At 47.2% G+C, this 72,089-nt stretch overlaps 1 protein-coding gene across 1 annotated transcript; it reads right to left on the minus strand.

The window, feature by feature from the left end:
• Window positions 1–309: 309 nt before the first annotated feature.
• Window positions 310–37,899, minus strand: LOC142584818 (nose resistant to fluoxetine protein 6-like). Its single transcript, XM_075695102.1, has 13 exons — window positions 37,274–37,899; window positions 21,014–21,222; window positions 19,811–19,934; window positions 17,952–18,039; window positions 15,627–15,739; window positions 13,138–13,317; window positions 12,397–12,493; window positions 10,921–11,016; window positions 10,152–10,320; window positions 6,342–6,424; window positions 5,563–5,685; window positions 4,843–5,287; window positions 310–4,136 (listed from the first exon to the last, which is right to left on the minus strand). The coding sequence occupies exons 1-13, from the start codon at window positions 37,620–37,622 to the stop codon at window positions 3,756–3,758; spliced, it is 2,457 nt and encodes an 818-aa protein (XP_075551217.1). The 5' UTR covers window positions 37,623–37,899; the 3' UTR covers window positions 310–3,755.
• Window positions 37,900–72,089: the final 34,190 nt, after the last annotated feature.

The raw sequence follows: 72,089 nt of genomic DNA on the forward strand, positions 1-72,089 counted from the left end.
TGGTTAGAGAGTACGAAACCACGCCCATAGTTATCACATGCAGTTCCTGAACTTTCAATTCCGCTATAAAGCTGTGCGAGATTAGACTTGCGTACCGCCAGTTTAATATATCCCTCTTGTCAGCTTTCCTACACGTCTCGGTGAAAGAGTAGCAGCAAGATAACAGCACTGTGACCACTGGATTTTCTAACAACACACACACACACACACACACACACACACACACACACACACACACACACACACACACACACACACACACACACACACACACACACACACACACACACACACACACACACACACACACACACACACACACACACACACACACACACACACACACACACACACACACACACACACACACACACACACACACACACACACACACACACACACGCACACACAAACACGCACGCACACAAACACACAGAGACACACACGCACGCACACGAACACACAGAAACACAAACACACATACAAACACATGAACGCACGGACAAACTCATGAACGCATTAAAACCAGGCGTACAAGCAGGGAAGTAGAAATCATCGCTGCCGTGTATCACGGTGGACTTCCTCGCCGCGGTCTACACCTGTCTTTGATAAATAACGCAAATTACGGCCGCTCGCTATTCTCTGGCGTGCGGCTGCGGCATTATGTATGGCATCTCAGAACGGTGGCTTTACGCTAAAAACATTTGGCCTTAGGACTGACGCCTCGGAGCGAGCGTTCGCTACTGCAAAATGTGTTTCTGTTATGACAGAGTACCAGGGAAGGAAAAAAGAACTGTAGAGGAATCATTGGAGACCGTATCACGCAAGGTTTAGCAGGGAAGTGGCTTCGAAGGCCACAAGTTTCATCCTCAAGGTTCACCCTCAAAACAAGAAACAGTTTTTCACTGCAGCATTCAAGAGTTGATTCGCATTTATTAGCGGGCGCTTCATTCCCCACAATGCAACGCTCAAGATGAATATTTCCTTAAGCTGCACTAGTACATTGCGCTTCCAGAATATTCAACACGGCTGCTCTGATTGTGAAGGGACTCTCAACCAACCCCCCCCCCCCCCCCTCCAAAAAAAGAAGAATTCGGCAGAGACACTTCAGAGTGCTTATGTGTGGGAATGCCCAAGCATTACAGTGCTTTTCATGAAATAGTTTCTTTTCTGCGCGTCCTTCGTCTGCGCAAGCCCTCGCCTCCGTTTTAACTGCGCCTCGGTAAGGCCAGATAACAACGCGCCAAGCGTCTCAGCGCGCTCGCTCGCCCGCGAGTTTATAATTCGAAGGACCGCTCAGCGGCGTTCTATTGAACATCAATGCTTTTTAGTTTATAAACTCATTTTATACACTAATGACGTGGCGCCACCTCCTACCCATTGGCTGCGTCGCCACGTGCCCAACGACTCACGCACTAGACATACATTTAGTCGATCAGAACCGTGGAGCCGCCGTGCAGTCGGCGAAGCGGGCTCGTCTCCCACCAAGACCGAAATTCACTCATTCCTTCCTGAGAAATTTGACATCAATCCGAGCATTTTTTGACGTTGTTTTACTCTTTACCGTCGGCCATTTTTTGGTACCGACATTTGGTCACGCCGCCGACTACAACGCCGGATTTTTCGCGTAATGGGGGCATACAATACTTTTGCATTAAAAAGCGATAACTAAACTGGATGGCGACGTCACCGTGAAGTTCCCGCACTATCTCCCCACGACGTCATGAATTTTGACGACGTCATTCGGGGGGTAGTTATTGCTTATCAATAAATAAGAATTGCATTTAATTCGAAAAGAAACTAAACTCAACTTCGTGAATCCCGATAATTCTTTTTGCGCCAAAGATAGGCCAAATGCTAGAAATAAAAAAAAAAATGACTTCACGATGATATACCGGCGCCGAGGTTTCAACACGATAATAATAAGCGGAAGTTTTCACTTTTGTCTAGTAGTATTAAGCATTTCTCCGCCATACAAATTAAGCTACCTTTCGGACGAATGGTTTACCAATATAAAATCTTCCTAATGTTAGTATTTAGTGTCCCTCTAACGGTGCTCGATGGCAGCATCCTTTAACAAAGGTTCGGGTATTTCGGTGTCACGTTCGTGCCCTTGAAGCTTGAGCTGTAGAAACGCTGTTATAGTGCTCAGCGATATATGCACTAGCAACGCATAGAATCATCGCGCAGGGAGACGCTATACTCGCATGTAGCCCACTTATGAGCTCTTGGACACTTAGCGCACTTCTATATGTGCTTAGGTAAGCGCTACTGTGTAATGAGCCTCCCACACCTACTGAGCCGGAAATGCATAAACACGGCGTAAATATTATTCTCAGTATCGTTGTTTCATTCCTTTCCACGTCCTTTAATATAATCAAAGCATCAAACACAAGGGGTGCGGCGGAGCATTCGGACACACTGACGGGGCGTGATCGGGATTCATTCCAGTAACTTTCAATCTCTACCGTTGCCTCACAATGACGCGCCTGCGTTCCCAGTGACAATGCGATCACAATGGAAGCGTCGTTTTCCTAATGCCTCTCGACATCGCGGTACAAGACGAACGAGCGCCACCGCCTGGACCCAATAGCAGCAATAAAGAATACAAACAACGTCGCGTGACCGAGGGTCACCAGTGCCCGTTTAAGCAAGGACGCGGCTCGCTGGCGTAACGGCAAGCGCAAAATGTCCTTTACGCTCGCCGAGACCCTCGGCATACCCTTGGTCAGCCTGCCCTGAACGCTTGCACGGAAAACGTCCTCGGATGGTTGACCACGTATAAAAACTCTTTCCTTTCGGACAGGCGAGACAAACGGAGGTTTTTCCCACGCCAATGGACACGTTGTGAGGAAGAGGCGCGTGTCAATGAATCGCGTTCTGATGGTCTAAATAAAGAAAGGGAAAGAGGGGGGGGGGGAGGAAGAATGCAAGATCTCGCTAAACATGCCCGTCTTCCTTCCACTCCCTGACGGTACCGCATGCTCCTATATCTTGTAGATCACCGGCTGGGGCAACCAAAGAATAAATTTACGTAACATTGAACCATGTCTTTCCCGGGATTCGCGAAAATGAACTTTAAAAGAAACTTGACAAATCACCTTTCGAGACATTTGTGTAAAAGTGCGTAGATTTCTGAACATTACTGTGCAATAATTTACTTCTAATGTGACGCGAAAACGGATTGGCTTTCCTTTGCAGGATGTGTTCACTGCACGCGGAAGAGCGAAAATACAGAAATATGCGGTAAATGGCAGAGCTTAGTGCGCGTCATTTCGCACTTAATTAAGATCTCGGGGAAGAGCGACAAGGTGGAGCGAATGAGTTAGCTGCCATCGAACGCGCCGTGATCGCGCTGCTGCGGGTGAACCGATTGAGAGACAGAGCAATAGAGAAAGAGAAAGAAGCAAGAAAAAGGGAAACAATGAACCTGAGGAGAATGACGTTTTCTTCGACACAGGTCAAAGACTCGCACTTGACGGACAGACAGGAAAGAAGAAACATCCGTGCATAAAATTAAGGAGGTGCATAACCACAACAACTACTATAAACACAGCACGCATGTACAAACTATAAAAATTTAAACCGCTGAGTGCTGCAGCGGCGGATGGCTCCATTGCCGTGGGCACGGCTTTAGACACATAATCTGCTATATAAACCTTCACAATGCTATAAACACAACAGTTACAGAAACAAGAAACATAAAACACGTAGCACTATTTACACACTTCAGTAGCTAGATAAGCAACATGTCCTCAGAATTTCACTGAAACGATGGCGCCATTGGCCGCAGTGTCTTTCTCGGCGAGATCGTTTTCACAGGCGCTGTTGACGTAGCCATTGGGATGGCTTCCATTGCAACCGTTCTTTATGACGTCGTGGGAGCCATTGGAAAGCTCACGCCTGAACAATGCCACGTCCTGTTTTTTGGTGGCAACATTCACGGTGGCGACTTGGACAGCCTTCAGTTCTTGGGTGTCGTTACTGTTCTTGGTGTTGTCACTCCTCGTCCCATGCAAGTGCATGAATCTCCGGAATAACTCATTTTCCATGCCGGCGACGGGGCATTCAATGAGGAGGTAGACGATGGCGCCCAGGGCGTAGGACATGACGACTTGCGAGACGTATATTTGAGCCTGCGAACACCATCAAGCAGGCAAGTTAGTCGCACGTTCGTCGAAAAAAGGAGAACTGGAGAGGCTACGTTTCGTCGCTCGCGTCAAACAATAGCTAGAAGAGATGATCTTTATCTGTGTTTGATCAAGTGGTCATAATTAATATTGAGTCCTCCTCTACGCCGTCTGATATGGCTCCTGTAGAGCTTTCGGAAGTTTTGTCTCGCGAAAAAAATAGGGTGGGAATAATGTGACATTTCTATTCCGAGTACATTCCTTTTCGCTCTTCGTCAAGGATGTGATCAGGGACACAGCTATGTTATCACAAGAAGCGGCAGTTCGGAAACGGTAGATGAAAAAAAAAATGCAATGAAAGATGTTGAAAATAATCCTAACCATATGCGGGCCAAGTTCACCCCTTTTTGTCTCGAACTGGTCGCCCATTTATCGGAAACGAAGCCATGCAAAAGCATCGGCAATATTTGTGCACTTCAGTAAGGAACCCATGATAACTTGGTAACGACCTTTTCCTTTGTAATGAAGCAAATCATTTCCTCCTCGCTGATATTATGGTGGTAGGTATTTCTGCCACCTTGGTCATAGCTAGCCCTGTGCTGTACCGGAATCGAGGTTCCGCAAAGCACTAATAACTGTTGTTTCATTTGCACGTACTGTCTCTTTTATGCGGCGTGACGCCTGTGACATATGTACGTGTACTGCGGCTTACCTGCAGAAAAGGCTGCTGGGTGACGTGCTCCCGACTAAGAATAGCATTGGTGGCCATGAGCAGGATATGGACCAGGTAGACAGAGAACGATAACCTTCCCAGTGGGTACATGATGGGCCAGGCAAGGATCTTCGTGACGAAACCTCCGCGGCCTGTGGCGCAAGCGTACATCACCCAGCCGACGCTCAAGCCCCAAGAGACGCGGTGCAGACCTCCGTAAAAGGCCGACTCGAGCCTCACTGGCTGGCGGCCCTGGAACCAGCTGCGTACGCCCAGCAGCGCGGCCAGGGACACCGTGACAGCCAAAACCCATGCAGCACCCTGCATCTTTCGTGACAGTTGGTGCCTCTTTACGGCCAGGCAGCCGAAGATCATGCCCACAAACAGCGACGGTGCGTGCGTGTACGCCTTGATGTAGATGTTCATCGCCGAGTCAATAAGCTGCCTGCGAGGAGATTCGAAGGCACGATATAGTGGGTGGCTGAGAAGCACTATACATTCATACGGGGGAAGAAATCGAAACTGGGGAGCTTAGCATGATTAAATTGCGCGTTTTGAGCGTTACATTGAAGCGTGATGTTACAAACACTCGTAAAGATGCTCAGAAAACGGAATCGGTTTCATAGTATTCTTTTTTTTATGTAAATTTGCTTTGCGAGCAGAATTCAGTATGAGCTCAAGGGCAGGAATGACTTTGAATAACCTGACTGTAAGACTTACCGTATGTTCGTGGTAAAGACGATGTTGAATGGCACGTAGTCATTGACGTAAATCTGAATGCCGGTTGTCAGACAAGTGGCAGCAGCGACAAGACCCATGATCCACAGGGCTCCCTTGGGCCATCTACAAGGTAACCATTAGAGCAATCGTTCGTGAATCTGGCAAAAGTAACAAGTGAATTGAGGGAGGCGTAACTACACGATAACCAGCCTTGACAGAGGGAAACACGCATTTGTGTAAACTTATATGCCGAAAAACTCTTCTTACCGCAGTTAACCCCAACGAGAGCAGCTATTATCGTTGTGGGATGTCAAGAAAGAGATCGTTGAAGCAAAAAGGAAGATAGTGCGAGCATCGATGCGGCGTCTGAACGCATAGAACTCTTCAGTTTAGAACAGAAATAGTGCCTTATCCATTGCATGGCTTACTGATTGACTAGACGAAATTTGTGCTTATTATATTTGTATCTCTTAACTGGAATCCTGTGACTCCAGTGGTACATATACCGATTTGTGGCTGATGTAAGTATATCCGCAAATAAGCTGCTTAGTGTTGCTTCTTTCTTATCAACGCAAAACGATTGATGATTACGTAATAATGAAATTATCCGAAGTTGAAGAAAACTGTATATTGTACCAAACTGACCTCGAAAATTGAACAACGGATGTAGGGGCAGCACAATGTTGTTAAATATGACAGAAATACATCTCGCGAAAGAAAAAAGGCACGCAACCAATGTCCTTGATAGGTGTAATAAAAGCAAGAGAAAGATCGCTTACTTAGGCGTGATGAAAACCAGGATAATGGTGCTGGCGATGGCAAGCTGGTAGTCGACGGAGATGTACCAGTAGTGGGGCATGCACTGTATAGGAGAAAAACAATAATTGATTCCTTGACACCACACTTGGGACGTGCTGGATGCAGAGACAAAAAGAGAAAAAAATTCACCGACGATTACGATACTCCCTAATGCGAAATTTGAGCGCAGCTCTATATGTGTTTTCATTTCCCGATATATTGGCTGGCGCGGACAATGTCTCTTGCGGCACTTTCCAAACGGAGCGAAGTGTGGCGTGTCTGCCTCGCTAATCGGAAGACCGCGAGAGCCAGCGCGTGGGTGCATGCGATTCACAGCAACCACCACAGACTCCACTCATGCGGCGCTTTCTTTCATACATGCTATGCCTGTAATGTTGTAGCATTTGATTGCAGTTCAGTGGTTCTGTCGGTGGCGTGGTCTGGGTTGGACAGCTCTTCCAATGGCGCCAGGTTAGCGAGCTCTCGCGCTATCACGTTAGCGCGTTCATTACCATGGAGAGGGGCGTGTCCCGGTGTCCGAGGATACGAATCCTGTGTAAGGCTGCGGGGTGTAGGGATGTGAGGGCACGGTGTGTCTATGGTATCACCATTCCATGTGCCAAAGCCCTTTCGGCGGTTTGCGAATCAGCGACCGCTGTGATGGGCTCGTCCGATGCCGGTATGGCTGAAGCGTGTATGATGGCCAGGGCGATAGCAGCCTCTTCCGCCGTACCACTGTCCACAGTATTGAGCGTGGCTGAAGCCGTCATAGTGTATGTGCTATCTAGAACGATTACACACATAGCAAGTCTGTGTGGCTACCGGACCACGTCGGTGTATAAGACCGGTGGGTCCAACGTGACATCGCCAAAGACTCCGGGGAGTGCTTGTGCTCTTGCCTGTCTGCGGGATATATAACGGTCAGGGAGCATGTTGTGTGGAATTCGGGTCACGGGAATTTTGCGTCGAATGCTAAGCGCTAGAAGTGTGCGGTCTTCCTGTTGCGGCTTTTTTTTGCGTTTGATATCCTTGCCGGGATAGAATGAGGCACCCCAGCCTTGTCCGTTGGAGGTGTTGGGATTGGCTGTTAAGGTGGTCGTCCAAAGTTCCGTTAGTTCTCGGATGGTGTTGCGCACGTAGGAGCTGTGTGGACGCATGTTGTGGAAGTCACAGCGCTACCTTTAGTACTGTAGGGGAGGCACTTAGTGAGTGGGTGTGTGTGCGTGGGTGGGTGGGGGGGGGTAGTACTTAGTAGTACGTAAAATTGTGAAATATGAGGGCTTTCACGATTTGGAGTACATCTTTTTCTAAGAGTTCTTATTGGCGGTTCGTAATGCGCTTTATCAAGGAGCGTTACATGGATGACTTGTTGGTGCAGTGGGCGTAACGTATGTGTTGTCTTTCCGTTGTATTGTATGTGAAAACCTAGTACACGGAGTCTGTCTACGCTTGGAATGAGGTTGCCATTCAGATGCAATGTGACGACTGGTAGTTTATCGGCCTTATTGTGTTTTTTGAATACAAACATAAAGTTCGCGGGGAAATATAGCAGCACAAACTCGGCTTCTCGAAGTGCACGTCGTTTGAAGGTTTCAATATCAACGGTCGATGATGTGACATCATACCACATATGCTAGCCTTCTGACCATCAGAAGGTGCCTGGCTTGTAAACAGAGAAACCAAAGAGTGACGGTGTTTGCCGATTCAAGCAGTTATGGGAATTTTATCGGGAGTTCAGTGAATCGATACCTTTCGATACGTCCACGATGTCTGAAGCCTTACACATATGTTGCATGTCATGCATACGACGAAAACGGGTCTTTGCGGCCTTTTCGAAAAGTCAAGGCGCATGCACACAAGCGGAAAAACGCACGCGGCGCGCCGCCGCCGGCTAAACGCGCTCCGCAAAAGCTGCCTTGCAGCAGCATTTTCGTGCCGCCGGATGGATCGGTCCTGGACCGATTTTTCGTGTCTTTCCGCGGCTGCAAGTGAGCCGCTACCGCCGGAGACCAATGGAAGTAACCCCTTCGATGAAGTGCATATGAAGTGTGCGGGGGAAACTGGTTTCATGCGGACCAGCCCGACTGCCTGATTCGTACTCGTATGTCGTATCAGCCGGCGCGCTCGTTTCGTACTATCGTCTGCTCGCGCTTGTTTTGGTCTCGTTCGCCCTTGTTTTGAATGTCATGATTTGCGATTGTTTTTCACAATGATGAGTCTAAATTGAGACGTCTCGATGGAAAGGCTTTTGGAGACAGTGCACCATATCCGATTCTGAACGAGAAAATGGACTCTGAACACAATGATGCGGAGGCGACACCAGGTACCTCATTTTCGTTGCCTTTTGAACGTGGCGACGCCGCAATAGAAGGGAGCACACCAACATAATTATGATTAGCGGCAACGACGTCATCATCTTCATAAGATATAACTCGCGGTAAGAACGAAGAACGTAAACACAGCGCCGATAGGCCCGCAGACAAAGGAAAAAGCACGCGACATCTCGCGCCTACACGCAGAGTAAAAGAGAGGAGGCGAGATTTGCATACTGTCACGTGATTGCCGTAGCGCCTCGCCGCCAGTTGGTGTGGCCGCTCTGCCGCAGCTGCGTTTTGCCGCCGGCGGTGCGCCGCGCGCGTTTTTCCGCTAATGTGCATGCGCTTTCACTTCGGTAAGAATGGAAGGCTGTCTCTAATCCATACTCGGCTAGGCTTGATGGAGGATTATCACTTTATGAAGAGTAGGTGCTGTGACGGTGTTTCACCAACTAGCACGCAACATTCATTGGACCCTTTTAAATAACCTGGGTAGTTTAAATGATATACTTCAGAGCCTGTGACCATCCCACTGACGACATTTACTGCCCGGTTCTCGCGTTGTGTTGCAACGCTGCTGTGCTGTCAAGGTGTTACCTCCAGTGGTTACCTCCAGTCTTCATGAATGGAAGTAATCATAAATACGGGCCTCTTCGTATTGTGGAAACACGTCTCCGACATCCGCTCGACTGTAGGCGCGCCAGTCGTCGGCACTTAGTGGAGGGATACAACCACATGATTTTGTACAGTTGTTGTTGCTCGTGTGCGAGAAGGCCGCCAACGAGAAGTTATTTGCGGACTGTGTCGATGGACTGTGTTCTCTCTCCTCAGTGCATACACATGCTTCACTGGATTTTCTGATAACCCAAAGTGGGACCATTGCATCTGAGAGGAGCGAGCACCACCACTTGCTGCTGTCCCCGCTTTGAAATCCAAAGCCAGAGTCGCGGGTCTGCGGTGAGCTGAGTGAACGCGCCAACGTTATTGATGCGAGCAAACCGGAAGCTTGATCTCACAATCCATCAGCCCAGAAAAAAACTACACGAGCGCTACTAAGGTATCTGAAGACAACGAGCTCCAGTGGCCGTCCATGTGGGCAATTCTATTTTATCCCATACACGTGGATTGTTTCTTCTCATGACCATATGCTTAATTTCTCTCGTTTTCTCTCCCATCATCTCTTCAAGTTCAAGGTAGCCAAAAGGCCGCCTGTCAGGTTTAACTCCTCGCGCTCTTTGTAAAATCGAAACTTTCATTGGTCGGCGCGTTCGCTATCTTTGCACTTGGCATCAGGATTGCGAGCTACTGCCGGCTTTCAATATTTACTGGCAGTTTAGGCAGAATGGTGAAGCAGTGCGGTGTAGCATGCGCTTTCTGACCATCATTGCTTTTTGCCTAACGCAGTGGTCGTTTCTCCCAAAATATCCGCACAACAATCAACAGCCAAGTGAGACACAGACGGGACGGGCTACTCACCAAGTCCTTGAAGTCATCCATGTAGTTTTGGGACATAGTGAACATCTTCCACCAGTTCGTTTCACAGGGCTTCTGGAAGATAGACCAGTAGTCGTGCAGCACGGGTCCGTCCACCAAGGCTGGGATGAGGAATACGAAGCCCAGGAGCGCTGCCATTGGCATGATAAACCTGCGGCATGGCAGTGGACATGCGCGCGTTAGCCTGCGCAATGGCTGCTGCATACGTTATAGTTCCGTGCAAGGTGCTTACAGCTTAGCGAATAAACGAGACACACGATAGGCATGAACGACTTTCGGTTCCTTTCGGAATTTGCGACGGGTTTGGTTTATGACTCTCGGAGAAGAAAAACAATATTTCCAGTATTATAAGAACCCTTAACATGTAATAGGCTGATGAGGGATGGGCTAATTGTTAAACGTGCTCCATAAATAGGTTTATCGATTGTTGCGACACGCTAGACAGCGCATCAAATGTGCTGGTCCCTAATGCCACAGTTTATTTTTGTTCGTTACTGTAGTTGTCGTCCTTGAGTGGTGCGCACCTTCGAAGATCGGCATCAGATAACAGGTCTTAACGAGACCATCAAATAGCTTAATTAGGTGTGCGTGTGTCTCAATAGTTGTTCCGTTGCGTGTTCGTGTGCTGCGTGAGCTTTCACGCTACGGTTTTAATAGCATACGCCAGGCCTTCAGAGGCCAGCATTTCTCTCTTTCCATCTATTATATCCATACCAATCAAATGAGAGGTAGCTTGCACTTGTTGACTCACCTGATATAGCGCCTCCCAAGTGCCACGATGAATACCATTATTTGGTTGTGGCCCAGTTTTGGTGCTTTGGTTACAAGGTAGCCCGAAAGAAATCCTCTGGAAGAATGCCAGTTTTTCACACAATCAGCAGTGTTCATTGCTCAAAGAATGCAGCTGCAACAAGGTATGTACAAAAAAAAGTCAGCGTTTTACCGTTATGATCAACCTCATTGGCCGCTAAAAAGTGGCAAACATACTTCAACAGCAGAGTGGGTGTGACCTTGAATTTTTCAGCTTTTCTTATCCGCTTTCGTGTAAGGTAACTTTCGTTTTCCTTCAACGTAGTTGCAACGAGAGGAAATCCTGGCTCACGAACGTGGCCAAAATTTATCTGCGTAGTTGTCCTAAGCTACTTTTTCTTTTTTTGTAGTTTTTCGTCTGGAGTCCTCTCCCCAACTGATAGCGACATATAAAGCATCGATTAATCAGGCAAGCAAAAAACCCGCCTGAACAATTTAAACAAAGAGCGAACAGCAGAAAAATATCTGCTGACTTCAGCGATTTCGCCGGTCTGTTTGTTTTTCAAAGCTGCCTTACTCGAAAGATCACTTGGAATGAACTAAGCCGGACTTCTTAAGCGAAGAATTTCTTTTTTTTTTGTTGCGTAATCGTGGAATTCCCCACACAACGGTCTATATTATTTAATAAATAAATAAATAAATAAATAAGTAAATAAATAAATAAATAAATAAATAAATAAATAAATAAATAAATAAATGTTTGCTCTCGGAGGCAGACATTATTTGCATTAAAAAATGAAAGGTAATATTTATCTAATTAACAAAGCTTTACTAATTACCTCTCAGACTACTTACTTTACGTCACATAGTGTAATTTACGAATTGTAGCCGATGACTTTTTGTGTCATATTCATTTGTAATGAATTCTGAGCGGGACTCAAGTTTCGAGATATGGTTTCCCAATGTTTGCGACAAAATATACTGCTCTTCCAGTAACTTTTGAGCTTCAGTGCATAAAAAGGCGCTTTGTTAAAAAAAGTAAGTGGAAGAACAGTGCACTTGCACGGCAAGTTTCACTGCGCTTATTTCAATACTTGTGCTAGTTTCAAAATTCACTCCAACTGGATGTGCCTTGTGAAATCACTGGCTTCAATTCATGCATTTCGATATGTGTTCTAATGCCATTAGTTAAAAATGTAATTGTTAAAAATTTTTAAATTAGTCAATTATGCGCATTGATTTTCAGTCTAAGTAATGCTTGCTTCTTTGAGGCATACATCAGATTCGATGCCTGCATTACTTACAGCTCGGTTAGTAGATTTATGCTGTATGCCACGGACGATAAAAAAAATGTGTTAACGTTAATATAAAACATCCAGAATATTGTACAAGAACCGGTTGCAATGTTATATATATATTTTTCCCTCGGGCGAAATTGCCCCGATTTGTGAGTTCATCAACAGTGATAAATACTTACGTTATCACCAGGAACGTCTCGACAGACATGAAGGAGTTCACTTGGACAGTGAACAAGAAGTCGTCCTGTATCCGCCTGAGGAAACGAATCATGTTGGCTAAAAGAAAGAAGGAAAGTATGGGATAAGGAAAATCACACATACCGTGAGCTAAACTGCTGCTTACCACTTGCAGATAACACTCTCTCAACGCTCAATATACCGGGTGTTTCAGCGAAGACTATAAGTGATTATTAAACATATATGAGATTCGGAAACAATGTTTTCGCAACAAATATTTCGCGGTAACCAAGGTTAGGATGCACGTGCTAATCGACAAATGATGGACTAATTAAGTAAATTTAACTAATTAACGTTTCATTAACAACTTCAGGGGACACGCTGTAATTGCAAAGTAGAAGCTTGCCAGACATAAAGCCAGCCAATTTGCTAGACACAAGAAAAGCTAGACGTCATGAGCCTAGCAATTGCTTCGAAAAATACGCTCTCAGAATGAGTGACGAAGAGTGCTGCTGTTCTAATTAACGCTTATTGGCTGCGCGAAAAAAAAACGACGATAAAGATCAGACGAGCACGTCGAACTGTATCCATAATACAGTGGAGATATGCAGAAAGAAGACGTACTGAAATATAATGAAATCAACTACAACCATTGCCCTCTTTTGTCCAAAAGGTCAAGGAACAAAACAGACAGCCAGAACGGCTTCGCATTGCCCGCACCTATGCGTGCTCTGGCTACTTACAGCTGGCGTGCAGGTCCCGAAGCATATGGCTGTGCCCCAGAACGATCCATGTTGCAGAGAAGACACGCACGCCGTGAATGAACCCAAGCTGGTTGGAGTAGTCGCCCCAGTTGGGCATATCCATCAGTTTCTTGAACGCCCTTCGAAGAGAGACCGACTGTACCGAGTCGGACAGGTAGGCTGCGCAATAAAGAGAACCGCTTATTAGCCAACGATATGTTAACGACCCGATGATAGCTCCGTGTTGCGGCAAAGAAAGCTGGCTGTGCGTCGCCAAGTTAATCAACTGCGTCGTGTCGTGGCCTGGCCTGAAATCAACCGCAGACGAATTGTCCGATCTTGCGAGGCGAAAGTGCTTTTAATCTATATTTTCCCGAAAGGTAATGTCACAGCATGATCGGTTTCCCAATAATGTTAACTTTCAAATGCTGTAAGAAGGGTATGTGTGTCTAACCTGCCTTCCAGATAATAGAGCGCGTACAGATAATTTCGATTCTGCCCCGACACAATGGGACCACGTAATGAGCGTCTTCTTTCTTACGACTATTTAATTCAAACATACACACTAAATTCGAAACAGGCAAAAAAAACGCATTATGGCAACCTTTTCCTGAAAGTGACGTCGCACCTACCTGCTTGAAGAAGAGAGAAATAAAGACGAAAGAAAAATATATGTAAGGATGTAAGACAAACAAGTTCGCCCGATAACACTATTGTCGTGAGTATATAGGCGTCAGTAATGACGACTCTAATACCGAACGCTAACGCATTACGCCTCCGCAGGCGGCTCTTCAGAGAGAGATACGCCTAAATAAAGGCTACAAATAACTTCCGTGATTCAATTACAGATATTTTCTTGCATGTAGGCGTAGCGGACAATGAAGCGGCTAATAGGCTTGCTCGCGATGCCCGACAGCTCAGGCCAACAAGGCTCCTATAGAAACCTTCAAGGCCTCGTAAAACAAACCGTCGCTTGTAATATTCATTTGTTTACGGTCACCGCCACCTCTGCAGTCATGTGTGAGGAACAGACTGAGCAGGCTAGAGGCCTGCCTGCTGTATCGCCGGCGCACGGCGTCAGCTTGTACTCCGGCATGATTGTACAGTAAGATTGGACTCGCCACGTCGCCATTATGCGCGATTTGTAAGGCTCGGAGTGATGTTGAACGCTGTTTGTTGCAGTGCCCTGAACTCGCTTCAGCGCAGACATTTCTGGTCGAGTCATTCAGCGTTGAAGCGCTCCACACGCTACATAATGCGGATGTCATGGTGCTCCCGCGAGTACACCGAACATTCAGGAGCGAACTGTTCCGGCTCCTCAAGTTCCGAAAATGACGTGGACTTAGCTCGTGATTAGCACGTTCAGAAGACTCATCTCAGCGCGCTGGGTCGTGTAAGTGGGCGGGCCTGCGTGGCATCGTGAGCTGGATGGCTCGCAAGTGGCGGGCTTGTGGCGTGTGCCACACCTCTAACCCGCCGTGGTGGCGCAGTGGCTTTGGCGTTGCGTCGGTAAACCTGAGGGCGCGGGATGAAATCCCGGCCGCATTTCGGGGATGAGGGCGAAATGCAAAAAAGACCCGTGTATATACCGTGCATTGGGTTCACGCTAAAGAACCCCAGGTCGTAAAAATTAATCTGGACTCCCCCATGATCATATCGTGGTTTTCGCACGTAAAAGTCAATAATTTATTTATTTATTTTTATTTTCTTCCACCTTGCTGTTCGCGACGTATTGTTTTACCCGTCTCGCGCCGCGCTTCCGAACAATGACGCACTGAACGTCTAGCCCATCGATTTCACGTTTTGATGATTAATTGGTTCGTCTCACATTTTATAAAGAGACACTAAATAAATAATTTGGGATGTATCAGCTAATTACCTTCTACATTGACAAATAGAAGGAAAGAAAGAAAAAAAATAATGTCTTACCATGGAAGGGTGGTTGATAAGCAAAAAAAGACGTAATAGGAAAGATGGTGGCGCGCTGCTTTGAAGTTCCCGCACCATCACGCCATGACGTCACAGATTTCGAGTTAATTTTTATCGGTAGCGATGTACTATAAGTTATACTCTAAACGAGCTAAAGATTGATCATAGCAAGTTTCAATAACTTTTTCTAAGCAGCAACGGTCCAAATAGGAATAAAAAATTAACTTTGAAATCCGTGACGTCATGCATACGTACCGGCAACGATGTTTTGGCACAAAATTTTACGTATAGAACTTTGACCATCTTATCCTCTTCTAACACTTATCATTACCGCAAACTTATCGAAAACAGTTTTGATAGAATATTTTATCAATCTAGACCGATTTAGTGTTTCTCTGTATTGTCCTATTAAACTTTCCTGGAGGGCGGCACTCGGGTGGAACGACTGCCGGCAATTCTCCCAAGGTTAGATCTGCCTGCAGCCAACAACAAAATCCTCCTTCTCTTTCTACAGTTCATCCGGTCGAAGCAGGAATGAAAGAAACCAAAAATGTCCTCACTTATGAATGGGTGGTATTTAGGTTCCTTGATTTCTTCCGTCGACACCATCGTCCTGTAGATGTCGTAGGCAGTCCCGAAGAGAATAAAGGCTGTCCACAGCACGAATATGCACCTGCATAGGCGTTTGTGCAAAGAGGGATTTTTTACGGCGTTACGCGCACAGAAAATATCGCTGGTAAATGTGAAAGCAGGAAAGCAGCACGGTTGTGGCTTCTCAGACACGAACACACGACGATGTCATTTGTAAACGTTAAACTACAAGAGGCACATCTTAATTATGATGTTAATTAAAAAGCTTTGTTGTCAAAAGAAAAATATGCGGCTCCCACGCACTGTGGGAATCGATGTAAGCGAAGGTTTTTGTGCTCTTTGCTTTGATTGACGATAATTAGCGGTGATTGACGGTGAATATTTAATTACTTCAACGTTTAGTCCAAGACTAGATTGGTGAGCGGATGTTAAACGTTACATTGCGTGCACTACTGCTGCTTGTCTGCGTAGTACATAGAACGCACAATGAGACGTGTTTGCTTCAGGCGTTATTGTGCGCCATTGTTCATAATCTCTGAGAGTGTTGAGCATTATCACTGCCTCACATGGCACATCGCATCGTGGCAGAAGTATCAAACTTCAATTGAATTATGGGGCTGTACGCAATAGAACCACAATCGGATCATGAGCAACTCCAAAGTGGCGGACTCGGGATTAATTTTGACACCCTGGAATTCTTTAACGTATCTTTAAATCTAAGTGCACTAGCGCTTTTTATTTCGCCCCCGTCAGAATGCGGCGGCTGCGGTCGGGGTCACATCCACGACCTCGAGCAATGAGAGCCGCAAAGCTACCACGGGGGCACAGAAGTGTTGATTTGACGTTCGACCGCTTCCGTAGTGTCGCCTAGACCCTGCGGTGCGCTTAATTCATGCGGCTCTGCTTCTGCACGCTCTGCATTAGTTGTCCGCTCGACATAGTTGCATGGCGCTTATTCCTCAGAAATAGCAGAAACGTACCGTACCTTAAACTTAAATTTATCCCGTTTCCCCTTAACCGCGGTCGTGCCTAGTAGTAGCGTTTCCTTGCCTTCTCACGTCACCTTTTCTTTATCCCGCCCGCCCCTCCCCCCTTTTATGGGAACTGCGAAAGAAGAGTGGCAAGGTCGTTATTCCCTCGTTTCTCGACTGCGTCGGTTCTACCCATTTTCTGCCTCCTCTCCCCCTCCTACCAACAATTATATCTAGCTTCCTGCACGTTGGTAGAAAGGTAAGCGCTGTAATTTCTGCAATGATTTTGAGGGGGTCACGGATAATTAAAGCTATCAAGAGGCTAATGTGGTGACGCCCAGGGAGCTCCAGAGGGTGCACATCTGACGAGGTGCAAATGTCAAACGAGTTTATCGCGTCTCTTTTCTTCTCTGCCGCGCTCCTTCCATGTATTTACACACTCTGAACCACTCCCAACGCGGCGTGCAAGGCAGCAGCAGCAACAAAAGCAGCAGTGGGAAAGTAGAGGCAGAGGCAAAGAAAAACCTGCGCGAAAACGCTCAGCCTGCACTTAGCGCTGCTCTCCGCCAGTATTTTCTCGCCATGTCTTTGTCGTCAGCTGCACTGTCATCAAATTGGTCGCCCGGTGCGGGCTGCGCCGACAGCTGGCGACGAGGTTCGAGATAAAGTGTGCTTGCTCTAAGAGGGTGTGCGAGAGTAAATTATTCTGGTCCGCGATTTTTTAGTGATGCCTTTCGCTCGATGCTATTCACTCTTATCATCCACTGTTTACGGCCAGCTGATCTCACTGATAACGCGGGCGGAGCGTCGTTCTGGCCAATGACACGAAAAAGGATATAGCACCGGAAGAGGCATCGTCCCCAAATAGGGGCCCACTTTTCCGATGCTATTTCTTTTCGCACTTTTCGGGCTTCGTCGGTGGTCACAGCGGCGCCCCGTTAGCGTTATGAATGAGATCAGCTGGCCGTGAACGGCAGATAATAAGCGTGGTATTGAATCGAGCGGAATGCATTACTACAAGATCACCGCCCTTGTCTATACAGCGAAAGGAATCGGGGATGAAACGAAGGTTCCAGAAGCAGTCAGACATCTTCATTAGGGGTTACTTCTTTATGAGTAATGCCAATTGAGTTTAAAAATGAAGCTTTCTCAGTTACGTCAGGTGCACCAGAGGAAAAATGAGTACATGTTGATCTACACACCCAGGAATTGTGAAAAGAAAAAGCACCTCGCACTAAGCACTTGGGTTATTATTATTATTATTATTATTATTATTATTATTATTATCAGTGGCTTAAGGATAACGTATTCATCGCGACTTACACAATTAGGGTTTGCCGTTGATCCAACTTTACTGGCTCGTCGATCTTGCACCACTGGGCCTTGATATTGAGGTCGAGTTCACCGACAACTGCATGAGCAATAAAAAAACAAAAACAAAAACAAAACTGACGTTTAGAAATCTTGGTCAAATAAATAAATAAGAACCTTCGGCTGGTGTTACATTCTTGTAACACAAGAAGGCGAAAGCCTGCTGCACATTTGGCAATACACGGAGTTATTCAATCGGGTTCAGACTTCATTGTAAGACATATTGGTAATGCATTATGTTGTACAATCGGGGCTACACTTCTTGCATGACATAACGAGCCGCAATGGGAACTACACGTGTGGCACTAAGGCGACCTCCTCACTTAGGCGCAGCGGTACGCGCTTCTTCCGCAGTGGCGCACTTGCGCGGCCGTGCTCGCGATCCGCAAGAGCGTGTACGCTCCTACATCGCTCGCCGCCGGCACCCGCCGCAGCCGCTCCGGCTGTGACGTCAATGCGCAGAGCGCGCGCGCCCTCTTTTCAGCGCCGCAACACCTGCCGCGACAGCAATGGCTAAACTTAAAATTGGACAGACACTTTAGACTGCTTACGTGTGGGAATGCGAAAGCATTATACCGTTTGTAGACCTCGGAACGTCATCAACGCGCTCATTTTATACACTCATGACGTGGCGCCACCTGCTCCGCACCGTCACGTGCGCCGCTCAATGAGGCACGCAGTAGTCAGCGAGATGGCTGCGACGTCACGTGTGCAATCGGGCAAGCACTAGGCGCACCTTTAGTATAAGCCGCAACCGTGGGGCGGCCGTGGCTTCAGGGAAGCGTGCTAATCTCGAAGCCCGGGCTGAATTTCCACCCACACCGAAATGTGCCGAATTTTCTTTTCAAAGCCACTAATTTACTTTATTTACAGGAACCTCCTTGAGAAATGTGACGTCAATGCGAGAATTTTTTGACGTGTTTTTTACTTTTTGCGGCGTCGGCCATTTTTGTCACGACGCAGTTCCGCCACGGTCGCCACCAACATAGACACCTAAGGCTTTCGCCTTAATAAATACATATTCAGATCACGCGCACTGCAAGAACATGTGTAAGCGAAGTTTTGATGATCGAACAAGACTGAACGGTGCATCACGATAAGAAATGTGCAGAGAGGTTCGGCATCCCATGACGCTCATCAACCACGGTCGTGTACTTTGTAGAGAAACGGTAGGTTTTGTTCACGGTCAATATTCTGGAACTGTCACTTTCGGTGATGTTACCACCTACGCGAGATTTCGCCTGACTCGGCACTGGATACGTCGAAGTCGACGACCGAAAGCGTTGCTGGCACTCTGCGTAGATAGCGAGCTTGGCCCAGTGTTCCTCGACTGTTGCAGTATGGTGGCTAGAGCAGCGAAAGCTCCTACGCAGTGAGGAGCTTCACACGACTACGGCACGCCAAATCGCGGAGTGATAGACAAAGAAAGCTCCGCTTTAAAACGCAGCTCTCTAAAACATCTTTCTCCAAGTATCTCTGAAGCTTTCAAACTTTCGCAAAAGTTATAGAGATGCATAGCTTCTGCTAGAATAAGAAGCGATACAATTTTCTCTCTATTCCATAAGAAAGAAACCAAGGAATTATGCACAATATGGTAGAAGGCGAAAAAAAAAAAAAAACCCCGCGTACTATAGGGATGACAAAATGCGGGCAAAAAGACTTGCACGCGTCTATAGTTTCCAAGAGACCAAAAGTAGTATTCAAGCTTCACTAGGCACAGCATTCAGCACGAATGTGAGGTCATCGAAGTTGCTCGAAATTGAAACTTTCCAACGCGATAGCGAAAACGTAATAAGGCGATGCACACTTACAGTGGTCAATGATGACTTGGACGTCCTCCCGATGACAGATGGAAGGTAAACAAACGCCGTACTTGAGAAGCGGGATCATAGCCAATAACTCCTTGTCGGCCAATCGTGAAATGTTTCCAATATACTGTTGAACGGGACAAAAAAACAAACAAGGCAATTCGGTTAAGGAAACAGCCGTGGTTTGAACCTTCAGGAAGTGACCAGACGAAACTCTTCTGCAACAATGGTTACACTATAGAGATAGCTATACCTACGGGAGAGTTGCTGCGCTTGCACTCGATTTATGCATTACTTCTCGTGTTCGCACATTTCATTTAAGCTCTGCGTGAAATTCTGCATATAGCTATATTATTTTTGAGGTACTGATATTCATGTGTCGCTGGATCACTGCGCCACTCTGTCTGCTATGTATTGTGTGCATGTGTTCCAATAAAGGGTCATGCTCACATAGGTTGCTATTTAATAAGGAATGTCGTGCTTAAAGGTACTTTTATACCCGTAATAATACGAAATACGTAATAATACGTTGCTGCAGTGTATGTATATTTTTATTTCGTGCCTATCTAAAAAGAAAGGGAGTAGGCGACATCGTCAATGTTGAGATCATTTTCTTCGCATACGCTTAAAATATGCGCTCTGATGAGATGTCACAGTGCAGTAAAATTCAGTCGTCCTTCCATAAAATGTAAATGTAAATGTAAATAAAAAGAGAGACGTTACAAGGCCGCCCTTGGTTGATTTTCACCTCCCGAACATTACAGGAGCCGGCATATATTGAAGGAACATTCATAAAAACTGTCGCATCTGGTTCTGTCGATTTTGTTCTCTTTACTAGCACTTGTCTAATCCACCGCGTTACCACGGCGACAAGTACGGGCTAGACATGAACCACGAAGCTGTAGCTCCTCCCTATTTGCAATTATCAGTCGTCTCTCTACAACGATGTGCGTGTTTGACACTCAGGGGTCTCGAACGGCCGTGACATACAGGTATACTTTGAGGAAATTTGGAACTTCTCCAGCCGGTCTAGTAACTTAATCTTTGGTTCGAAGTAATGTAGCACTCGTAGAGACATCGTTCAAGAGGAGCCCTGCTTTTCGTGAAAGTGCGATTGACTAAGTACCGAAGCACTGCCATGCGCGGCCAAAGGCAGCTATATAGCCCCCCCCCCCCCCCCCCTTCCTGTGTAATGCAGACACTCACTCCGAGTCTGAGGTGCGTGAGGAACTTGTCGGCGATTTCGTACACCTTAGGTGGCAGGTCAGAACCGTCGTGGTACATGTGTATCATGCAGTACCTGCCCTGGAACAGGTTCTCGTTGTGCCTAATGGACAGGCACTGTTCGTACGCGCCGTATACAGCGATGCGGCCCTGGGTAATGCCTGCGTGCGGCTTGCCGATGGCGTCCACCACTGTGGAGATAAAGCATAAAGGACAAGCTTTAAAATAGATCTATTAGGCGGAAACACCTATGGAAACAACGCAAAAGACAGGTCCACTACGTCACGCTATTGTGTGTGCATCTCTTTGAGTGAGGACATGCTGCTGATTCAAACTACATAGACAGCCCGACGCGCGTGGGTGCTAGGCCAGCGACCACAAGCCATGTGTGTATATATATATATATATATATATATATATATATATATATATATATATATATATATATATATATATATATATATATATATATATATATATATATATATATATATTATAGCCATGCGTTCAGGCTAATTGCACGGTGCGCAGTTTGTGTAGTTTGTCTGCGCAAGGAGACTTCTAAATGTAGCTACTCTATGTCATAATGGAAAGCGTATATAATGATCTGCCCGAACTTTGCCCCTGTCAACGTACGCATCTGTAGTAGCCCCAAAGAATGACCTAATTGACATTAAGGAAAAGGCTCATCTCACTGCACGGTTAATATCATACAGTTTTATTGTGACGCGCATTGTTATCACTTTGCTACATACCCAAGTGAAGTGCTATATATAGCCGGAGCGTCAACTGCGATGCGCTGCAGTGTGTACAGTTTGCAGAGATGTGTGATCGAATACGAGGAAATATATTTACCGGCTGCGTGTCCAACCTAGGTGAAATTTCACAATTAGCTTTTATTTGCGACTTCCCGAGCATGCGTCATACTATCGATGAGTGAGAAACATGTTTAGCTTGGCGTCCGTACAGAAAGTTTCAAATAGTAGTTGTGCACCCGCCGTAATGGCGTATAGTGGCTTGGGAAATTGCGCTATTACGCCCGAGGGCGCGGGATCGAATCCCGGCCGCAGCTGCCGCATTTCGATGGAGGCGAAATGCAAAAATGCCCGTGCACCATGCATTGGGCGCAAAATCATGTTGTGGTTTTGACACGTAAAGTAAAACCCCAGACTTTCATTTTAGTTATTGTGCTTACTTGTTTATTATTTCTCTAATGGGGAATGCGGTTCTCTTGTACACCCATCGTCAACTTTATTTCCAGGGGATGAATCATATCTGGAAAAGCACCATCACGTAGACTGCTTTACACATTTCCTTATAAGTTATAGCGTGCCGTAAAAACCTGCCTTTCCACATCGCGACGATACTTTCACTGTCCTTGTTCCAAATGCGCCGACCAATGTTAAACTCTCGATGCCCAGCGTTTTCATACGCTTAGCTTTTCAGTATCTGAGTCAAGGAGAAACGCGACATCAGGTCAGTGCCAGTCGAAATGAGCTAATTGCCGACAGCTTGAATTCAGTGCGTACTGCCACACACCATTCCTTCTACAGCTGATCTCGCTTGGGAAATCGCTCAGGCCTGTATTTTATTCATTATTCTTTCTGGTGTTTTACGTGGATTTATTCGTTTAGAACCCAGTATTCTTTTCTTCAGAGAAATCTCTGCGCCCTGTTCAGAGCCCGGTAAGTTGAAGCATTATGAAGCATGATATACTGGTCTCGCAAAGCAAGTAATGTTCAATGTTGGCGGCCAAGGCTTGCTCTGCGAGGGAATGTTATCTGCGATGTTTTGTTACCGACAGCCAGGCGACTCTAAAAGCGCATGAATCGAGCAGTCGAGCATCGACCAAGCGCTGCTGAGCACAGGTTCGCGGGTTTGATTCTATAGACCACAAGTGTCGAATTCTGATGCGCGTGTAATGGAAAAAGCGCTCGTATACCTTTGCGTGGCTAAATAACCCCGAGTGACATATCACTTAATAAGGAACCTCCCATTACCGCGTCCCTTATGACCCGCTGTGCAGTTTTGGGACGTTAAACTCCACACTGTTTTAACATCAGTTTGATATATCGCCATTAACAGCTGACCTGATGCGCAAGACGGAGCATGCATCATTCCCCCCCCCCTCCCCCCCCCCCCCACACACACAAAGAAAAATAAAGAAGCATCGGCAAAGTTCTGTATAGTGTTGCAGAAGTCGCGGTGTGCTTTTTTCTTTATTCTTTAAAAGTACTGCTCCACGAGGGCACACGTAACCGGCCAACGGAGGCCCAAGGAGAGCACCTGAAATTATAATAAAGCGGGCGGCGCGAGATCTCCGGGGCACCCAATGGGCAGCGGGAGGGGATCAAAGCTGGAACTCGAACTGGTCCTTGGGTTGGAGCCGCCGAGGCCTAAGCGTGCCACGGCATGTTCGCACACACCCCTGGCACGCGCTAGTCTCGGCGAGCCCTAACCCATGGACTAGTCCGAATTCTAGCTTTGGTGTGCCCGTTGCCCCATTGGTGTCGTGGAGGCGTCGCCAACAATACGAAATGATGACACGTTGTTACAACTATGGTAAAAAAAACCACGATTAAAGAAGTATAATTACGGCCAGCTACCACTTTGTGCCTTTTGCGGGAGCTCAGTGGTCGTAGTTTTCTTCCGCTGGCTTCGAAGTCGCGGTGATCGACATACCAGATTTCTATAGATCGCGGCGATATAGCAATCTGGTATGACGTAGTAGTTCTGCGGCAACCCGCAAGGTGGAGAGAAGTAATGAATAAAGGGAAAATCAGACATCCACCCGCTCGTAGCAATTGCTACAAAGGAAACCCATACGGGTTCCTCGAAAGAAAAGCCTCAAAGTTGAAGAAAAATTCGTCCTGGTCAGGGACGAATTTTTCTTTAACTTTGAGACTTTTCTTTCGAGGAACCCGTATGGGTTTCCTTTGTAGCAATTGCTACGAACGGGTGGATGTCTGATTTTCCCTTTATTCAGCAATCTTGTATATGGCGCAAGTCTATGCACGGCTATTACGCCGACGTCTATGCACGGTGCGCGGCAGTTTCGGCAGCGTTGTATGTACCCACTTTTCGGCCAGGATGGATGCGTTTGTTGTGTCAGAAGACGGTGAACTCAAAAGATTCTAGGACATTTAGTTACAGAGGTCCGGAGTTTGTTATTCATATTGTATTTAGTGCTTCCATTCAATGGACGGCACGCGAAGAAAAAGATGAACAAGTACGTGTGCTAACTTCTGATTTTATTTCGAAAACTGACGCGCATTTAAATTATATTGCGCGATTTCCCAACACAGCCCTGTGTTCACACTATATGCGAAAAGCACGTAAAAGCGGATAAATGGAACAGAATCCCGATGAGTAGACGTGCCGTATGTGCGCTTGGCTAAAATAACGCGAGGGAATCGTGCCGCAGGTAATAAATTTTATCTTTGCGAAAGCGCTGCAGAAACCAGTGAGCAAAGTTAGAACCAAGAAATCACGCAGGTACAATATAAGCTTGTGTCATTTTTGAATAACATAATTTGGAAGTTAGCGCACGTGCTTATGCTTTTTTGTCGGTCTTCCGGGACGCATTTGGTGTTAAATACTACGTTTACTACAACAGCAGCAACCAACTCACTCAGACTTTATCATTACCGCGAGTTTCCTTACTCGAGTAGATGGAAATAACATAGTAAATGATCGGGTTTTACGTGCCAAAACTACGATCTGATTATGAGGCATGCCGTATAGTGGGTAACTCCGGAATAATTCGGATCACGTGGGGTTCTTTAACGTGTACCTAAATTTTACGCGGAAATCACGCACATCTGAGTGCCCGAGGGGAGCATTAATTAAACCTCTTCGAGCTATACGACAAGGAGGAACTCTTGGCGAAGTACCGGCTCTCGAAACGGTCTATGGGTGCTGTATAGCTATATATTGGCAGAGCTGAGAATGAAGTCAAATGCTGACGCCAGATATGCATCGAGCACACGTCAATGTCGAGTTATTACGGCGGGCGTGTTCTTCCTTGTCCGTCAGTCTGGCACAGTGCAAGAACAGACCCAGAACAGTCACGATTTGGGGAGTCCTATCTGCGCACAGTTACGTAGGAAGCGTAACAAATGCGTGCATAAACATACACCAACAAAAAAGCGTTGTCCGCGCATTACTGTCATATGACGCCAAAAATGCTAATAAGTAACACATGCAAACGCCGGATGATTTTCGTAAAGGTCCCGGCCACATATAACCCCCCATCAAATATGTTTAAAAGAAACCTTGTTTCCCTGTCGCTACGAGTAACTTCCTGGGTTTATTGATTGCGGCGCTTGCATACGCGCGAACATTAGAAATTCGAAGCGTGATTTGCTTTGCCTCCGCTCTGTCAAGGGCAGCGAGAAAATAAAACCGACTTCCCGCTTCTTTACTCTCCCGACATACGTTTTCCTTCCTGGTATCAATCGAGCCAATTGCTCTGCGCATCACGAATCAGAGGCATACGCTACGGCTATCGATCGCTGGCGCGTGGCAGCTGTTTCGTACACGCCTGGTCACACGAGGCCGTGCGCAGGAATAACAAGCGGAAGCCCGGACGCGGAAAGGCGGCGCACTCTCGAACTCTGTATGCGTGCGCAGGCCGTGCCGTTTCTCCGTATTCAATAGTTTCGTCCCAAGTGCGGCTCTTCATTTTATTCCGCGATCACAAGTTATGCGTGTGTACGCCCGAAGAACAGGCATAGACTTCGTAAACGGCTTATGATGGCGCACGCTTGGAAAAAGTCGACGTGGAGGGGCGGCGTCAGTTGCTTGTAGAAGGTTGTCCACATTTAGGAGGAATACGTCGTCAAATTGCATAGCGTTCATAGTGCAGCTGAAGTTTGGCATGGAATCCAGCAGACTAATTAAGAGGGCAAATTGGGTTAGTTAGGTTGGATTCATGGTAACAAACAAAACAGCGCAAATCACAAGATACTGTGTTGCGTCGCGCACTCATTTATTTGTCTTTTGTCCGCGCGCTGTGTTTTGTTTGTTACCAACATACAAAATATTTATTAATAGGTATCCGCATTATAGGCGTCATCTGAGGCACGTTTACCCAAGGAAGTATAGATATTTCATAAACTTATTTATACTGGCTTGAATACTAATTAGGCTATTTCCTTATCATGGACGACCCTGTACACGACGTCACTCGCTGAATAATAGCCTCTCTGGTATGTACACATGTAATGGGCCCCTAAACTACTCTGAGCTCGAGATCCTGTCATATACTGGCAGCTGTGAACCACTTTCAAGGAAACATACTAGCGCAAATGTTAAACAATGTCGCCAATATAACAAAGTCAAAGGCATATGATGAAATAACGACTATACGCGGCCACCGCAGTTTCTCGTTCGTCTTCGCTACCCTCTCAACAGGCGCCCTCTGCTCGACAACTTCATGTAGTGAGTTTGGCGAACGCCAATGGTCGCATCTGCACATCAGGAGAAAGGCTGCTCCATTGCCTCCCCTAATGACGCTCCTCGCGACGCGGACTCAGTGAAAGCTTCACGGAAGGATTACTGGGGCACAATGGGCGAGCCCTTCTCTGAACACAAAGACGGCTACCGTTATGTCGCTATCGACCCTCGTAGAGCGACCAATCGAAATATTTTACTCTGCTGGCGTCACTACTTGCGTTGAAGGGACGGGAAAAGTCCGAACGGGATTTTTTTTTATTTGTGCCTTCTCCGCGGGCGTGTATAGGGCCAACATTTATGAAGAAACTTTGCAAGGGGCTGCCATGTTCGCAAAATGTCGGATCTTATTTATAAATCACTGTCAAAATGATTACAACATTAATGGTGTTTGCTTGTCACACAGGTAACACCCCTACCGCAAGGGCCTTACAAAAATTTATAGAGGACGACAACGGAGTTATAACTAGACGTGCGATGACAAAAGACTTAGTTCAAAACTGTGTAATCATTCTGACAGCTTTCGGCGCAAAGAAATATCCGACAGGAGAATTTCACAGGTATAGATAGGAAACTTTATTTAATGCACTTTTTATGTCGCCTGTCACAGCTGTCATCATTTTTACTTGCAAGAAAATGTCGGCAAACAAGATGCCATCATTAGTTGCCACCAACAATTTGATCTTACCCCTTAAACGTGAGGGTGTTAGCCACGTGACAATCTAACACCCTTTATACACCAATAAAGGTATAAAATGTTTAGAATGTACACTGTTAATCAAAATTACACCCTTTTGCCACGCAACGATAATCGTCATCTGTCTTGTCCGCATTTTCTTTCTTTAACGCGGTGAACCCGGTACTTCCAATTCACGAACGGCATGCCCGTTATCAGCATGACAGAGCATTCTCGACAGGAAAGTAGCCAGAGCAGCGTTTTCAAGGAAGGAAACGCAATCAAGACAGATGACGATTATCGTTGTGTGGCAAATATGCACTCGAAAGGGTGTACATTTGCTTAAGAGTATAGGGGCCCTTTAAATGGTCCCTCAAACGGTTCGGAGAAATTTTGTAGACGCGTAGGGTACAGATACAGTAAATAATTCGCACCACAATTTGGGTGAAGCGTCTCATATTCAGAGAGCTACGGGCGATTACAAGTTACTCTCCTCCACAGCCATGCATTTTCTCCTCAACTCGTTCGCCGAGTGATTGGGGCTAAGCTTCGCCTTCACTGGCTCTTGATGGGGCATCGTGTCGTCTACTTCCGGTTGTCTTGGAGCCAGCGCGCGAAGCCTCTCCAACGTCTCCGCCAGCCGCCTGGCAGTCGATCCCAAGCGAGAGCTATCGAAGCAGCGTGAGTTCCGAGCATTCTGTCGCAGCGCCGAGCGTGTTCGGTACTGTGGTAACCACAGGTGAACTAATGAACTCTTTAATTAATTACTTTATGGCACATATTGCAATTTACGAATTGTAGCCGGTGAGTTCCCAAGGGGCATCCAATAAGAACGAATATGCAGGATGGCACCAGTTTCGAGATATTAATTCCCGAAGTTGGCGACGAAATACATAGGCGTCTCAGTTACTTTTCTGTTTCAATGCATAAAATAACGTTTTCTTTAAAAAATGGAGTGGAACAACAGTGAATTTTGGTCTCAAGTTTGACTACGCATATCTCGAAACCGGTGCCGTCCTTAGTATTCGCCCCGAGTGGATGTGCCCTGCAAACACACTGGCTACAATTATCAAATTGCAATATATACCGTAAATTAGTTAAGTCAAAACACAATCAGTGCTTTTGTTAATAAGTCGATTATGCATTTCGATTTCTTCGGCGAGTAATGTGCACCTCTTCGAGTGGACTAGCTCAAGGACTAGAATAGTGGTGCCTGCCAAAGGCGATTTAAAAAAAAAATGTCTTGAAGTCTCCGCAGAAACACTTGGTATAGTCCCCGCCACATTGCGCGCAATCTGGAGCTAGGTAAAGCTTTGAGGTCAACTTGACCGGTGCTCTCGTGACTACCGGATCCTCCAGCCATTTGCTACGCGGTTTGTGGTTAAGGTTAAAAAAAAATTTATGGGGCTTTACGTGCCAAAACCACGACCTGATTATGAGGCACTCCGTAGTGGGAGACTCGGGAAATTTCGACCACCTGGGTTTCTTTAACGTGTACCTGAATCTAAGCAGTTTGACTATCTCCAAGCGACGGCAAACGACAGTACCTTTGTTCTGTCCAGCTAGGTGGCATTTTCATATTTTTGGACTCTGGCTAAAGTCGGCTCGGACAACCTGTATACGAGGTGATCATATTGAAGCTTTATGGAATCTTTAAAAACCACCTGTTGCAGATAACAAAATTCTTGTCCTTGAGCTGGAATAGTTAGAGAGGCGTACATTACTTGCGCAAAAAGTTGAAACACATATTGGATTAATTAACAAACATTGAATAAGTAACTTCTTAATTAATTACCTTGCGGCACATATTGCAGTTTACCAATTTTTAGCCGGCGAGCTTGTGAGGCGTATTCACTTGGAGTGAATTTCCAGATTGAGACTAGTTTGGTTATACCCGTCGTGATTGCTTAATTAGCGGCTATGGTGTTGGGCTGCTGAGCACGAGGTCGCGGGATCGAATCCCGGCCACGGCGATCACATTTCGATGGGGACGAAATGCGAAAACACCCGTGTGCTTAGAGTTAGGTGCACGTTAAAGAACCCCAGGTGGCCCAAGCTTCCCGAATCACAGACTACGGCGTGCCCCATAATCAGACCGTGGTTTTCGGGCGTAAAGCCCCATAATTAGTTAATTTAAACTATAGCCGTAAAATAAACAGTTGGTCCGTTTTCTTTATTAAAAAAAAACGCTTTTCTCATGCATGCATATAAGCGTAAGTGTAACGGGGACGCCTATGTATTTCGTCCCACGTTTTTAGAAATATCTTGAAACTGGTGTCATATCTTGGAAATTCATTTCAAGTGGACGCATCTTGCGTCCACTTGTAAATTTGCAAATTAAAATGTGTGCCGTAACGTAATTAAGAACTTAATTAGTAAATATTTGTTAATTACTTGAATATGTGTTTGAATTTTTTGTTCAAGTAATGTCCGCCTCTCTGAACAATCTAGCTCAAGGACTGGAATCGTGTTATCTGACACGGGCGACTTAAAAAAAAAAAAAATCCATAGAACTTAGAAGTCATCACCCCGCATAGCAGCGACACGCAATAGCCTGACCTGCCGACAGCAGGCGGCGGTTTATCGACGAGAAAGCCGACGAATTCTAGCAGCCCTCGCGCCATCCTGTAGACCGCGTGTCGACATGACGCGTGCTATCTAAGAAACTGTCGCATCAGCAACACGCGGGCCACAGCTTGTGACGGTGCGCACAATGAGTCGTTGTACTACAGCTGTAGCCGCTCCGCGGACGCATCCGTTTTCCCGGCCGAAAACAGCAACAGCGGAACAATGCCCGCGTGGCGCCGCACTCGCGCGCGGAGTGTTCGTGCCATCCTGTCGAGCCGCCTCGCGGTGCGATGGCGCTCGCTCGAGCACGACGCTCGCCAGGCACTCGTCCACTCATCGCGCCGCGGGGGGATTCACCCGCCTTCTGTGCAGCGACCACTACGCTGCTCTGGCAAGGGCGGCCGGTACGAGGTGCAGCCGTTCTGCCAAGCCCGCGAATCTCGCACGCGTCCTTCTTCTCGGATGTTCGGCGCGACGTCATTCATGCGTGCAAGTGTAAATAGAGGCCGATAGGAATCGCGGAATGCGTAACTGGTCGCTCGCTCGTCCTGCCGGGAGCGCGTGTCCGCGGACGTGGGCCGCGCGTCCTTCACGCCCCGGCGATCTCCTTTTAGTTGCCTCCCATTTTGGAGATAAGCCCCTTGCGACGGTGATGACACGACGATCCGCCCGCCGCGGCATCCCCGTATACCCGTCCGCAGATACCCTCGATTCACGAACCCGGCGTCGAATCCTCTGTCGCCCGATCGCCGATGCGTCGCCGGCGGCCGGTGCATGGTTGCTATCTGTACGGTCACGCGCATGACTACGCTCGTGGTTAAATCCGCCATAAAGAAAGCGCATGGAAAAAAAAAAAGTAACGCGCGCGATGCTCAATAGGCTGGAGTTATGTTCGAAGAAATGTGTACACTGAAAAGGATGAATAGTTGTGACGTGTTGTTGACGGAGAAGCAACAATGACTTCTTTAACTGATGCCAGTGGCGGCTGCTTATTTCCTGCTTGTTTTTTTTACTGCCCTTCTCTCATGCTTCTAAGGAGTTATTTGTGGTACCTGAACAGGGAGTACACGTGGGGCTATAGAATAAAAGCTCTTTGATTGAAATTGGCCGCTTAGAAATCAGTATGACTGCGGAATTGTTCGTGCCCCAGCGGTTACGTGTTAGTTTTGTTCAAGTGCGTCTTGGATCACTAACGTGAGTGGTACTCCCGAATGAAGGTTGTCACCGCGGACAAATTCAGGGAGCACGCAGAAACATTCCGCCACATGCTGCTATAAATATAGCTCACAGATGTCCCCACGATGCACACGACAATAAACAATCTCTCGCTCTCTGTAGCTCGCCTCCTCCTCTCAGCATCGATTTACCGTGCCATTGAGCCTCCCTATTGTTTACTTTTGCTCTGATGATTAACGGCGGTTGCATAAGGGAATCCATTGTTTCCGCTTCGGCAACGTGGTTTCCTAGCCCGTATATTTTTGCACCTGGCCGAAGGCAATTATGCCAAGCGGCAGACTGAGGATTATGCAGCCACGCATTTCATCAGCATGCGTGCGCGCCGCGGCTCAAAGAAAGGTGCCACTGTAAACAAAGGTTTTGAAAATAAAGGTGAAGATGGAATAATTGGAAAAGAAAGTGATAAATTAGAAAGGCTATATGTTAGTGAGAGGTTACGGTGTGGGACCAAAGGGAAGCTGAAGACTGCGTCCTACAGGAGATTGACATATATAACCAGCCCGTCAAAATCTATACATTGATCCCTTAGCCACTAGGCGCAGGTTGAGTTCTTGGGTCTCACAGATGACACCCCTACGAGAACTGTACACGCAGCTTTTGCCAGCGACGAAGCACTTAGGCCTCGTTACATACCTGCTTTCATATTCTTATACAATGGGGGTGTTTGCCTATAGCAGCACTTGTAGCTTCGCAGCGGTAGGCCGAAACAAGTCAATTGGTGCTATGGCGAAGCGGGCCACCAAGCGCTTCTGGTCGTCTTCTTCTTTCACCAGCACCGTGCCCAGTGCCTTCGGTAGTCCTTTTTTTTTTCTCGAGTTGGAACACGCAGTGCAACTGTATTGAATTTTACGGAGCAGGTGGGTTATACACAGTCTCGCGCTTGGCTCCCATTTAAAGTTTGGACAAGAGAGAAAAAAGTATGGCGGCGTCACTGCAGCATACTACATCGCTTTCCTTAATATATGCGCCATTTTCGCGGAGCAAATCGCAAATAAGAAATTGCTGTCTGTTGCACGTTTGACGGTCTCTTGGGTAACAAGACGACGAAGTGAGAGAAAGAAAAATTCCGGCGTCTCAATAAGGCAGCTATCGTTTTCTCTGCATCACCACATTTTTGATACCCCCAGACTGATATCGAAAAATCGCGGATATATTTGGGCCGCAGCGGGGTACGTGAAACGTCTCTGTGCGTGCTGCACGCGGCGTGTGGGCAGCAGGAGTACAGAATCTTCGTGATTATTTTCTACCGTAAGTGCAGAACGCAGGGAGGCCATGGCTGAGCGAGCGTGAGATTTCTGCAAGAAATTACGCGCCCTTGTAGGCCTTATGAGTCCTGATGAACACCAGTATGATATTGATAAATTATACCTACTATGGACATAGTGAGCTCACAAACGCGGCCATATCTGCTCGAATGGATAAACGTACAGCGAAGCTATGCTTCTCTGAACGCCGGGCGCGAGGCTAAATTTAGATCCGTTTGCGTCATGCGTGGCGCGACAACGGCGCCATCCGCGCACGCGACACATATGATCAAGTACCGCTTCTTTGCTCTGCACAACGATGCTAGAGTAAAGCACATGACGTCTATTCACGCATTAGAAAGCTTTATATGCTTAACTTATTATACAGCTTACGGTCTGATCTTACAATCGTGCTCGCTCCCTAATCATGCTTGGCGCGGCGTGGTAAAATGTGTGTGTGTGTGTGTGTGGGGAGAGGGGGTGTGAGGGGAGGGATCGTTAAATGGTATCATTCTGCCTTACTGACCGATTCTCTTCGCGCCATTTCTTGACCCTGAGTTTCCGAGCAATAACCGAGCAAGCGTGAAATTCCTGTAAATTCGTTGAATCAGCACGGAAAACGACGGCAACACAACAAGGAAGGACACAGGACGAGCGCTGTCCAACAACTGAAGTTTACTAAGAAAAACGCAAAAAAAGGAAGACACCACCTGAGTGCGCATGTTATTAGGTCACATGATATAAATGGCCAAGCATTTGCGTCTCACAATCTAGGAAATATAGATGGACGGCTCCGAAACCCAATAATCACGCATCTTGTGTTTTTGAAAGGTTTCTGCAAGTTCACGAGCTTATTTGCCTTTGTGCTTGGGAACCTGTAGGCCCCATAACTCCTGATGAGCATTGGTTTGATTCTGATGGATTATATCTGTTATGACTGAGTATGACTGAGCCTATACTGGTGAGCTATGCTTCTCTGAACGCCGAGAAAGTTGCTGCATTTAGCTCCGATTGCGTCACGCGTGGTACGACAACAACGCCATCTATGCACACGACGCATGTGTCATCTATGGCTTCTTTCCTCTGCACAACGATATCAAAGTGAGGCGCGTGGTTAGTATGGTTGCAAAGATATGCACGACAGTGCCATAACATGTTTTCGTTACATGCCGTGTAAGCAACAGATTGTAAAGACTTTTCACGTCAATAACCTTCCAGTCCCGTCCACCTTGAGCTCTTCCCTACATCGATAGATGCTCTCTTCTACCGTTCTGTTATCGCGCCAAGCAAAGCGCGACCAGCGGCTCTCGCTTTTCCCGCTTAGTTGTATATATAGCGGCGGCTGCGGCACGCGCCGACTCGGACCGTCGCGGCCGTGCCGTAAATCGTGGTCTATACACGCCACGACAACTCGCGCAACCGAGCGTCAACAGCGCGAGACGGAGAGGAAAACTGAACTCCGGGCCCTCATCGCTCGCGCAGATCCGCGTGTTAAAGGATTACGACGCCCCCGGCCAGCCTATCGCGCACGCACCTTCTCGGAAGACATTCCCTATAAAGCCCTCGACTAAGCGAACGGCTGGCTGTCTGCGCCGGTGGCGACTTGACGGGATCTATGCCCCACTTAGGCACGACGGACCGCTTTTCCTTCGGTATCATCGTTACGGCCACCGCCGGAAACCCACGGCGAGCGTCGAGCGCCGTTGTCCGTTCTGGCCTTCGACCAAGTTTCTTTGCCGCCACGCGATCGGTGTCCTAACGGTTTGCCCCGTCGATGATCAATAGCTGCTCCGCTCCCTGTGACGATGCGTTTCCCTTTCTCTGTCTCTTTTCAACGCGCCCTCTCTGGTTGCTTGTTCCCGATGTGCTAATTCTTAATGCTCTCATTGGTCCTTCATAAGCGCCGTCATTTGTTCATGATGGACTTTAGCTATACCTACTAGTTGTAATATACATCTTTGTTTTGATACTACGCTTGAAGCACCTATATGGATCGAGTAACGCTTCTACATCCTTTAACCGGTCAATCCCACCTAGCGTGATTGACGAATTAAAATACAGTGATCTTACTCAGATGTGCATATTTCAACTGAATTTATTCTTTGCTTTTGTGTGCTATTCTAGGAATTAACCATGACGGAGTTGGTGTTCCTGTACGTCATGTTTGTCTGAGAATTGTGCTGACTGTTACCATGCTTCACGCTGTATACGATATAACGATTTCTGTAATTATTTACGCGATGAATGGTAATCCCGGTCGTCAATTTACTGCTGCGTGGAACACATATATTTAACCCCGATGCTATACTTCTGCCTGTTCTTTTCTCAAAAGTAGGCAGGCGTTCTGCCCCTTCTGGTGGCAGCTGCCAGCCTGCTCCTTGCTTTCCCTTTCCTGTCAAGTGTATATGTTTTCAAAGAAAATAATAAAAAGCCGGCAGATCCCCCGCCCTGCGGGAATCGTTGTTATGCGAAGCAGTGTGTAACTTGGAGCCTACCAAGTTAAAGAAACGACCATGAGAGCACAAAGAGGTAGGCGGCTGTTTCATGACCTACATGACACACATGTCACGATATTCATGTCATGACCGATCATTTAGGTTCGTCATACACTCTTGTCATACTATGCCAATTTTGGTACATACCAAGATGCAGGCGGCTGTCTCATTACCTACATGAGACACATGTCATGATATTCATGTCATGACCTATCATTTATGTTTGTCATATACTCTTGTCATACTATGCGAATTTTGATGCCTACCACGTAACGAAACGACCACGAGAGCGCCAAGACGTGGGCGGCTGTTTCATGACATCTACATGACCAACATGACATTCATGTCATGACCCAATATTTATGTTCGTTATACACTCTTGTCATACTATGCTTATTTTGCTACATACCAAGTAAACGAAACGACTATGAGAGCACCAAGACGTGGGCGGCTTGGTAGATACTGTCAAAGTGTTCAAATGTTCGCCAAGAAATGCTTCGCATTTAATAACCTCGATAAGGCAAAATGTATGCGCTCTGTTTGCATCTAGCACAAAGCTAATTGCTACCCCTAAAATACGTACTTTACGTGAGTGGTTTAAAGCACATGTAAAGTGGAGAATTGCGGCGAAGCAGGCGGCCTTAAATCAATAAAACGAAACACGCGCGCATAAGACTTGATATTTCTACGTCTGTTCGCGCTTTCTCCCGGGCCTAAAGTCTCTAGCAGTGCATGTATCATGATGGAAGCTTCACGTCGTCATTCATGAAGCGCGTTTACGACAGCGGACAGTTTACAGCACCCATTTGCAAGCGCTTTCAATATTGCCTGCCTTGAACTATTATATATTGACCTAATATTGTATTATCCACCCTGCATGGATTTCGTGTCCGCAGTATGTACTACATAAATAAATAAATAAATAAATAAATAAATAAATAAATAAATAAATAAATAAATAAGATATGCCAGAAACGCGCCAAGTTTACTTGCAAAATGACTCTCTTAACAATAAATGGTCGTTGAATGTTACGTGTACCTGTAGTTCAGAAATGTTCAACGCTCTGCTGCACCCCAAATGTACGAAACTAATTCCGAAGTCCTATCGTCGTATTAATCTCGCTTTGGGCCTGTCTTATTATTTTTTTATTTATCGCAGTTTTACGCGTATCTATTATGAAGTCACTGTGTTGCTACATCTTTGCCCGTTATTCCGTTTATTCGCTGTCCGCAGAGTAATATTAGCACACAATCTTGATTTTTTTCTTATTTTTTATTTTCCGACAATTTGGAATCATTTGTACGCCGTTGGGAGTGTCGTACACAGAAGCCCACATGCAAACACATGGGGCTTGTTCCTTCCGATATTTGCGGTACCTCACCATCATGTTAGAATTACTGTGTACAATCTAGACGTGTTCTGCTCTCGTAAAATTTTAAAGCCAGCTCTGTGCAAGACGTAATTGTAGACATATATTTGCGAGCTGACGGGTTTGATGTTTAACATTCTTTTTAAATGTTCTTTATTGCCACAGATGGGCTTTAAGAAATGGCGCAGTGAAGGGCTACCTGTTGTTTTCTTTTACCAGCTGGGCTTCTTTAAGGTGAGACTAAATGTAAGTACTCTAGCGTTTTTCGCATTTCGTCCCCATCACGACACTAACAGCTGCAGCCGGCAACCGAATCCGCGATCTGGTGTTCTGCAGCCGAACTTTACAACCAATGATTCTGCACCGAAGTGAGCTAATTATAAAGGCATAATGAGGAACTAAACAGCGACGGAATCATGAGTGAATTACGCCTAGCGGGAAACAGACATTCACTTTTCACTATCACCGAGAACGCAAAGGCCACCACGTTTTTTGTTTGTATTGTTTTATGAAATATTTTGTGAAGTGTGCCTTTTTTATCCTACTACTTCCACTCCATTATTTATTTCCTCCTCCTACTCCTTGGGTCACAAGAAAACATCTGGAGTCGTATAACCTCAGTTGATCAATTACTATGAGATGCGCATGACAAACTATGAGACTTCACGAGGTCGAAGCATCACAGTTTATCACGCGCGCAGCCTGTTCGCGCAGTAAGAATGGAATCCCGCGATGAGTTGCAACACATTCTGTATGGAGGTTCTCCAGAACAGGAACACACATGCGTCAAAAGAAAGCAGTGCCTACAGTGACATTTGAATTGCCAGAGCGGAAGAAGAAACAGCACAGTGTAATAAATAACTTGCCGCACTCGCTGTAATCTTGCAACCAATTGGAAATCAGAGGCCCACGCTTAATCCCCAACTAAGCATTGTTCTTGGACATGTAGTGAGGGCTTACGCAAGTGAATAAGCGTAGCCCGCTAGAGTAAAGGAAGCTGTAGTGCCAGTAGCTGAAACGCTACAACTAGTGCGTCAATCGTGACAACAGGACAGACCCCAGTTACTCACTATACTGCGAGAATTAAGAATGCGCTAAACGTTTGCCGCGAACAAAATGGACTCACGCTTTCAGCTCGCACTCGCGCGTGAGCACCAAGGCTTTGTCAAAAAGAGCAAGAAGGCCGGGCCCGCACTCACTTTCTACGGCCCAGATGTCGAAGTTTCTCAAGGCCGGGCCGATCTTCATGAGCGATCCGATACAGCCCGTTGAAAGGCGCTGATCGTAGATGAGCTCGCTGACCATCGGGTAGAACTCTCTCAACATGATTCGCGTGATGCGTTCCGACAGGGAGTCGAAAGCCTCCTTGATGGGGTCCGGCTTTGCCGTCGTCGTTGAAGCTGTGGTCCGGCCCACAGAGAGGCCCGTCACGGGCACAGCGCGCGTGGAGTTGCCGGCCAGCTGCGCCGAGGCGAGCGACGAGGTGGCCACGAGGAGCAGGAGGACGCCGCGAGTGCATCTCAGCTGCTCCGACCTGAGGCCCGTCATGGTGCGACTAGGTTTTGCGGGGGATGCGGCCGACCAAGGGGGGTTCCGCGACGGTCGCGTACGCGCTAGCCCGTGCCGGCAAGTGGTTCGCTAGCGCTTGGAACCGCTGGCGTCCGCCACAGATGGTCGAATGAACACGGGGCGACTTTCAGGCTCGGAATAATGGACTCGGAACTGGCGATGAATTTACGTCAGCCCGGCCGCTACAGAGGGGGGTGACGGGAAAGGCAGAGCGGGGGAGGCCCCGACATGCCTTCTCCTCCCCCACAGCCGTTGCCGCGTCGTCTGCGCGGCGCGTGCCGACGGCGCGGGACCTTGGTGACGGTCAGCGCGTGCTGCTGCCCCTGTTGCCGTTGAACTTGACCAATCGCCAGCTTCGGGAGAAAGGCGGCCGCTTCTCCTGTGCACGGGGCACGCGTCTTCGACGCCAGCCGATACGCTGGCATTGAGCACTCATGTGGTGCGCCCCGTCCTCGCTGTGACGTCAGCGCTAGTGAGACTTTTCCCGAATGATACCTTTCAGCAAGAGGGGGAAAAAAAACGAAGGCGACTTTGCCGAAGAACACCCCGCGCCACAGGGCGTGTGGCCCATACACTCATTTACTTTCCCCCTCTTCCAGCCTTCTTCCTTCCCATTCTAATTGCCGCATTTGCAGCGAATGCTTCACGTGTTTTCCTAAAGGCACGTGGCTAGTGGCGCGTGCGAGACGGCGCCCTCCTGTTTGAGAGGACGTGCTGCCTGAGAGGGCCGCACTTTCAAGGAATTCCAGGACTTAATGGAGGCCTTATGGCGGTATTGAGCACCCTGCTCGCAAATCACGAGCTTTTGCTATGTGACAACGCTCGGCTCTTCGCTGGGATAGACAAACATTAAGAGCGTTGTTTAGCCTTCTTTAGAAACAGGTGTGTGGTTCGCAGCGATAGGGCATTTACCACTCGTGCCCGCTGCAGTTGTTTTCCAACTCGGCTGTTCATTTCCTTATTATTGGTGATGTCACCTTTTTGTCATGCACCCTGGCATTGTTTCTAGCGAAATGTTTTTGGATTCCTATAAGGAAGAGAGCGCGCAGTTGGGGTGGTATATGCGGCCATAAGCGTGCTCAGACTCTGCCTACTTTCACGTTCACTGGCCATTACTCTATCCATCGTTGATACTCTATAGCTTTGTTTACTCGTTGATTATGATACGTCCTGCGAAGGGCAAGCCATGTCACCGATAACTTCAGTGTCCGCAGCATGCTAGATAAAGAAGAAGCACTACATATATTACCGCGACGACATGCAAACGCAGAAATAACAATCCTGGTCCTTAAAAAACGCTCGACGTTATGAATAATGAGAGAAAAGATAGATTAAAGAAGGCGACCCAGACCTCGATCGCTTTTACGTGTAAATGAAGGGCGCTCTTGTAACCTTCTTGAGATTCTCTCCTTAAACTGTCTTAAAAAAATCCCTTTTTTGTTAATTAATTTAGTTTATTAAAGAGGCTATCTGACATATTGCTTAGAACCTATGTTTTCCCTTCGTCATAAGTGAGCGCACTGTGATCGTTCATTAGTCTGTAAGTGTAAGGAGGTCTATATACTTTATAGGTAACGCTGGCGATAATGGCTCTTCTTTGCGCTCAAATCATGTTTGCGACGGGCGAATGTTTCGAAGTACTCACATCGGCGGGAAGGTACGCTTGCGTGAGATGCGAGATATGTTAAGTTATCGTGCTCTATTTCCGTTTTGTGTTTTGCTAGGATTTATTATCATATCGCTTTTCAAGTGACGTGGCGTCCGGCGTGCGTGTGTATAGTTTATGTACGGCCGACGTGCAGTATACAGGTAGCTGTGAAGGGCGCGTGTATCGCAACTATATTTTTTTTTGTCGATTTCCAGTTATTTTGCCATTATAGTAATTTGGCCACATAAGAAAACGTCTCTGCTTTCTCCGTGATCGGCCACGCGGTGGGACGGGTGAAAAGAAAAAGAATTATAGGTACAATCACAGGAAAATAATCTTTACAATATACGATACCTTATTTTGTTTTAATAAATTATATCTAACGCACCGTCGTATCGCCGGAGCTGTGTTATCACTGTCGGTAGCGTTCTAACTTTGTGCTAAAGCGCCGCAACAGCGTATACCTGTACCCGCCATGGTTGCTTAGTGACTATGGTGTTGGACTGCTAAGCACGAGGTTGCGGGATCGGATCGCGGCCACGGCAGCCGCATTTCGATGGGGGCGGAAACACCCGTGTACTTAGGTTTAGGCGCATATTAAAGAACCACATGCGGTCCAAATTTCCGGAGTCACCCACTACGGCGTGCCTCATGATCAGATCGTGCTTTTGGCACGTGAAACCCCATAGTTCATTTTTAACACAGCTGTGCCAAATAGTCAGGTTATCGCACCAAAATAAAAGAACGAGAAACGATGTGTTCAGTGATGCCCGTTTGTCACAACTATCACGTCTTCGCAGCTTTTGTCTCTTTCTGCCAGTACTACAGCACTCAGTCTGCAGCAAGGCTGGAATCACGTGATAGTTGTATTCCAGTTCTTTTTCTTTTCGTACTCCCTAATTGGACAGACCTGCGTTGTTACCAGAATCGGCCATTCTGGAAGTGTTAACAATAAGAGTGGAATGAATCGGGCAAAGAGGATCATTATGTTACACCGGCCGAGTTATTCAAAACGTACAGCATGTCACCTAATGCGATGTAATCCAAGCCCAAAATCCAACATAGCGCTGATCGTACTTTTACCTTGCGTGAAGAAGTGCACTTCACCTTAAAGGTCTAACTGCTAACTGGGCGGAAATGCAAGGTAGTTATAATTTATGACTAATATTTATCGTAGGCCCATTAAGGAGGTGCTCCGGCAGTTCTTATTGATCAAAATATTATGTAATCATGTAATCACAGCACACTCAGTTTGCCTGCCTCAATGCAGGACACCGGCCGGTATTTTATTACTTCTTTCACAGAAACTTTCATCACTGGCCTGAATCTTTGCTATCATATATTTTACTGACATTATTAGGCTGCGCTCAGCGGAAAATGAAGCTTCTTCGAGTACGAACGACTCTGATGAATGCTGGCCTCTTTGTGAGTTTTTAATAATTACGTCTGCCTTTCCCCTACCGCACCGTTGCCTTGCGCCGATAATATTATAGTCCGCAGCTATATACCCATACACTTGCTTTGCGGCACACAGATCTGATACACTTGCGGTGCGGGCATCATAAATGCTAAGAAGGGGAACAGAGCATACCCTATACGCACGCTGTCTTGGAAATTCTCTTGGAGTACAAAAACTTTGGCCAAAGAGTGTGGCCGAAATACAGTGTAGAAACAAAGTGATCGCTGGAAGTAAGAAAGAAAGATACTGATGATAATTATGACGACTACGATGGTAATGGCGCTGATCAAGTGACAGGTGATTGAGCAACACGAAAAAAAGTGCATTGTGTATAGTGCGCGTTTGCGCTGCATCTGCTTATGAGGTGCTCTGCGAGGAGCCTTTTTGATGCGATAGCATTAGAGGCAGACCTCAACTCACTTTATAGGCATCCGTCTGATCAAAAATATGGGCCGATCCCGAAAGCCGCGCAGTCTAACGCGGCGTCTCAAAGCGCTAGCTGTCACGAGGGAAGAGTGTACGATAAACTGGCTCGTGACGCGCACGTGCCAGATGTTTCGAAGAGTGACTATGGTACGAGAGAAGCGCGATCTTAGCAGTTAGAGAATTGGCCTGCAGGGCCGAAAGATCCACCATAGATCACGCATTTTCTTTTATAGCAATATAAGCGGACTCAACACACTTTAGAGGTATCTAGCAGAAAAAAATTATGCGTGTTGAACACACACGAGCACGTCGCCGTCTGCAAGGAATTCAAGTCTGTAAGAGATACGCGGTATAGGAACGCACCTTTGACAAAAGAGGGTGTGCGAGGTTGCCCGTGATGCACGGACGCGCAGCTGTAAGGCGTCTGCAGCGCATCGGAAGGACTGGGCCGACGCTGGAGATAGTGAAATAGTGTCCTGCTATGCTGGGCCAGTAATCGCTATGCTGCAATGGGTGGCGCAGAAGATGAGCAGTTTTTTTAGAGCATTTAAATAACCACACCCTGAAAGCTTCGCTTCACATAGATTCCAGCATGTGTGCTGGATCTGACGTCATTGTACTTACATTACCTCACACACTTTTAAGCATGCTATCACATACTTTGAAAGTTAGCGGTAGCTGAATTTTGCCCGAATTTTCTCTTTTTTGATAACTTTATAAGCCATCGACACACGCGGCACCCAGCTAAATAATTCACAAAAGTTTGCTAGCTGTGTTTACTATGCACCTGATATGTATTCAGCGCTGACAGATTTACCTAGGCTACACCATCAGTGTATCCTTCACTTTCGTGGCAACTTTCCATTTGAGTCGAGCACCATAACCCAGCAAAATGGCAAGAGACTACGCCAAAGCGGACCTGCCTCCATTAACGTCGAGCTGCAATCGTTTTGCGAAAGGCTGAATCGCTTAAGCGTTCTTTCTTTCATAATAAAGCCCCTTTTCTGCTTCCAAATAAACATAAACGATCATGGGAAGTTTTAAACGATTGAAAGAAACAATATTTTCAACCTTTCGACGAAATGAGAAACTTCATGAAATGTGAAACCCCTTGTTTTCGCGTATGTATTTAATTAGCATTCACTTGGTGGAGAATAAGCAAGCGCAAAGAGAACGAAAATATGTATGTACTCGGTACTGATAAAATCACTGCTCAACTTTTTCAAGCAGACTGAAGCTTTCTGAGTAATCATTTTGTCAAAACCTTCTTACAAGTACTAACACAAAAAAATGTGGTTTGTTTTTTTTCTGCTTTAGTAAGTAGCTAATGACCCAGTAATCACGGCACGAAACTTCACTTACTTCAGAGCGCGACAGGTAATTATCTGGAGTCTTGTCTGTAGCGACCAGTCCAAGTTTCGGTTTCAGGGAGCAACAACATAGGCCAGAGAAGGAGAGAGAGAGAGAGAGATGCAAATGAGAGAAAGGCAGGGAGGTTAACCAGACTTAAAACCTCCGGTTTGCTACCCTGCACTAGGGGAAGGGAAAGGGGAAGTAAAGACGGGAAGAAGAGCGTGACAAAAATAAAAGCGTGTCAACACAGCTGGGCACGTGATCGCAAATACATCTGACGTATGCTCTGACGTGCTAGCTTCGTGTTGCTAGTTCGTCTGCTACGTCTGCACGTGCTTTGCGATGCCGTCGTCGCCGTCGTCGTTTTCATCCTTGTCGTCATTTTCGTCGTCTAGCGGCGACAAGTTCGTGCAGGCGGGAGTCGCCGCCGTAATAGACGTAGCCAATTACTTTCGATTCGGCCCACTAGAAAGCAAGCAGCGACTCGGATATTGCGGTCGGTGACAGCGAGGACGAACCTCAAGACCCTCACATCAGCCATGTTCCATAGCAAGACAGGACAAATCGGCGTCGAACGTCATGGCCTGCACGGTATTTGGCACGGCAAAAACTTTCGCTTTTCTGAAATTGCAGTGACACGGAGAGCGTCCCACTACAAGCAACAACTGAGAAGAGCACATGCAGGCCGCATAGCAGCCAACAAAAATTCGTGACATAGCGTTTTCGTTTTCTTGGTTGTTTACAATTCTTCCTTGATGTCGATGTCGCGAGGTGCTGCGTTTTGCGGTTGGCTGCGCGAACGTACTTTAAAATTGATTGTAAATGTGTTCTAAGCTATGTTCGCCGTTGAGATTTTGCAGACGATGTGTGCGTGCCCACCTAAATCGATCTCACACATGATCTCAACTTCAAAGTTTTGTACCAGTTTAACGTTCACCATATACAGCGTGCTGTGCTGCCCAGCGATTGCAAGGCGGGGAATGTGGTGACCTTTCACAAACAAAGGGACTCTATACGTGTCCTTTCACATACAGAGCCATTGCACTAACCAATATTTCGCGAAAACTTGCTGGGCATGTAATTCATTATAAAGTTGTATTCCTGGAATAAAATTTCAGTGAATAGCAGCATGGTCTTCGTAAACACTTCTCATGCGAAACTCCACTAGCCATATTCGCTGAAGACTTGATCTCTGCTCTCAATCATGGTTCTTGCGTAGATTGCATCTTTCAAGACTTTATGAAAAAGATTGTGTTACCATATGCCACCGCCTCTTTATATTCAAGCTAAGCAAACTTAATATTGATTGCCACTTACCAAGCCGGACTTAATGCTTTTTACATAATCGAAGGCAGTAAGTGCCTGTTGACAATGCTAATTCACCAATCGGTCTTGTAACCTCAGGCATGCCGCAAAGCACAGTGTTCAGATCCTAATTTTTTGTTGTTCATACTATACCAACCTCCTCAACAATGGCGGGATTAACTAAGATTAACTTTTTCGCTGACAACTTTGTGAGTTACCGTAGAATAACCAACGCAGGAGATTCCCTTCTTGTTTAAGCAGATCTTGACAATGTCCCTTCTTGGTGTCATGACTGGTTAATGAAATTTAAAATAAATAAATTCAGAATTATATGACTTGTGCGCACAGTACTTCTAGTGTGTTTCCCTGCAAAATTAACAACTTCATTTTTTTTTGTTTTCGCTTCATATAAATGCGTACGTGATCACATTACTAATGATCTGTCGGGACGAACACATGCCTTTTTGTGTTGAAAATTTTCTCGGGTTCATGATGTACTTATGTTGATATTGAATAACACACTTGTAAGATCTAAACTGAAATATGCTTCAACTCTATGGGATCCACCTGCAATACAGCTTTTATCTTTACTTTAAGCCATTCGTAGCCGACGTGCGTGTTTTTTCGTATTAAATTATTCCCTAAATTCAAACCTAATTCTTCCCTTTATTATTGTGCAAGAAGGCAAATCGTTCGTTTACCGCTTTTACACAAGTGTTATTTTACGAATGCACATGAAACAGGATCTGCGCTTGCCGTCTTACATCTCATCGCAGCTGAGCGACCACCTCATTGTAAAGGTACCAAGATGCTGAACTAACCTTTGCTTCAGTAGCTTTATTAATTCCGGCCAAAAGCACATACATACATACATACATACATACATACATACATACATACATACATACATACATACATACATACATACATACATACATACATACATACATACATACATACATACATACATACATACATACATACATACATACATACATACATACATACATACATACATACATACATACATACATCTTAACATATGACAGTGCTCATGCTTACATTCTGAATGCGATCATTTTAAAATCATCATTACGGTACGGAGGCAGGGTACAAAATACAAATGATGCTCCGTAGCATTGATACTCCTCTGTGAGTTGTAAGAAGTGCCTAAATAGGGACGCCTCCTGAAAAAAAGTTAAAATTTAAGAAGAACGCTGAATGGAGAGACATGCAGATGTGCTCCGTTGCAAGGTATCCCTCCTGGGGCTGGCGCTCTTTATAGAGACGATGGAAGTGGCTTCTGCGCCAGTTAGGGAGAGCAGAATGAAAAGAGGTTTGTATTTGGGAAGAATAGCTGGAAGATAGATTTCCTGGGGCCAAGATCCTCAAAAGCGAACTCTGCATTCCATAAGGAGTCAGCACCTTGCGTATTGCGGGAGTATAGTCATGCTAAACATGTCCATCTGAGTGCCGTTGCTTTTTTAATGCGGTTAGCGTTTCCAGGATATTAACCTCACTTTAGTGTGCTGCTATCTAACCGCTTTCGCATGACAACTTGGAACACTGGGTATGTTCCTATTCTTGGCCAATGCCATAGAATGGGTATGTACTGGCATAGAAAAGCAGGTATGTTCCCAATCTTGGCCTATGACACAGAATGGGTATGTACCGGAATGAACAAGCAGGTATGCGCCCATTCTTGGTCAGTGCCGCAGAATGGGTTTGTACCCTAATAGACATGCAGGTATGTGCCCATTCTTGGCCATTGTCACAGAACGGGTATGTACCCGAATAGAAAAGCAGGATATTAGGCTAGAAGTGGAGAAGTGAGCCGCAGAAGCAGCTGAGTGTGGAAAACGAACTGAAGTGAACAAACTTGGACTTGATATATTTGTGCAGAGGAATTATAACAACAACAACAACTTGTGCGTGTATTGAGCGGGATTAGGCCTTCTTGTTTCTTGTTCTGCTTGACCGTGCACTGAGCGGGTAGCGTTGAGCTACCCAGAAGTGAACAAGTCGGCTATAGAAAATTCAATAAGTCGGTGCAGATAAGTGCGTAAAATTATATTTCTTTTGCGTCATTTTGTACAAACATTTCTGTCATTAGCACTCCGTTTTGCACAACGCTTACACTTACGTAAAGGAAAGCTTCGCTTAACACCCATTCTCATATGGACTTGGCATCCGTGCCTTGGTAACGAAACCGAAGCAATGGGATATCTCGGTATGACCACTACAGATTGTAATTAAAGGTGCTTTCAGCAATGCAGTGTGTCGCTACATTACTTGAACGCTGGTCGCATTAACGTTGACAACTGGGCAATACCTAAGATGGATGTTCACGGGTTCTGCTGGATTTTTCTTCTTTTAGATAGAAGTACCATTATGGCTCTCTGTAGACGCACGACACAGTCACTGCTTGAGATTAAAAGCACAGAGAAAGTTGTCGGTTTCTACCTCTGTGCAAACATGGTTATCTGGCAAGTCTCGCGCTTATGTGTCGTCTCACGATTTCCAAGAATATTATTCCCCCTTAGGAGTAGCGCTCGCGATAAAGGACATTCTGTGCGAAGAAACCACTCAGGAAACATTGTCCGCCGCGTCAAATGTCGACTCTCGCAAGAGCTGTTATGGTTGCTACGCCCCTGGGAGATCATCGCAAACGCCCGTCGAAAGGACCGCTGAAGGACTCGACGGCGTGAGACAGGCCAGGGGCGCGCTCCGCATTAGCAATGAAAATAACGTATCACACGCGCATGTGTCAGGACGCGGAAAGTGCGACTAGCTGCCTAGTAAACGACAAGGCGTATTCGTGGCGCCGACAACAAGGTTTTTTTTTTCAAGCTGTGTATTCTGAACCATTTTTTGTCAGTCATTAAAAAAGGAAAAAAAACCACACCGAAAAAAACTAGTCAGCAACGGAACTGGTATTATTAAGCTGGAATGTTTTACACTACGTTTTTATGTGCAGCGTGGCGTAAATGCTTATTTTTTTCTTTTTCGTGTCTAGGGTTTTGTGCCATAAGGACCAGTAAGCAGTTTTGTTCCGACCATGTGGACGTGGTTCGCTCGGCTCCCGCTTTTTGCCATCGTTTTCGGATGTTTTTCGAGTGTGTACCCCTGAACTTTCCACATTTCCGGATCTGTGAAGTCACGAGGAACACGCCGATACCCGACTTTTGTGGGTGGGTGGACTTTTGTGACATTTCTTCCCGTTTTTCTTTCGACTACGCCATCACTGTGTGCTGAGCCTAACCGTGTTAGGGTTCGCGAGGCGAGGCATCGCTCGCCTACCTCTTCTCGTCAGAGGCTTTTTCCACGGAATTTGTGATGGAGTGTGAGGTGGAAGGGGAGTTTTTATCCCCCGAGGACTTCACTAAAGACTCCGGGTGGCAGCTCGTTGCCGCCAGACGTTCTTTAAGGAGCAAGAGAAATGCGGCCGATGCCAGTGCGGCCGACGTTCAGCATAACGCCGGTTCCAACGCTCGGCGTCCCGCCGACCGCGCGGGCATTAAAAGCAAGATAATTCGAGGGGCCAGGATGCCTCCGCTGCCCAAAGAAGAGGCAAAGATCGTCGTGCGGCCCAGGGGAGGCCTGTGTATCAGCAAGTGTGGACCTACCGCAGTCGCCGACGCCATATGGCAGGCTGCCGGGCTCGATCCGGCGTCGCGAGACACGGACACGATGTGTCCCAACTTTCAACAAAACATAATGGTGATCAGCACACCAAACCGGGACAACGCTGCACGCTACGTCGGCATCGAAGGCATCTCCGTCGCCGGTCAACGTTTCGAGGTGAGCGCCTACGAGGCCGCCCCCCACTACACGTGCAAGGGCGTCATCCGAGGCGTCTCCCTTACCGACGGGCCCGCGGTGCTCGACAAAAAACTCGTAAACCCGAGAAATCCCACGGCGCTGGGCGCCAAAAGAATCAAGAACACCGGCACCGTAGTGGTCCTGTTCGAGGGGTACCGAGTGCCAAATTTTGTCTCCTACGGCGGCACTATCGTCAGGTGCACTTTATTTCGCAAGCAAATGGACGTGTGTTACAGCTGCGGCAGGCTCGGGCACCGCTCCGACGTCTGCCCTTCGCCCAACGACGCCATCTGCAGAGGATGCGGAGAAGCAAACCCTGACGCCCAGCATAGGTGCGATCCCAAATGCAAGCTGTGCGGTGGCGACCACCTTACCGCCGCCAAGGAGTGCAAGCGACGATTTCAGACGCCTTATCTCGTCAGGCGCAGACGGGGGGAACGCTCCCGCGCCCTCAACGCCGAACATTTCCCGCCCATGGAGGGCGCGAATCAAGCCCGGCAAGCATCGCCTGAACGCCAATACGGTCACAGCCGCTCCCGGTCCAGGGGGAGATCCAAGTCTCGTGGCCGCTCCAGGGGTCGCACCAGGAGCCGCTCCGTCTCCAGGGCCAGGTCGATGTCAAGATCCCGAGTCCGATCAAGATCCAGATCCGGCTCTAGGGGCCGCCCAGGTTGCAGAACCCAGCCAGCATCTGGACCTCAGCCGGCCTCCACACGTTTGGGGAAGCAGCCGATCCTCCTTTGGGCCGATCTGGCACGTCCCAAGCCCGGTGGCAATATAGAAGCTGCTCAGGCACCTCGTAATGACCCACACCCAGAGCGAGCTAGGGACGCGGAAGTCATTCGCTTACGAAAAGAAAACGACGACCTCAAGAGCATGATCAAGAGGCTAGTTAACGAAATGGCAGAGATTCGGAAACTCGTTACGAATGCGTCTGATAACGGTGCGCCAGGCAGGGCCACAGAGACTCCAATCCCTGCCCCAGTAGACGGTACTGCGACGTCCTCCAAACGCAGAGCAGTAGTAAAACAAACAGGTGAATCGGGAGCGATGTCCTCAGAAGTCAGCGAGATTAAGCAATCTCTCTTTGGGCTGGCAGATGGCCTCAAACAGGTCACTGCTAGCGTCAATTGTCTCACCGATAACGTTCGTCAAATTCAGGTTGCACTCGGAGACCCCAACAGGGGCCTCGGAGCTCTCGCCGATCGCATAGACGCCATTGAGGCGCGAATGGCTACACCCGCCTCCGTCGTACAACCGCTCACCGTTCCCGCCATACTAAAGGAAGCTAGACTTCAATATCCAACCAGAGCGGCGTCAGGAGGTCCCAGTCTTTGCACAGCCCTAACTGCCCCGTTAGGTGGTAGTCCATCCGGTCCGCCATAATGGATAGGTCCAAAGAGAGTTTTCGCATTTGGCAATGGAACTGCAGGGGATATTCTAACAAAAAAGCCCCTCTGCAGCAGTTCTTCAGGTCCTTCGCTGTCAAACCTCAAGTCATTGCTCTCCAGGAAACGTTAGTCTCCGCCGCCTCGCTCCAGGGCTACAGGGCCGTGTCGGGCCTGCCCGGGGGGCGAGGGATTTGCACCTTGATTGATAAAAGGCTGACTCATCTCACCCACGACCTCAAGCTGGGGTGTGGTAGAATTGAATATGTCATGGTTGAGATCCTGCTCGACGTACCACACCAGAATCAGCGCAGAAACAGCGTGTTCGTCCTCAATATCTATAGCAGCCCCAGGGACTCGCGCCAGCAGTTCAAGACCATCCTCAAGAAAGCGACCGACTTGGCCGGCCCTCGACCCTTGGTCGTCGTCGGTGACTTCAACGCACCGTACGGCATCTGGGGTTACGTCTACGACACTACCAAGGGGCGCAACCTGTGGCAAGACGCCAACGAGATGGACCTCACTCTGGTCACTGACAAGAATTTTCCTACTCGCATCGGCAACTCCGTCACCCGGGACTCGACACCTGACCTAGCGTTCGTCAGGAACGTTGAGGACGTAGGCTGGGAGAACACCGCCATGGAGTTCGGCAGCGACCACTACATTCTCGAGACCAACTTCAAGGTGTCTCGGAGTAGGATCAAGGAATTCACGTTCATCGATTGGGACCACTTTCGCAAGATTCGCGAAGAACCCAGCAGAGCCAGGGCACCCGCCACCCTCGAAGAATGGTGCGAAGGCGTCCGGAACGACGCTTCCGCGGCTACCAAGAAAGTGGAAACCGATCTCGATGTCGAGCGGATGGACAGCAGACTTGCCCACTTGATCGAGGCCAAAAACGCCCTGCTCCGCCGATGGAAGGGTCAAAGGCTCAATCGCAGACTCCGAAAAAACATCTCGGAGCTCAACAAGGTCATCGATGACCACTGCAAGGCGCTATGCCAGCAGCAGTGGGACGAGCTCTGCGAATCCATCGACGGACAGATGCGCAACGGCAAATCCTGGGGTATGCTGAAGCACCTTCTCGACGAAAGCGGCTCAAAGTCAAATCAGAGGCATACGTTGGCCAGGGCCCTTCACGAGGCCACCAGGTCTCACACGGTCGATGAGCTCGTCGCAAAACTGGTACAGAAGTACTTGCCCGTCCGTCGCGACGGAGATCCAGTGACCCAACTCCCAGACTACCGAGGCCCTCCACGCCCCGAGCTCGACGAAGACTTCTCCATTGCCGAGGTTAGACAGGCCATCTTCGCGCTCAACCGCAAGTCTGCGCCGGGTCCAGACGGAGTCACCAACAGAATGTTGAGAAACCTCGAGGAGACGTCGATCGTCTTCCTGACCGACAAAATCAACGAGTCCTGGAATAGCGGCGTTGTTCCTGCAGAATGGAAGATGGCCTGCACGGTGCTCATTCCCAAGCCCGGCAAGGCCCCGAACATCGAGAACCTCAGGCCGATTTCTCTAACCTCCTGCGTCGGCAAGGTCATGGAGCGCGTCGTCCTCAACAGGGTCAACGGGTACCTCGAAGACAACGAGGTTTACACGTACAACATGGTCGGCTTCCGCGCCGGACTCTCGACGCAGGATGCAATGCGCCTAATAAAGCATCAGATTGTGGATGGCCGTTCCAGAGACGTCAAGGCTTTGCTCGGTCTGGACCTCGAGAAAGCTTTCGACAACGTGCTCCATAGCTTCATCGTAAAGACCATTTCAGATCTGGGTCTCGGCTCCAGATTCCATAGCTACGTCAGCTCTTTCCTAACGGACAGGAAGGCCAAGCTTCGCATTGGGGACTTCCGCTCCAACGATGGGCCCCTCGGAGGGCGGGGCACTCCTCAGGGCGCCGTCATCTCACCCACCCTGTTCAACATCTGTATGATTGGTCTTTCCGAGAGGTTGGCACGCGTAGAGGGCGTCAAGCACACCATATACGCCGACGACTTAGGCTTCTGCAGACCAGTACGTATCCGTGTCTGTCCGTTCTCCACGAGGCTTACCCGGACGTGTATCGCGACGACGCCTGCCCCTCCTGCGGCCAGACCTCCACTCTAGCGCACATGCTGTGGGAGTGTGGGTCGACATACCCCCAGTTCATCAAGGAGGAGTGGGACTCGCTTTTGCGTAGCCCCGCTCTAGAAAAGCAAATCCTGGCCGTCCAGCGTGCCCGCGACCGGGCCGGTGGGCTAGACCTGCCGGTCCCGACGTGGGACTAGCCGGGTGCGCGACGAGTTCGCGTCCTCGCCGGACCTACAATAAAGTTTATTCACTCACTCACTCACTCACTCCGACCATGTGAAAGTTTCAGTTAGTATAAGAAAGAAAGAAATGTGAAAAATTCAAGATAATTCAATTACCCACATGGGCAACGATGTTCCTCTATATTGACTAAATGCACCCAAACCAGCACAAAGAAGCTATCCAATAATCTGAACGGAAAGTTCGTATCTTTTTTGCTGAAGGAAGCGTATTCCGCCAATACCTTGCATTTGCGTATAGAGGAATGAAAAATTGATGCAAAAAGCCTGCAGCACAGACTGAGGCCTGAACCTCACACCGGCCAACTTTGTTATAGAAGGATGCTCAATGCATCCGCTCTCATGGTTGGCCGGCGTTGTCCTTGCTAACTGACATAGTGTGCTCGACGTGCATTCTTCCGGTGCGGTTGATTTCGAGCCAGGTCGCCATCTTCAAAGAATTGCGCCTTCCGCAGGCTTGAGGACAGCAGGGGGAGATACAGCATGAAATGTTAACACTTTGGACTTCATTTCATTAGTTATTTAATAGACCACATTACTTGTGACATTCGAACGGACAGAAGGGAAGAGATGGAGTTTAACTAGAATTGGGTATCGTCCAGTTACCTACTTCTCACTGGCATGCGAGGTAAGAAGGGCCGCAGAGATGAGGGCGAATCCGTGGAAGCGGGGGCGAGGTGAGGATTGAGACGGTCAGACGGCGCAGCGCTCTCAACTGCGCATGGGCATTTACATAAAAGGTGGTTCTTCGCACTATCAGTGTAGAATTTTTCGCTGCATGAAAATTATTCGCACACCCACTGTAACAATTTATCTGAGGTCCCCCGCCGAGGTAGCTACGTCGATATACTGTCTAACACTACGCGGCGGCTTTCATTGCAGGCCGTGGCGCATGGCGGTCGCATTCTGATAACGCCTCAAAACAAAGAGGTCCGACAATTGCAATGCTCTCTAATGCGTAATCTGAGTGCGGCTGTGTACGGGTTTTCATTTCACAATATATTGAGGCAAGTAATGATAGACCGAGATCACCTCACAGACTGACAGTGGACCAGTGCCGTCAGCGCTTAAGCAGGGAGGGGCAGCACGCTGGCACGATGAGCGGCATCGGAGCCAGCTGTGGAAGAAGATGACGACGGACGCACAAGCAGTGGCAGGAGCGCGTTCGTGCGGTTACGCCGAGGGGCGGCGGCGCTCAACCCAGGAACGGGAGCTGCACCCTAAAAACGCTCGTGCACCAAGCATTGTGCACAGGTTGAAGTGCCCCAGGTTGCCTACAGTAACCCGCAGCCTTCCGCATCCACGTCTCTCATAGTTCCTGCGCACTTTTAGGACGTTAAACCCAATAAATAAATTTATTTCAATCAAATTGGGCAAGAGATAGACAGAAACTTGCGTTCCTCCAGCTTTTCAACACATTTTATATACCGTGTGTCTCAGCGAATAATTTCAAAAATTCTTAAAGGCTGCCTGTGGCAGATGCCACATTTCTAGTTGATCAGCTGGTCTACTGGAAGAGGCGGGCATCACTTGAAAAAATTGAAATGCATAACTGACTAATTAACAAAAATTCAATAATTAAGTTGTAAACTGATTACCTTATTACTTACTTACACAGTAATTACTAATTACTGTGTGGCCCATATTTCAATTTGCAAATTCTAGCCGGCGAGTTCGCAAGGCGGATCCATTTGGAACGAATTCTCAGGACGACACCAGTTTCGAGATATTAATTCCCGAACTTTGCGGAGAAATGCATCGTAGTTCCAGTTACTTCATTAACGAAACGTCATTTTACGCATTCAAGCTCAAAAGTAACTGGAACTCCAATGCATTTCTCCGCAAAGTTCAGGAATTAATATGTGGAAATTGGGTCCTTCTGAAAATTCGTTCCTAGTGAATCCGCCTTGCAAACTACATGGCTAGAATTTGTAAACTGCAATATGTTTCATAATGTAATTACTTAGCAAGTTAATTAGTTCATTATGCATTAATTTTTTTCAAGTAGTGTCCGCCGCTTCAAGTAGACCACCTCATGAACTAGAATTGCGCTATCTGCCATAGGTAACCTTTAAGAATTTTGAAAATGTTCGCTGAAACGCCCTGTATACGCCTACGAGCATAATCCGACAGAATCAAGTCACGTTACGTACCTGCTTCGTGTTGTCATCTCTTGTGGAAATTTGATCAAATCTTTTTCTTTACGGTTAATGCTCGTGCTTCTTTGCTCGAACTTCTGTATAAAATGAAAGCCTTTATTTGCAACTAGATGTCACCCCCGCGCTGTGTAGAAAGTATTCGTTAAATAGCTGCGCCATACACACCTGTCCCCGCCAGACCAGAAAAAAAGTAACAGGGAGCTTTAGAATAGGGGCTTAGAATAGGGTTTAGAATAGGGTTTTAGAATTGGAAAACAGCAACGAGATTCCGTGTTTATACCAGGTTTTGTTTGTGAGAAGCAAAACTGCATTCCGAGCTCTTTAGTAAATTTCACTTGCGTTTTTGGCATTATTCCACGTGCTTCCAACGCAACATGGAGGACAAACAAGATGGCATGAATACTCATGTATACGGGGTAGCGCTAAGGCAAGAATAAGCCCAAATACTCCCCGTGTTACATCGACCCCGATATTATTACTCTCTCTCGTGAAGTTTTCGAATGAAAACGCGTGCTATCTGAGCATACCCCCCTGTTGTCGGCCGTGAGGTGTGTGCATCAGAAACTTTTTCTAAATACGTCAGCGTTTCCGTGTTTTCCTTCTATATCTCCGCCTTTTACTTTCCTAATTGATTGTTTTTTTTATTTCCTTCGTAATATTTATGCCAGTTCTTTCTTCCTCGAAATCGCTCGACCTCGAGCAGAGGTCGTGCCGTGAGCCTCGTGTGCGGCGCGCGCGAGCTGCCCTTGCAGCCTCCCAGTTTTTTCCTCCCCGCGCCTTACGTAAGCGCGCCGTTCGCTTGTCGTTCCCGACTTGGCACGCCTCGGGCTTGTCCCGGAGATGACGCTGCGTGCGCGTGGCAGACGCGTGAGGTTTGCGCTGGCTAGGGTTAACTAAGCCGAGGTAAAAACAATAGTGCGACCGAATGCGGCGAGGGATGCCGACATTGAGCGGTCAAGCGCTGTTCCATTGTGTCCGTAATTTTATTGGAAAGTACAAAAAAAAAACAGGAAAGAAAGATAGAAACTTGAGAGAAAGAAAGAAACAGATACCCTTGCAGCACTTCAACGAGGAATGAACTTCTGATATACTAAACTATTCGAGTAACTTTTTGGATGTAGCTTATATATTTATGTGTTTTTTTTTTATTAAAGCGAAGCTTCCTTTTGGGGGGGGGGCTCTTACCTAAACTTTTCCAATGCTGCTGTCGCTGCGTTTCACGCTGCGTCCGCGGGTGGTTGAGAACGTGCATAATGTAGTACGTGGTAGGGACGCGGGAGAGGCGTCTGTTAGCCCTTTCCAGCGAGAACTTCGTGGGCGTCGCTACCAAGCCCTCTGGAGCTAACTGGTCGTTGTCACAATGCCCTCTGGATCTCCCTGGCCATCGACACAATGCCCTCTGAACCGCTGCAATAACGCATTAGCCTCCTGCAAAAGCATTGCAGAAGCTTCAGCGCTATTTATTGAACTTACGTGCAACAGCCTAGAGGGGAGATAGTATGGCAGAGAAAGACACAGAATGCGTAAAGCCAACGCATAGAATGATCGCGGTAGAAGGTAAAGGCGCCATCAGAAAAAGCATGCTTTGTTTGGCCAGGGTCTCTTCAACGAAAGAAACGTTACAACTATAGTCGGGTACAACTTTAGAAGGCGGCGGCACTTGCCCCTCAAAGGCGGATGCACACGAGCCTCCACCAATGGGCACGCACTCTAGACTGACGTCATGAGCCGCACGACCGGTGACTTTGCCGACGGAGAACATGGCAGCCCACGTTTCGAACTGGGCCGAATTGAGTCAGCGAGACTATTCTTTGGTCGCGGAGGCAATCGGCTGCCTCGCTTCGGTCATCTGGACGGGGCCTCTCCGCCCTTAAGTTGTATCCGGTTATAGACATGGCAACAGTTGCGGACGAACTGTAACAAATTTAATTCAAGGTATGATACGGCATGTTTCTGCTATTTCTGAAAAAATAAAGTCCGTGCAAATTTGTGCGTAAAGTCGATCGATTTTTTAACAGTACCGCGCGAGCGTCGACTCGCCGGCCGGTAAGCGCCTTCTTCTAACGGCGCGAAGCGACGTGATCGGCAAGAGTAGCGCAATCGCACAAAGTTCACTCGAAGCGCAAGTTTCGTCTGCTAGGCACTTCCCACAGGAATGACACCACCCCTGTCGCGATTAACTCAGTGGAAGCTTCAGTTCTGGCGTTATCACATTTGGCGTATTGGCAAAGGCGTCAGAGAACGGATCGAAACCATGCGCCATGTTTGGAACTAGATGGAAAAGTTGATAATCCCTTCTTGCGCTGCTCTTTCTTGCCCCTATGATACAGTTGCATTACAGCTTTACAAGTTTCGTTCATTATTTTTTTGAGCATGCACACTAGAGCAGCACACGCTAAAAAAAGAAGAAAAAAATGACGCGAGCCATGGGGCACACGCTCATGCTATCTCCAATAAAAAAAGGGAAGCTTGAGCTGAATTAATAGTGCCAGGGGCTGTACCGTGCTGGTAGGAAGACCCCAGCAGACGAAACTTGCGTTTCGGGTGAACTTGGTGCGCATGCGCTACTCTTTCTGATCTCGCGGATTCGCGCCATTACAAGGCGCTGGCCGGTTGGCCAGTCGACGCTCGCGCTGTACTGTTAAAGAATCGGTCGACTGTACTTGCGGACAACTCAAGCAGGGCGTTCAAATGCAAAGCCGAGCTGAAGCATTGCAGCGTCAAGACGATAACACGAAAGCAACTGTCCAGCAAAATCAACACTTCAGCCACGATGCGATGCGCTCGTGTGAGGACATGACAGTGCTAACTTTCTCGCAGGCTACGAACAATGGCGCACAACAACGGCTCGAGTAAACACGCCTCGCTGTGTGTTTTGTGTACTACGTAGGCAAACACAAGTGGTGCGCGCCAGGTAACATTTAACACCACGTCACGACTGCCTTAGGCCGTCAGCATCACCGCAAAATATCGCTAATGAATGCAAGCAGCACAGAAAGCTTCGCTTACATCGATTCCCACAGTGCGAGGGATCTGCATATTAATTAATTAATTAGTTAATTAATTAATTAAATAGTTAATTAATTAATTAATTACAACGCAGCTGTTATACGCTAGTTTTGGCGGTTTGTGCGCATAGGCAAAAATATGGCGGCCACCCCAGAGTAAAAGAGCTAAAGCATAAAGCAAAAGCGTATCACCGGGTATGCCCGAGCTGCGTTTAATCGCGAGAAGTGGCAAAACGTATTGTTTTAAAAAAATATCGTAATAAAAAAAGTAAAGCCGGACAAGACACTGTTTAGTCTGGATTGCGGTTTGACGCCACGGGCTCCATAGGTAAACCGCGTGACCTTATCTCAGTTCCCCTCCACCCGTGCAACGGGCAGGCCGCGTGCAGTGAGGACTGCGGAAGAACAGCGCGCCTACGAAGAACTCCGTCGTGAACAGGAGCGGGAAGGTGCACGTCGACGGCGGGCGCCACGTAATACGGACGAAGATTGGGCCGCGAACGCCACGCGTATGCACCTTTGGTTGGATCACCCCTGCCGACTCCACTCACATCGTAATTGTGGGTGATTTCAACATAGACGTGTCTCGGCCAAACGGAAAACGGTTCGTGGCGTTTCTCTTGGAAAGGTTTGGAATTCAATGTTACAGAAACATCAGTGCGCGCGTCATCGGTCGTGTGTAGAACTAACATCGGCCAAAACCTCTCCAGTGTCGCCACAGAGCCACTGGCCGTATGTCATAGCCATCATAAAGCGATAGTCACCTTGGTAACCAAATAATGAATTCAAAAAAGCAAACAAAAGAAAGTTAAAAATAAAAAAAAAGCATTGAGTATGCAATTTAATAAAACAACAAAAAATCGTGAAAAAACGAAATTCATTGTGGTATGTGTCTTTTATTTTCAATCAACATATTTATCAGCATTTAAAGAGCTTCGCTCGTCGACCACCTTCACAAAGTGGAATGGCTCTGAATTTTTAATTTACTTATTTATTTATGGAGCCAGCGCCCAAATGCATAACAATGTGATTTGCTTGATGATTCGTTTTGCCTTGCACGGTGTGCACGATCACAGCTGCTGCACTTTCATTCCCTGTAGCCACTTAAGTGCTTACAGAGAATACAGGGAAGCAAAAACCGTTCAATCGCCCCCCCCCCCCAAAAAAAAGAAACAGAAAACTCCGGCAGATCCCATCTCACGATGAATGTCAACGTTGATGTGATTAGCACTGAAAACAATGTAGCAACATACGATATTGCCACTGCTGAAGCGCGCCGTGTATGAAGCGTTTATGCCGCCAGGCGCCTTCTCGCGCTTCTCTTTGAGTACGCTGCACCATCTAGCGGCGCCGCCGTAAAGTCCACGCGTGGCGCCCGTGTGTACATATAAGTATACACACGTATAAGATATACGTATAAAATTGTTTGATAACACGTGACGCGGGTCCAATTCAGAACAGCAACGGATAAATGTTAAAGCTTTTTTTTTGTCAAGAAAGAGTGGCACATACCCAGTGGCACATGCCTAGGGTACCCAAGTTGGTGCATGTAGCGAAATACGGTGACACACACACACACACACACACACACACACACACACACACACACACACACACACACACACACACACACACACACACACACACACACACACACACACACACACACACACACACACACACACACAGACAGACAGGCAGATACCGAAAAGTGCGTGAACTGTCCTAGGAATGCTAATCGCATTAAAAAAAGGCTACGGAGTGCATGACATAGTCGCTTTGCATAAGTTACAGCGAGACTGTAGCAGAAGAGGATCGCGAGGCACATAATTGGGCTCGAAACTGATACGTGGGCAGGGCGCGTGGCGGGAATGATTACGCGCTAGTAGCGAATAACCTTCAAGTCAGCTAGCAGACGCGGCGTTTATCCGAATTCATTTTTTTGGCCAACAGTACAGCCTGGCACGAGTGGCGATAAGGGCGATATTAAGGCAACTGGTGATGTGCATCGCGATATGAAGGTCGCAGCATTATGGTCGCAGTATCTAATTCGGTCGCGCGAGCGTCGACTGTTTCGGTAAATACAGCGCCGCAAATTGCTTTCTAGCATGATAGAGCCCGATGACGTTAGTTTTCTCTATCGCTGTTCGTTCCCTTTAGCAACCGTCATTCCCACTGCGTTGAAGGAGTCTTCGTATCAGCACTTGTATTTCTTGTTTGTTTCGTGTCGATGTGCGTCTATTTAAAAAGTTTGCTTTTATAAGAATAAGGACACAGTCCTTGTTTCCGAGAGATCCAGCTATCACGGCAAGCGATAATCTCAAGCCGGAATGTGGTAACATTAAATAAACAAGACGAAGAAAAAGTAAAGGAACGCAGGTTAAGGTTGAAGGTGAACGCTTCTCAGCGGGAGCGATGCAACTCGCAAGCTGCGATATGAATCGGAATATCTTTTTTTCTTTTCCTTTCATTCTTTTGTAGTTGTCTAGAATGGACGAACGCGCAAATATCAGCAGACTTCCTCGATTCTTCCGACTCTGAACTTGCTGTTACAGCAGCAGGCTCTCACAGTGGACTCCGCCATCTTTTAAACAAAACATCTTCTTGGCTATGCACTCACAGTAGTCCTCGTCCGGTAGAGTATTAATAGCCTGTTGTGGCCTCGGATATCCATGCGCAGAAGCTGACATTCTCACGAGTCGACAGCGTATGGTTAGCGTGTGTAGCTCCCAACCACGGGTTGCCGCAGGGCCATGAGCCACAGTGGTGGGCAAAGTTTTGTTTCTCTTGGCCCTCTTGTGAGGGTGTAGTTGGGGATGAGGAGGTGACCTCTCGACGACGAAACGAAGATGACGATTGCCGGGGTGTAACGGAAGGGACGGACGGACGGACACAGCTAGACCAGTTTACAGCTTTTAACTGCTGTCGTAGTAAAAAAGAAATTCACTCAACAGCGAAGAAGACGAAATCATTGAAATCTCTAACCACCTGAATCATCTTCAGCTGAATACCGGTGGCGGGGTGAAACTTGTAAGATCGGTCCATTCCAGGAGCGTGACAGAGCCACTGCGCTTAATTCACAGTATCGCTATGGGCGATTTCGTATGCACTTGGCAGTAGTGAGCGTGCGGCCTCGAACATACTTGAGGTTTCGTGCCCTGTTAGGACACGGGACAACAACAACAACAACAACAACAACAACAACAACAACAACAACAACAACAACAACAACAACAACAACAACAACAACAACAACAACAACAACAACAACAACAACAACAACAACAACAACAACAACAACAACAACAACAACAACACGTGTTTTCAAGTTAGCTTAACGTAGGAGACGCCTCTTTATACATTTTCGAATAAAAGAAACGCTTGTCATAGCACGAGCACGGATATTTATAATTTTCCATCTACTATGCGGCTAAAATTGATTTGTGTAGTTGTATTTGCCACCACACGAAAACTGTCGAAAATATGCAAGGTTCTGTTTTCCAGCACAACTGCGGCTCGGCGTTGCCTCTCACCTACGCTATTTCTCTGGTGAAAACCGGAAGCTTGCAAGCGTCCTTGTTTGTAAACAGCAAAGTGGTCATGGCCTTCATGGGTGTGCTCATTGGCTAGTCATGCTTCTGTCGACCCCAGCCGCAGTTCTTGCGTACGGCCCGGGACTGTCGGCCATTCCAATTGCGGAAGGATTGGGTTTTCGCGAATGCCGCGTCGAGCCACGGACGGCACAACAGTGTTGCCCACTATGGGAGACATCAATAGAGTAAGCTAAGTCATCGAAATGCGGCATCAAAAGCCTAACGGGACAGTGCATTCATTTTTGTAAAGACAAAAAAATTACCGACGATTACGTTACTTCGTAATGCGAAATTTGAGCGCAGCAAATAAGCTGTTTCACCTTTTCGATAGATTGAGGCAAAGAAATCGAGCAACACATGTATGCGCTATCACAGAATTTTTTTTTATTTTTCACACGTATTCCTTTAACAAAGACTCCACTAACAGTTCTTGACAGTCATGAAGGAAGCTTTGTGGTCGGAGAAATAGACTGATATATGTTCGACTTGGTACACCAATGCTTGATTCTCAAAGACGAGATCTATACAAGTGCCTCGCGAGGTTGTCACAGCCGTGGGACGTGTTACGAGCGAGAGGAACGGGATGTTCTCCCGCATAAGTGTTAGGAAATTGCTGTTTGTCTTTATGTCAAGCCGCCACCGATCTGGCTCTCTGATTGCCACCGCACAGGGCGAACGGCAGCGGCAATTTCGGCTCGGGCGGTGCACATATACAGATCCGCCGCCACCGATCTGGCTCTCTGATTGCCACCGCACAGGGGTTGCATTGGAGGAGGAGCGAAGAAAGGAATGAAGTTCGAGCCGGCGCTTTGACAACCGGAGACTCGCAGGAAGAGGGGGGAGGGGGCGGCGTGTACACCCAGCGGCAAACGATGGGGGTAGAAGCGCGCGCAGCAAGCGGACAACACGATAAAGGGAGGAGGGAAGAGATAGCAGCGACTGACTGATGCCGCTGACGCCGATAGTGAGTCAACCCCAGCTGCGGAGTTGGTTTCAGGGACAACGAATAACCGGCGCGTCGGCAACTGAAGAGCACCCTATCCGCCACACAAGAACAGGGGGGGGGGACCCTTTCCTCCTCTTTCTGCATGGCGGCGACGGTGTTCTATGCAGTCACGTTATCTTGACTCTCTAGCGGCGTCAGCGGCATCCAGCGGTATCAGTCGGTCGCTGCTAGCGCTGGGGGGATGAAAGGGGGGCGGAGCTGGTTACGAGGCCGACGACGACGACGACGCGAAACCCAGGAACGGACGCCAAAGAGCTGCGCTCTAAAAAGTACCTCGCTCTTTCCTACCTTCACGAAGACTCCGTGCTTCAGGCAGAACATGTGAATCCAGCAACAGCTACAGCTTTCTTAGTGTCCTTGTTCAGCGTCTGACCATAAAGTTCAGTGACTACGGCTGATATAAGGGAAATTGATTGTGCAAAGGCAAGCTTTCATTGTTCCGCTCTCCATGGAAATTGCCCATCGCTCTAGTGAATGATTAGAGATGTTTTTGAAGTCGTTCGCTAAAACAAAGTTTAGTTGTGCAGTCGCTGTTTTTTTTTATGTCTCAAAGATTGCAGAAGCGTGCAGACTATTTATAATATGAGGATGACCTTATAGTGATTGAAAGAAGAAGTTGATGGGGCCATATCATAGAAGTGGGCATATATTTTCCACAATAAAAGCTTGGCTTCGCGCAATCAATTTTCCTCATATCAGCCGTAGTCACTGAACTTTATGGTCAGACGCTGAACAAGGACGCTAAGGAAGCTGGAGCTGTTGCTCTCTCTCTCTCTCTCTCTCTCTCTCTCTCTATATATATATATATATATATATATATATATATATATATATATATATATATATATATATATATATATTATCACCAGGACGGTAATTTAACCCTGACGTCCCCAGGTAGCAATCATCCGTGATAATTTCTTCACCATAGCTCGATAACGTCTCTTCACTGCTTCGGTCATCGTCACGATTCCTTTATATTTTTGGAAAATTTTTAGAAATATTGCACAGTTTTCATTGTTTCGCTAGGTGTCAGCAATTTCTGATTTCTCTAAACTACTGCAAAACTCGGTGTTTGTTCGTTCGCCCTACTGATAATTCATGACAAGAGCAAACGGGCTACCTTCGAATAAATGCTTTAGATATAGTATGGGTGTCCAAGTTAAAGTCTTTGTTTAATGTGATAGAATTAAAAAAAGGCGACTCCATTTGTTAATCCGTCCGTTAAGCATGTTTTTGTCACTGTTATTCCATATCAACAATAATTGTCCTTGAACTTTAATTGTTTTAATAGCAGTCTTCGTACTCTACTGTTCAAGGACTGCAATTAGTGTGCCTTGCGTCCACCACGTGGTCCTCGGGTTTGCCCGTTCTTACCACATCAACGATCAAGGACACCGCGGGGAAACAGGCTTCTATTGTTGCTCTTAGCACTTCCTTCCTGGCTTATGTTTCCACATGAGAGCTACGCATTGTTTTACTTGGTTTTTTGTTGAGCCAAGGATACTGTTTAGGGACTTTGACATTGTTTCTGCTTTAGTGACGGCAGCCTTCAGTCAGCTGCCATACATTCGAAATCGGTTGGTTCAACTTCGTCACTATTTTTGTAGTGACAAAGTTGTGACAGTGTAGTGTCCGCGCTGATGTCCACACGTACGTATTTTATATAAAAAAAGAAGAAGAACAACAAAAAACCCAATCCTGTGTAGTTTGATCGTATATGACAAGCCTGTGTTTTAAGTAAACCAAGTTTCATATCGTTAGAGCACCTAGTCATGCCAAAGGAGCGGGAATTTCATTCGTTTGTTTCAGAATTTGAGGAGTAGGAGTGTAGTATCGATGTGTGACGTGCCGGCCCCGCAAGTTTTTGAAGCAGGTAATGCCGCGAAACCCAAAAGTATTGCAAGCGCGTAGGAGTAAGCGCGCAGTATTGTTGATAATGCTTTATAGGCTCTATATATCACTGTCTATTCTTTTTCGCTATAAGCATTGTTACAAGATGTACAGAGCAATACAAATTGATAATTGTTGTTTTTCTTGTTTTAGTTTGCTGCAGCTGCAATGGAAAGGCGGCATATTGTATTGTATTGTTTCTACAGCTTACATTACCGAGGGGAAGCACAGACGACCATCTAGATACCTTTTTTTACTGATAAATTATGGCGTATCAATGTGACACGTAGGTATGAAATATACCTTTGCGTGATGCGACCAGTTTGGTATGTGCTATCGAGGTCGACTGAAAGGAGATCGTTTGTGCGATCTGAATTTCTGATCAAACATAAACATTTATCGTGCAAGCATCCCAACGGCTCAATATATCGCTTCTCACTCACTCACTCACTCACTCACTCACTCACTCACTCACTCACTCACTCACTCACTCACTCACTCACTCACTCACTCACTCACTCACTCACTCACTCACTCACTCACTCACTCACTCACTCACTCAATGATCTATCTATCTATCTATCTATCTATCTATCTATCTATCTATCTATCTATCTATCTATCTATCTATCTATCTATCTATCTATCTATCTATCTATCTATCTATCTATCTATCTATCTATCTTTTTACCATCCTCATCATAACTTTAGAAAGCATCCCGCTGTCGTCATTCCGTCGTCGTCATACCGACTGTGTCATTCATGCACGTCATTCCCTCCCTATCATTCTATCGTAGTCTTGCTATCGCGATTATTCCACCGTTGTCACGCCATTGTCGTCATTGCGTCGTCGTCATACAGTCGCCACCATGCTTCGGTTGTCATAGCGTCTTCATGCAGTCGTGGTCGCGCAGTCGTCGTCATTGCAGCTTCGTCATCTGGTTGTCGCCATACCGTCGTCGTCACGCCATCATCATGATCATACACTGGTCATCATGTCATTGCTTTCACGCCGTCGTTGTAACACTGCGGTCGTTATACAATCTTCATCATTTTGGAATCGTCATCTCATTGTCGTCATGCCGTCGTCGTTACACCCCATTTGTGGTTGCACTGACTTTATTCCTTCTCTGTCATTCCATCGTCCTTACTGCACTGTCGTCAGTCCGTCATGCTTATGGGCCACCTTGGTAAGCGTGTGTCATACCGAAGTGGAACGATACCGGAGAAAGTGTATGTCGAATATGGCCGAAGTAATGGAACTCTCAAGATGACCACTACGGAATTTAAGTAAGTGTAACTTCAGCAATATGGTGTGTCAGTACATTGATTCAATGCTAATCGCATTACCGCCCAGAATCACCGTGAGGTGGGTTCTACCACATTCTTTTTCTTTCATTCTTGTAGTGTGAGTGTTTGCGTGTGCTACAAGTTTTTACAGCGAAGCTGTTAGCTTCTCGGTGGTCGGCATTTTTCGTGTCCGTTCGTGAGCAGAAATTCTCATCATCAGCGATGACTCATACCCTCCCCCCCCCTGAATGAGCACAAATGCAATGGTTCATCCCCTTCCTAATGCAGAGGCTACAAGCACTCAGCAAAGTGAAGCGAACAGTGCATACATTCATTGAAATCACCCATAGAGTACAGGAAACAGCATGTTTTAATATAGAACTAGCTCAGAACAAGCATCCTAACCTTAAATTTAGCATTGCATGCCCCCTCGGCAGCTGTAGTGGTGAGAGAGAGAAAAAGCAAGGATAGGAAAGGCAGGGAGGTCAACCAGAAGAGCATCCGGTTTGCTACCCTACACTGGGGGTGGGGGAAAGGGGAATAGAAAGAGGAAAAGGGTAGAAAGTGAGCACTGGGTGCGTGTGGGTGGGACACTATGCACAGGGACACTATAAACGGTCTCGTAAGCCGGCGCACTTCAAGTATTGCACTAATGCACGATTCGCTTTTCGTGCCAGTGACGGGTGTGGCCACGGTCCGAGTATCTTTGACTCGTTGAACGGTCTTAAGTCCAGTCGGTGTAAAGTTTCCCGCAGAGAGAGGCGCTGTACATCGTAGCGGGGGCAGGAACACAATAAGTGCTCGATGGTCTCCTCGCACCCACAGGAATCGCACATCGGGCTCTCGGCCATTCCCAAACGATAAGAGTATGAGCTTGTGAACGCTACTCCCAGCCACAAGCGGTACAGCAAGGTTGCTTCACCGCGGGAAAGGCTAGTTGGCAGTTGTAGCCGTAGCGTGGGGTCCAGTTTATATAATCGGCAATTGTAGGCACTTGAACTGCAGAGATCTTGCGACTTTTTGCGTGCATGTAGGTGAAATTCCCTGGCAGCGTCCGACCTCGCCAAAGGTATTGAACGCGTCTGGGTATCTTCGTGGGCAGACCGGGCAGCCTTGTCAGCTAGGTTGTTGCCGACGATGCCACAGTGAGCAGGAATCCATTGAAATACGATGGTGTGCCCTCTTTCCAGAGCATGGTGGTGCGCTTCCCTGATGTCAGATGTCATCTGCTCGTAAGTTCTGGGACGTAATGCAGTCTTGATGCTGTGAAGGGCTGCCTTAGAGTCACAAAATACGACCCATTTCTCTGTTGGCTCTTCGCTGACGTACATCATAGCGGCATGGAGAGCTGCAAGCTCTGCCGATGTAGACGTAGTCGTATGCGACAATTTGAATTTAACTGTAACGTCCTTGGCTGGAACGACGAATGCGGCAGTTGAGCTGGTACGGGAGGTCGAACCATCGGTATATATATGTATGTGGTCCTGATACGTCTCGTACAGTAATATGAGTGTAAGTTGCTTCAGAGCAGGCGATGGATGATCGGACTTTCTTGTAATTCCAGGAATAGCAAAATTCACTTGAGGCTGTCGTAGGCACCACAGGGGAGAAGAAGGCTTCGTCGCCGGTGTAAAATATGACGGTATGCACTCTTTATGAGTGTTAATCACTCTTGAAAAGGTCGCTTGAGGTCTCTCGGCTGGTAGGGAGGCCAAATGATGGTCGGGGATCCTTGACAGATGGCGAATGTGCGCTCGGAGAGAGTCGACAGCTACGTGTGTCTGGATCATATGGTCCCCAGCGATGGCAATTGTTGCGGCTGTTCACGTGCACCGAGGCAGCCCTAAACACGTGCGTAGGGCTTGACCTTGCATGCTCTCCAAAGCGCGAAAGTTCGTCTTGCATATGCATTTGAGAACACTGGTAGACTGTAACGTAGGAGTCCGAGAAACAGTACCCTGTAGAGCTGCATCATAGAACGGACTGGTGTACCCCAGTTTTTCCCGCAGAGAAATTTAAAGACCTGAGCAATGGCAACTAATTTCTTCTTTAGATAGACGCAGTTGGGGCTCCACGAGAGGTTGCGGTCAATAATTACACCCAGAAAGCGATGTCTCTTAGCATAGGATACAGCTTGACCATTGATTGAAACAGGATACGATGTCATTGGTTTGCGCGTAAAGCCAACCAATGCGCACTTTTCAGTAGACACGCTGAGGCCTTCTTGTCGGAGATGAGACGCCGTCATGGTTGCCGCCCGTTGAAGCCTGGCTCGTACCTAAGGGCGAGTCACCGCAGAAGCCCAGATGCAAATGTCGTCGGCGTATATTGAGACGTGAACTGACCGCGGTAAGAACTCCGCTAGTCCTACCAAGACGAGGTTGAACAGAATGGGGCTCAACATCCCACCCTGCGGCACACCACGGCAGGTGTAATGTTCCGAAGTTGGGCCGTCTTCATTCTGTAAGAAAAAGCACCTCTCAGTCAAATAGTCCCGAATCCATTGATACATCCGGCCACCAACTCCAACAGCCTCAAGTGAGTTCAGTATGGCCTCATGGGCGACGTTGTCGTATGCTCCTTTTATATCTAGAAAAAGTGCCACTGATAGGCGCTTGAGGCTTTTTTGATTTTGGACCCCGGTTACGATGTCAATGACGTTGTCGATGGACGAGCGACCTCGACGAAAGCCTGTCATGGCGTCCGGGTAGATGTTGAATCGTTCTAGGTACCATTCTAAGCGAGGAAAAATCATTCTTTCCATCACTTTACCGACGCAGCTCGAAAGCGCAATCGGACGATATGATGAGAGCTCAAGCGGAGACTTTCCAGGTTTGAGAATGGGGATCAAGAGGCTCGTTTTCCATTGTCTAGGAATGGCGCCGTTCTGCCAAGACTCATTGTAGTAGCTGAGCAGCTCATCACGTGCGTCATGTCCAAGGTGGCATAGGGCAGCATACGTGATGCCATCATGTCCTGGTGACGAAGAACGCCTGCAGGTCGCCAACGCAGCATCGAGTGGTGATTTTGCAACAGCTTCGCTGGACATCCACTTTCTCAAGGCCGAGATGGGGAGTAAATTTTTTTATTATGATTTTTAATATAATCTTTATTTCTGTTATTTATTGTAAAGCAAATATATTATTTTTTGCATGAAAGTGAAATGGTGTCGCCGGAGGCATACTGCTCTCCAGTTGAACTCTGTTTTAACCTCTACCTACCTACCGCGACCTGACTATGAGGCATGCAGTAGGGGGGGGGGGGGCTCCGGTATAATTTTGAATACCTGGGGTTCTTTGATGTGCACCCAATGTACCGTACACATAGCAGCGTTTTTGCACTCCGTACCCATCGGAATGCGGCCGCCGTGGCCGGGATCGCATCCGTGACCTCAAGCTCGGCTGCGCAATGCCAAGTTTATTGATATTTTTTGGACTCAACAACTCGATGTGAACTTCCTCTGAATATGTCTTTCCTTAAAAAAAAAGAAAGAGGGAATACAAAAGAGTTCTTAAATATTGATTGCTGGAAATCTAGGTGCGAATCGCCCACCCAGAGGAAACGACAAACGCTATCCACCGTTTTTTTATTTTTTTTAATTTGAAGCGTTGTAAGTGAAGCTAACTTGACTTGGGGCAGCATAATGTTACATTGTGCGTGCTATATCTTACCTGACGATCAAAGAGACACTATAGAGCAGCAATAAATTGATTTAGACAGCTAAGGTAGTCTTTAACAGTTCTATTATCGTTCATTATGCGGGATTACGTTGATTATTACAGGATAAAATGTAGGCACAACAACCCATTCCGGGATTTCGCGCCGAAATCTGAGTGCTTGCACGTCAATGTGACGCCACGCATTTCAAGGTATTTTCGCTAGGGCTGTTCGAAAAACGACGTTTTATAATCGAATCAAATTATATATATATATATATATATATATATATATATATATATATATATATAGAGAGAGAGAGAGAGAGAGAGAGAGTGAGAGACTCTGGATTAATTTCGACTACCTAAGGTCCTTTAACGCGCACCTAAATCGAAGTACACGGGCGTTTTCGTATTTCGCCCCCATCGAAATGCGGCCGCCGTGGCCGGAATTTGATCCCGCGACGTCGTGCTTAGTAGCGCGAATACCGAATAACCTCAATTTCTAAACAAGGTGAAATGAAGAGTTCAACGAAAGGCTTGTTTACTTTATTTGATAGATGTAATGCTGTTAACAGCTGGATGTTAGGACTGAGAAGCTTTTAAATGAGAAACTAGAGAAAATATACAACCATATCTTGTACATCATGACAATGACAGCGTAGCGCCTGTGACTCCGTTACCTTAAATAAATGTCGCTGTGCTCGTCTGCAGGGTTGACCTCCTCGATACTAATAAAATAAAGGGACAGCAAGTCGCCATAAGCATGTAGCCGAGCTATTTGGTCGTGCTCATTGTAGGAACACCGCACACCGTTTTTAAGGAATACAAACTTGGTGAGACTGACTAAATAATAAATTGTTTCGCATAAATCGAGTCTGCGAATTCGTAGGCTGCCTAAGGCGACGCATGTTTCCTTAACGGCTGGTAACTATTGTGCGTAAGTGACCTAGCTGTTGCATGTGTTCGCGTCCAGGAACTAAATCGTCTGCTCAACCAACCATGATTCTCTTGTCCAGAGTCCTTGAGAGTGTTTCTCCCTTGCATCAGTCTTTCTCCCAGTAGAGTGTAAGAACTGTTGTTGTCCCGCATAGTGTTCGGACGAAACGAATATTTGACAACTTTGGATAATGAGTTCTCGAATTGATTATGGATCGAATAGAAAACAAAAAACGTTCGATTGGTGTTCGAAATATGTATATTCAGACACCCCTAATTTTCTCTTAGTCTTGGCTATTCTGGCGCAAGAAAAGTTCTCGAAACTTGCTGGGTTGTTTTCTTTCTTTAGAATGCAATGTAGTCCTTTGTTACCGGTAAACGTAGTCATCTCATTCGTTGCACTTTTTTAAACACAACATGAGAAATATACTGTTACCAGAACCATCTTTTCATTTGTCATAAACACATATTCATAATTATTACATTTTCATTATATTAATTTTATTACTGTATTGTTAGGCTTCATATTTTTGTAAAACAAAGTTATTTTTCCCTGTTAGTAGTTTGTAGAAAAGCGATTTTTTTTACATTACTAGACATTTCTGTTTGTGAGTGAATAATATGATATGATTGCACAGCGCTGTTTTAATGCATATATGATTGTTTCTATTTTATATAACTTGTTCCTTACCGACTGCATGTCTCGACGCTTCTTTTTTTGTTCGCCCTGTTCTCGTTGCTCTAATACTCTTATGTACTCATTAATGACAGGAGGGAGAAGGAAGACGAAGTGATTCTTTGATAAAACGCTAGTACTTTTATTTCTGCTTCTTCGCTTTGCTTCCCTGCATTTCTGTGAGTTGCCGCTCCCTGTTTGCGGCAATGGATAAAGAGATCTCTGAGGACCTTCCTGGTGCGCTGCCATCAGGTCGGATAACGTTCAGGACACGTGGGAGTGCGCCAAGTGATACAGACAGCGAGGCCACTGAGTTGTGCCCGGACAGCTACGACTCGTCGGACGATGACTTCAAAGTCATGATGAGTAGATCAGCAAAAAGAAGACTACTGCAGGCATCTTCGTCGCCAAGTGCTTCTACCAAGAAGAGTGAACCGCAGCGCTGGCCGCACACTGTGCTCTTCATGCCCGTGGACCCGGCGACCAATTTGCGTCTCCTAAACAGGCAGGTCCTTTCTTTGTTGCTTGAGAAAATCGCACCAAATGAGATTAAAGACTTGAGAATAAACTCGCGCAAGAATTTCTTGGCAGTTAACGTGTTACATTGCAGCGCCCTACAAAGCCTACGTAATATAACTGAGATCGACAATGTAAAAGTGCGATCAATGGTCCCTACAGGTGGCGACGGTACGGCGGACGTCATTTATAACGTCGACGTTGCCATGCCGAATGACGACTTGCCGATACTGATCAAACCAACGACAGAAGGCACTTTCATTACAAGGATTTTCAGACTGGGAAACACACGCTGTGTGAAGATTTTGTTTGAAGGTGACAGCCTTCCTTCCCACGTCAAGGTAGGAGATGTGCGCCATCCAGTAGGACCATTCGTTCTAAAGCCCCTCCTGTGTTCAAGTGTTGCAAGATTGGCCACGTAAAGGATGTCAGCGTGAACAACGTCGTGTGCCCGCGGTGCTCTGAGTCCTATTCAGAAGACGCCTGCAGCACGGATGCTCTAATGTGATCTAACTGCATGTGGTGCTCACAAGGCCTCATCAAAGGATTGCCCGCGGGCGCGGAAGGAATTCGCGACCCTCAAACGAATGGTGCGGGACAATCTAACGCATCGAGAGGCTGCTTCTGCTCTTAGGCGACATCGGCATCGACACCAAAAACGTTCACGACATTCTGCAACTGCAGATAGTAACCACGCCATCTTCCGTCAGAAGAATTGCCGAGTCAACGCACAGTGCCACCAAGACAGATACAAGGAAAGCAACCAAAGCGGAGAGGCTCGCCCGTCCTGAAGAATGACCTGAGCTACCGAGGGCACAACTCCCTGCTAAGTTGCCTCAAAACGCACCGACCTCGACGGCTTCGGCAGCTGTTGAAGCGACGCTGGCTGAGGATCTTCAGGTCATCAACATTCCGCGGTCCCTCATGTATGTCAATCACGTTATACTTAACAACATGAAATCTTCGTCTGCGCAAAGCGTGCTACAGGTGCTGGACACTTTGAGTCCAGTACTTGCAGCTCTTGGTTGAAATCATGGCTCTCCAGAAGCCGTCGTTTCGTGATTGGGTCCGGAACGCGTCGGTAATTCATTGGAACGCCAGAGGACTTAAGTTCCGCATGTCGGACTTTCGACAGTTTGTGTTCATGAGTAAGTTTGCCGTCATCGTCATCTGCGAGCACCTATCAGATAACATCAGACTGTCCGGGTATGAGTTTTTCATGTCCACCATCTACGAAGAATGCAGGAAGATCATCGTTTTCACACGACCTGATCTTACGTAGGTTGATCACCCAGTGCCACCTGACCAAGGAAACCAGTACGTATGCCCAATAGTAAACTTTCACAGTAGTTGGAGCCTACCTATCGCCCTCAAATAGGCCTAGACCGGAGCGGTTACGGCGAATCATGACAGCGACCCCGCAGCCTTTGGTGATTACTGGAGATTTGAATGTCCACCATTATCTCTGGGGAAGTTTTAAGATAAACTCCAGGGGCAGAAGATTAGTGTCATTTGCCTCCGAACAAGAGCTATGCTTGGTAAATGATGGAAGCCCCACCTTTCTGTGTGGAACTGTCTACTGCAGCTGCCTGGACCTCACCTTTGTTTCACGCTCCTTCTCTAGAAAGGTAGTTTCCGGATATTGAAACGCGGGGAAGTGGCCACCTACCCACTTATCTTAAGATTGAAGGGTTGACGGGCTCCAAGTTAGCCGACGTCACTCAATGTATCGACTGGCCGATGTTCAAATCAATTGTCGAAGACGGATGTCGTGATGACTTGTCCTCTAGCCTAGAGGACATCATAAAGGGTGCCCTAGAGGCTGCCACGCATTCGCTTCAGAGAACATCTATACGTACTGAATACGACATTGAGCTGGAGAAGCTTCGTGCAATTCGTCCCCATGCAGAGCGAAGATACAGGCGTACAAAGTCTGTACATGACTTGAGGTTGGCCAGAAGAACTGAAAAGAAAATTCAGCGTCGCATGGACAA

This window comes from Dermacentor variabilis, chromosome 1 (assembly GCF_050947875.1).
Source record: "Dermacentor variabilis isolate Ectoservices chromosome 1, ASM5094787v1, whole genome shotgun sequence".
NCBI lineage: Eukaryota > Metazoa > Arthropoda > Arachnida > Ixodida > Ixodidae > Dermacentor > Dermacentor variabilis.

Coding starts and splice junctions, on each gene's coding strand:
- LOC142584818 (XM_075695102.1), bottom strand. CDS start 37,622: ATGACGGGCCTCAGGTCGGAGCAGCTGAGATGCACTCGCGGCGTCCTC. Junction 10,321..10,920: donor CTTGGGAGGCGCTATATCAG/GTGAGTCAACAA, acceptor GCCATGCCGCAG/GTTTATCATGCCAATGGCAG. Junction 6,425..10,151: donor TGGATGACTTCAAGGACTTG/GTGAGTAGCCCG, acceptor TCTCCTATACAG/TGCATGCCCCACTACTGGTA.